The sequence below is a fragment of the Microcaecilia unicolor genome, chromosome 11 (assembly GCF_901765095.1).
Source record: "Microcaecilia unicolor chromosome 11, aMicUni1.1, whole genome shotgun sequence".
NCBI classification, from domain to species: domain Eukaryota; kingdom Metazoa; phylum Chordata; class Amphibia; order Gymnophiona; family Siphonopidae; genus Microcaecilia; species Microcaecilia unicolor.
The window spans coordinates 175222827-175294915 of NC_044041.1; the positions used below are offsets into that span (position 1 = coordinate 175222827).

Sequence of the window (72089 nt, forward strand, 5' to 3'; positions counted from 1 at the left end):
TCCCACACCACGCCCCTTTCACATCCTCGCCCCGCCCTTTCTCACTCTCACCCTCACCCCGCCCCCTGTCACATATTCCCCTCCCTTCCCCTTACTTACTATCTCTACTGCCCTGGTGGTCTAGTGACCTCTTCGGGGCAGGAAAGAGCCCCCTCTTTCCTGCCCGGAGTGCTGCCCTTGCCCTGTATCCTGTTGCTGTGACGGTCTCAGGATTCAAAATGGCTGCCGAGAGTTAAAGTCTCGCGAGGCCGCTTCAACTCTCGGTGGCCATTTTGAATCCCGAGACCGTCACACAGCAACAGGAGGATGCAGGGCAAGGGCAGCGCTCCGGGCAGGAAAGAGGGGGCTCTTTCCTGCCCCAAAGAGGTCACTAGACCACCAGGGCAGTAGATAGTAAGTAAGGGAAGGTGAGGGGAGGCTAGGATAGGTCCGCCGCCCGCCCACCCATTTGTCCAGAAATCCGGACAAACGGGTGAACTGGCAAAACCCGCCCGGACGCCCAGACATATCCTCAAACAGAGGACATGTCCGGGTAAATCCGGACGTATGGTAACCCTAACAATGCCTATGTGTGTTGCACTTCCGGTCTTGCCTGGGCATGCATACAAGAGCTACACATATTGTGAAACTCTTGTGTGCATGCGCCAGGCACGTTCCTCCCCCTTGCTTTCGGTTTCATAGCACGCATATAATTTGAATACCATTTCCTTTGAACATTGAAGGGCTAGGTTTCTGTGCTGTTTTGACTGTATGGGCTGGGCGCTGTTGGCTTTAGCACTGGAGTTTTCAGAATCGGCTCCCTGGAGTGGAAGAATAGCCTAATGGTTACGGCAGTAGGGTGAGACACAGGGGTGTCTGGTTCAAAATCTCACTAATACTCCTCATGATTTTGGGCGAGTCAATTAACCTTCCAGTGTCTCAGGTACAAACGTATAAGTCCTCTAGGGACAGGGAAGTACTTAGTATACCTGAATGTAACTGAGCGACAACTAAAAAGAACAACTGTGAGCTAAAAACAAAATTCCTTCCCCTTTCCTGTGTCTATAACTGGGGCTCTTCTGAACTCAGATTTGCTGTTCCTGATCTCAGATTGAGGAATAGCTGTCTGTTGCTTCAAGAGAGGCGCAGTGCCCCCTTGGGTGCACGGAGCCGGAGATAACATGGCGCCGTGCACCGAGGGGGCATGCGCGTTCGTGCCAGCAGGGTGCCCAGGACAGGAGCAAGGTGGGCGCGTTCCCGACGCGAAAGGGGCACCCTGCTGGGAGAGGGAGGAGAGGAAACGGGGTTTAAAAGCCCTGGGGAGGAGCCCGGACAACCTCTTTCGCATCCGGGCTCCAGGTGCACCCAGCCCTCCCTCCCCAATTTATGCTATGTTTACTGTACATGTTCTATACTGTCGCAGCTTTGGCGGGGTACCCAAGCCTGATGGTGTAAGCTAGGAAGCTGGGGTAGCTGCGAGTACGGTGGAGCTCCCTTGCTAGACGGCGGGGAGCTCAGGTTACGATTGGACAGTCCTGCTAGGACGGCGGACTGAGGATGGACATTGAGCCAGAGGCTGTGGGAGGCTTGGGTATACCCATATGTAAGACGTTTGTATTTAAATAAAGCTGCGGCCGAGTTATACCATATTAAATACATTGTGTCTTGTGATGATTAATGCGGTTACTGCTATAAAATTGTAAACCGAGGTCTCTCGGCTGCCTATGTTATCCTTTTCCTTGGTTTCTTCATAGGCCTCTTTTCATGTTGACCAAATCTGCATTCCAATGGCACCCCCTTCTTCCACAAGGAAACCCACTGTTCCAGGAATCTAGCCCCTCTCAGCAAACCCCCTAGCCTCCCTCAGGCTAATGAGAAGGGTGGGTAGTTTAATTGTGAAGCAGATTGGGCAGAGTGTCCTCAATAGACCCCATTCTGTTACTCCTGAAGCCAAGCCCCATTCAGATGGGCAAAACCCTTGTTTGGTCTGAAGAATTAATTCTGGCTATGGTCTGCCTCTGAGGGCAGAAGGCATGAAAGACTTTCTGAAGTATGTCACCATGCTTCTGTTGCTAACTTGCACATAGTTCTGTGTATTCTTTTAATCTTTTCAGTATGTGCAGTAATAAATTCTTCCAAAATGTAATACCCCCCTCCTTTTTGTGCTGCAGTCCAAGGAAACATTTCTCTCTCAAAAGAAGGGAGAAGTGCTGTTAGGTCCAAGAGCATCACCTGCTCACAGGGAAATGTTTACTGTGCCTAAAGGTAACTCACCTTGAGTTACCAATGAAAACGTATGAACAGAACTGCCAAGGAGGCCCGATTTTTGAGAGAGAGAGATTTCTAGGACATGTTCCCCAGCCCTGCCCTGCCCCACCCTGCCCCCTCCACCTAGCCTTACCTCCAGCCCCACCCAGTCTGCCTTCCTGGCTTTAACCCCTTGGCACACCTCTACTCCACAGCCACAGCATCAAGCCACAGCCCCCTCCAGCAGCAGGAGATGCATTAATAAAAAGCTATATCTGGCACCCACAGGATCAGTCTCGTGATTCACAGATGCAAAATTTCACATTGCGAGAATCGAGACTGGTCCTGTGGCAGCAGGAGATGGCATCTCATTAATGCATCTCCTACTACCAAGGAAGGGGGAGGCTGCTCAGTGGGGAGTGAGGAAGAATGATATGGAAGACTTGGCAGGTCTGCATAAGCTAAATCTAAAGAAATATGCCCACTAGGGACAGAAAAAGTACCTGCATGTAATACGTACAGCGCTGTGTATGTCTAGTGACGTTATAGAAATGATTAGTAGTAGTAGTAATGTTCATTTAGTATTAATAAATATATTCTAAGTCACTCCAATAAAAATTTTCAGGCAGGTGCTTCCAAAACAAAATCAAGTTTGCTGGCACGAAACTATAAAAAATAATCGATAGACAGGTACAGAAAAAACTCCAAAAGCTACTTGAACAACTGAGCTGGGATTTGGCCTCTTGCTGGTTCCCACAGGTCTGCTTCTTCCTTAGAATGCATTAAAGAACACAAAGGATCCTGTTTTCTCCTCTTTAGTGACATCGCATAATGGTGCATTCACTCCTGGACAGATCTCCTAATCCCATAGATTTAGGAAAGTCACTCTCCTGGACCACTGTTTTGGGATCTTTCCATGAAAGCCCCACCAATACTTGAACATACAAACAGGAGAATCATCCCTCATTTTCCTAAGGAAAATAACCCTTTCAGGTCTTTCAGAGAGTATGTGCCGCCTCTCGCTGTCTTCACTCCATCAGCAACCCTTTCAGCACTTACAGCTTTAGGGGGAAAAGGGAGTAGGATCATATACATACATACATACACTCCTTTTGTTACACCCACTACCAGAACGTCCCACATTAGTAAAGGTCTAGTGGCATTTACATTACCATATCCAAGAAGCACGCCAGTGGCTTCATGCTCTGTCCAAAATGCAAACACAAGATATCAATCATTGACCATGGCAAGGTTTACTAAAAGTAAATGGGACAAGGCCATGATGACTCAGGCCACAACATTTGCACAAGGATGTTATGAAGAGTTCTTTAGGGATGGAAGGTCAAGGCTTCTTGCCTTCCTTGTTGGTGAACAAAAGTCTACCTCATTTGAGCTGGAGTCGACACTTTGACGTGAAAATCACCATCATCTCAGTCAGAGTTCAGGCTCAGAAGGCAAAAGGCATATATGTTCTCACAAAGTCGTCTTAACTACAAATTCTTTCACTCTCCTGGGTTCAAGAGCTCACCTGTAAGAGCTTTGCATCCAAGGCCTCTGTTCTCTCCAGAAGAGATGGCACATCTACCTCCTGGAGAAATGGAAGGTTTGTAGCATCCTAAAAACTTTCAGAGATCAAGAAGCCACCAAAACTATCCTTGTTCAAATAGACAACCAGGTACTAGTGTGACCCATGGGTCACTAAGCCTAGTTTCAGTCCCTATTCTGGACATGCTGAGTGTGGCAGGAAAGTCTGTGCCCCGGTAATTTTCATAGAGCCACTTTCAAGCCCAGCCCAGTAGATTCATGAGTTTGGAGTGAAATGGGTCGTTTTCCAGAACCCTAAAGACCAAAGGGAAAGCAGTTTGCTCTGGAAACTCAAGCTAACTGCCTTGTCTACTTTACTTAGGTAACACGGGCCTAACTGGAAGAGAAAGGCATCAGACTCATATCATTACATGCATTAACATTACCCTATCTATCCACATAATACTGGAACGATCTACAGATTCAGATAAGAACCATAACTCATTATGGAACATTCTGCAAACTGCTGAAGGCCTATCTATTTGAAAGACATGTTTTACAAAATGTACAATAATCAATTATTGCCAGTATGTAATTCTAAAGAATGTACTGCTTTTCTTGATGTAAGTCACATTGAACTCTTTGATGGATTATTGTCAACTAATCCTACATAATAATTCTCACCTCCAACATTCTGAGGCTGCTTGGAACCATTGTTTCCGCTGGAGGTGGTGTCCCTCATGTAGTAGATAATAGTGATGTCACACAACCCACACCAGATTGGCCAGTAGAAGGGAGAGGGGCAGAGCCACGATACAGGGAGCAGCGAATCAGCACAACACTGGGAATGTACAGCAGCAGGAACAGAAGCCTCTCTCACACAGTTACTCTCACATACACTGAAACATACACACTCAGAGGAAAACCTTGCTAGCGCCCGTTTCCTTTCAAACAGAAACGGGCCTTTTTTACTAGTAAGAAATAAAGTAAAGGAAAAAAGTAGGCGGCTGCTTGCTTGTGGAAGCTGTGACTCAGCTCTCACATCTGGCTCAGCACTATACCAGGTACAGGTTGAAAGTAGCCAGGGAGCAAGGTTCTTTTTTCAACCAAGCTGGCGTGAACACTGGACTAACCCAAGCCAATGGGGTCTCTAAGTTCGCTCAGAGTTAGAGACAAAAGAAAAAGATAGAAGGGGATGCCCAGGGATCCTCTATTTATTTATTTAAAATATTTCTAGTCTTTATATCAAAACATCTATGCAGATACTAGTAAAAACATACACAATTCAATACATAAAAATCTTAAAATCATTATAAATAGACAAAGAAATTCCCTTAATAACAAACTGCAGGCTACAGCCATTGCTTCATAGCATGCATCATAGGTATACTCTATCTTCAATTATCAATTCTCAACGTATTTATACAGCATAACATAATAATATAAGAACATAATCATTCCCATACGGGGACAAACCGAAGGTGCATCAAGCCCAGCATCTTGTTTCCAACAGTTGCCAATCCAGGTCACAAGTATCTGACAAGATCCCAAAAGACTAAAACAGATTTTATGCTGCTTATCCTAGAAATAAGCAGTGGATTTTCTCAAACTTTTACCACAGTCTCTGGTAATGAATTCCAGAGTTTAATTATATGTTGAGTGAAGAAATATTTTCTCCAGTTTGTTTTAAATTTGCTATAGTAGCTTCATTATGTGCCCCCTAGTCCTAGTATTTTTGGAAAGAGTAGACATGCAATTCACGTCTAGCCAAGGACGTGGTACAGATCTGCTTTCTTTGTAGTCCCAAGGCAAGACTGGTGGATTCTGACATCTTTGGGGCTATTTCTCCAGGGATTGTGTCTGAAGGACCAATCAGGACACAAAATATTAGCTTTCTGACCAATGACATTGTAGAATGTTACAACCTTACATCTGCCAGACAATAGTGGGAAGCTTGCTGCCCAAGCTTCACTCTGGAGGCCTGATGCAGTAAAGTGTGTTAGGCTTTGGGTGTCCTATGTAGAAAGGAGTTTTGTGCAGGAACTAACTGTACGCAAAGCCTGTGGCAGTCATTAGCTCATAGCACATTTAAATCCACACTCATGAAACTATTAGCTATTCTGCACAGATGAAGAGAGGTATGCAAAAGACTAGAAAGCTGAGTACAACTCTAGGGCTTTAATGCAAGGTCTGAGGAGGTTACTTCGCTCATTCTGTAGTGGTATTAGTGAGGATTTCACTCCTGTTTCTTTCCTTTAGTGCTGTGAGCACAAGGACCTGCAACTTTTTTCTGCCTTCCATGAAGGGTATGGATTAAAAAAAAAGACAGCACTGAGGAAAAGTGTGCAGAAGAGTACAATACGATACAAAGTACTTATTTTCCACATATTACCAAAGGTCTAGAGCGGATTACAAAAGATATAAAGGAGCTAAAGAGTAATGAAAAAGTAAAGTGCTGGGTATCAGCCCTCGGTTGCATTTGCATACATCAGTGCATATGCTGGAATTCTTAACTATAAGGAACAGCGTTGGATCTTTCAGTTGGATACTTTGGAACCCAAGGGATTGAACTCTGAATTAGATTTGATGTCATTAGTTTGAACTGTCCAATCAGAATCTCCGACAGTAATGAATGCAGTGGATGTTTGTATAAAAGGCACAGTGGCCATCTTGGATTCTATAGAAGATGATATGCTTGAACTTGAAAGAACTTTATTCATGTGAGTTATTAGTGGATATATTCAATAGATTTTACTTACTTACTTACAGATTTTGTTGTTTATTTACAGAAGAACAGCCCTGATGCTTATTGCGGCAAAACATGCATGTCGGCTTTGATCTGTTCCTCTTTCAAAGATAACTGCTTGGTTTGCACATAGGAAATGTTATATATTGTGATACAACAATTGCTATTGTTAATATAAAATATGATTTGAAAATGAGACATGAGAGATTTGAAGATCTGAAGAATATTATTTTAAAAATAAGTAAATAAGAAATGACCAATGAAGAACATAGAAGTCTAGAGCACAGGTTGATGCAATGGTCTATTAGTATCTTTATGTACCACTTCTGATGTTCATTCCAAACAATTACTCTATTTTTAAGTGAAGATGATTTAGGCTATGTTCACAATGAGTCTTTGAAAAAAAATAATTTTGTGGTTTGCAATGTGGCTTTGCAGTTTACTTATTCCAAACCGTGAAAATTTAATGCCCTCAAGTGATTTATCGGAATGCCGTTTTGTGCATAAATATTGGTATTGCATGCACCGATAAATGCACATACAATCTGAGAAATGCCAATGCAGTTTTACATTGTTTTTGCACAAGACGTAGATGCTACTAACCCAGACCCATGTGTGTATGTGTCCTGTGTGCTCTCCCATCTTCAGTGCAAAATTTGCTTGCAGTATTAACGAACAAAATGTTTGTGTTGTGCTTGCATTAGGAAACCATGCGCTGGGGCCATGCATGGCTGTAATGCAAGATAACTGCATCTGTTCATGAGTTAGTGCTGGGAGGTTCAGAATACCTCTTACCCCCTCATTCTGTAAAGGGTCACCTAAAGGTAGGCGCAATTGCATGCATAAGTTATAGAATCCTAGCAATTACATGCATGACTGTTACAGCAGTATTCCATGCACATAGCTTGCCTTAGCAGGACATAGGTGAGTTCCACATTTACATTGCTTAATTTACAGAATACTGTACGTTATGTGTGTAACTCTGTGGTTCCCAAACCTGGGCCTGGAGGCACCCCAGACTGTCAGGTTTTCGGGATATCCACAATGAATATTCATGAGAGGTATTTGCATTCCACTGCATGCTTATCTCTCTCATGAATATTTATTGTAGATATCCCAAAAACCTGACTGCTGGGGTGCCTCCAGGATCAGGTTTGGGAACCCCTGGTGTAACTGTTGCATTTAGGTGTATGACTATACGCCTGCTATTGACATTTCGGCACACTGATGCTAGTATTCTAGAAGAGTACATGTGCATAGAAAAGGCTTACAGCCCGCATAATTTGGGCACCTAAGTTGTAATGGCCAGTTATAGAATTGCGCTGTTACAGACTAGCTTAAGAGAAAGAAGTTAGGCTGCCACCTCTCTGTCAGTTGTGGACTTGCAAAAGACAGGAAATCTTGTTGGGTAACAAAAGGTCTCATTGCATACAAACACCCTTTTTGCCCACCCTTAGTTAACAGGCCTACTGTACCCGTCGCCCCTGTGTAGAAAAACCTACAAAATAGAAAAGGGATTTCCAACAGAACAATTTCCAACTTGACAATTGTATATTTTGTTGCTTCCTCCTCTTCTAAGACAACCATGAGCTAGGAAGTTGGGTTGGCCTAATGGCATAGTAAGGACGTGGGTTTGACTCCCAACTTGGATTTTCTGCTAGACTCATTCCCACCCCCACTACTACCTCCAGTTAGAGCTGTTACATGGGAACTATTGCATATGAGTGAGAAAAGAACTCTACATTGTTTTTACAAATACTCTTGAACAATCTGTCTGTCTATCACCAAGTGCGGTTGCAAGACTCTTTTGTCTGGCTGGTGAGCTGCTGTCTTCAGAGACTGTTACAGATAAGGGATGTAAGAAAGCAAAGTCACTTAAGAAGATTCCAGGGGAAGGGATATACTTGGAGATGTAGCTTGATATTTTGGGAGGGGGTTGCATTTCCAAAGCAAATTGGACATGTTGGGTCATACATACAACAGGGTTTTCCCAGCTTATTGAGAGAATGTCAGCATTTTCAGGGCATGCATTTTGGGATATATTAAAGAAATGAAGTTGTAGATTATGTACTCTGGAGGTTTTGGAGATAGATTGGGTTCATTGTGCATGATATTTGAATGGTTTGTTTCCAATTCTGGAGCTGACATGGTCAAAACTGGCTTCTAAGAAGCTATAAATAGGCCACAGAAAATTTTGAGACATGCACGGAGGCTGTGAGTAACAGTCTACCTCATTAGCAAAGCACAACCTGTGCAGAGCCAAGATTAGGACAGAGATTAGCGTGCAATTAATTGGGAGCACCGTCATGTGACAGACCTTAGGCTTTCTATAAGACCCTGAGAACCATATGCTTCCCTCTTTATGTAACACATGTTGCTTTGGAACATTTTTCCCCCTTTTCTGTCTTTTGTTCTTTGTTTTTATCAGCCAGCTACCCTTGGCATTAGGAGCCAGAGCCTCGGTCTACGGCGCATGATGGCTATCACATGGCCCTGGAATGGTGCTGCAGCTTTAGCGAGATTAATACACCCAGAGGTCCTACCAGTTGGTTAAATTGTTTCCTCTTGGGAGAAGTGAAGAACTAATGACAAATAGGGATCTCACACAGGCCACGAAGGTCATTTACAAAAGCAGCTAGTTTTATTTATTGTTTTATACAATTTCTATACTGTTTCTATTGGTCAACCGAAGCACTGTACAATACACTACGTTACAATAAAGAGGACATCAACCCTTGAGGGCATGAGAGCTAGTCCCACAATGAAGGAATAGATAGCTACTCCCTCTACATGTGAGATAATTGATGGAGAGGCCTCCCCCATTAACTTTGATCCCAAGAGTGCATGGCAGTAGGGTAGCCACAGATGGGCCCATCCACTTTGGGTTCAGGCCCACCCAAAATTGTGGCACCCTTGCTATGCTTAGCAGGGACCCCCAAGCCCCGTTGGAAGAGGTCTTTCTCTGTTGGCCAGAACACTCCCTTATGCTTGGCAGTTGGTGGCACCGCTGCTGCACCGCCCTTCCCTCCTCCCCTGGCACATTTTTTGAGCATGTGCAAAAGCCGAGCATACGTGGGGGGCTGGCATAATGGTGGCCTATGGACAGTGCTGCCAATTGCTGAGTTCAGAGGAGTATTCTGACAACCAGAGGAGGAGTTCTTCAGCTGACGGGGCTTGGAGATCCACACCAGCCATAGCAAGGGTTCCACAATTTTAGATGAGCTTGAGCCCAAAATGGATGGGCCCAAGCCCACCAGGAGTTGCACCACAGATGTACATGCCCACCTGTAAAATAAGTGCTACTACTACTACTAATACTATTTAGCATTTCTATAGCGCTACAAGGCATACGCAGCGCTGCACAAACATAGAAGAAAGACAGTCCCTGCTCAAAGAGCTTACAATCTAATAGACAAAAAATAAATAAAGTAAGCAAATCTAATCAATTAATGTGTACAGGAAGGAGGAGAGGAGGGTAGGTGGAGGCGAGTGGTTACAAGTGGTTACGAGTCAAAAGCAATGTTAAAGAGGTGGGCTTTCAGTCTAGATTTAAAGGTGGCCAAGGATGGGGCAAGACGTAGGGGCTCAGGAAGTTTATTCCAGGCGTAGGGTGCAGCGAGACAGAAGGCGCGAAGTCTGGAGTTGGCAGTAGTGGAGAAGGGAACAGATAAGAAGGATTTATCCATGGAGCGGAGTGCACGGGAAGGGGTGTAGGGAAGGACGAGTGTGGAGAGATACTGGGGAGCAGCAGAGTGAATACATTATAGGTTAGTAGAAGAAGTTTGAACAGGATGCGAAAACTGATAGGGAGCCAGTGAAGGGTCTTGAGGAGAGGGGTAGTATGAGTAAAGTGACCCTGGCGGAAGATAAGACGGGCAGCAGAGTTTTGAACCGACTGGAGAGGGGAGAGGTGACTAAGTGGGAGGCCAGCAAGAAGCAGATTGCAGTAGTCTAAACGAGAGGTGACAAGGGTGTGGATGAGGGTTTTGGTAGAGTGCTCGGAAAGAAAGGGGCGGATTTTACGGATGTTGTAAAGAAAGAAACGACAGGTCTTGGCGGTCTGCTGGATATGAGTAGAGAAGGAGAGTGCTAAGATATGCACATATTAAATAATAGGGCTTAGGGGGAATTTTGGCTTTTACACACGTATGTGCATTCACATGCGCACAACAGGGGTGTAGCCAGTAATTCATTTGGGGAAGAGCCCAGGTGTTGACTGGGGGCACATATTTCCTCTCAGCTGTAATATACAGCTGCTCTGTGACTCCCAGTTCCCACCTGTCATGGGGGCACTTATTACTTCCCCCCTACCCAACCACACAGTTACTGCAGAAAAGAGCTATACTACAAGGGTCAGGATGTGTTCCCTGTGGCTGACATCACACAGCAGGATAGTCCCTCTTTAAAAAAAGTTAGTCAATGGCTTCCATTCTGAAAGAACACATTCTATACTTTGCCCGCCTTTTTCCCTACCCAAGGCCTAAACGCATGAACACAAAAATAAAATAAAATAGAAAGACATTTAACAAACAGTTTTAGCAGCCATACACAAGCAAATTCATAGGTTTAATATTTACAACGATGAGCAGCTGTTGTTGAATGTATACAATATAATCTCTTGTGCTTGTTTAGTTGTGCGGGCTGGTCCTGCTTGACCCAATTCATTTATCTCTGCTGCTGATGCTTTCCTGAGCAATATAGCACTTAATCCTGCTATTCCAAGATGGGGGATTTGATTCCTCCCCCCCCCCTATTCGGAATACTTACACAGGTCCTCTCCCCATTTCTAATGAGCAGATGCCTGCCACAATTGAATTATCTGGACAGAATGCCCCTAATTCCACCCCCCCCCCCCCAACAACCCACATTATAATTAATTTGAGGAAAGGGGCTTGTTTTGATCACATCCACCACAGTGTAATTAACCAGCATGTGGCAATGTTAGGATAAAGACCACTTGATTCATTTCTGTCCCTTCTGATTAATTACAAAGTGCTCTCTATTTGAGTGTCTTTATAAAGTACCTCTCTCTCAAATTGATGCACAAATCCTTACGAAATTTTCTGATTACAGGTCTTCAGCAATATATGCAAAGAAACGAGAGTACAGAGCCGCAGAGCAACCCCAGCTTAAGGAAAGTGTTGTTACTGAGCATGGGCAGACTGGATGGGCCATTTGGCATTTATCTGCCATCATGTTTCTATGTTTCATGTTTCAAGTGCAATACACTCTACAACGGTTTGACTTTAGAGGGCTTGCACCAGCTCCAATTGATTCGGAATGCTGCAGCAAGATTCATAGAAGGTTGCAAGCGATGTGACCACATCACACCATTTTTACAAAACCTTCATTGGCTACCAGTACAATACAGGGCTAAATATAAAACTCTATGACTGATCTTCAAGGACCTCAAAGGAAATGGCCCTCAGTACCTGAAGAATCGGATGATCTACATACCGCCAAGGACACAAAGGTCCTCTCAAGGACTATCACTAACCACACCCTCTCCAAAAGACATTACATGTTGTGATACCCACAAGCGAGGCTTCTCCGGAGTAGACCCCACACTCTGGAATGCATTGCCTGAAAGGCTCCGCTTAAGACTATCTCTATTTCAGGAAGCAGGTGAAAGCTTGACTCTTCAACCTGGAAGAAGTAACTAATTAGTTAGTCTCACTCACACATACAAGGAGTGACTCGGGCTGTGCATACTGCAGTAGGACATGTTTATCCACTCCTACCCTAGCTGAGATAATATTTAACCATCTGGCCTCATGTGCAACTTTCTTTAAATTAGTCACCTTATTTTCTAACTCTTCTTACTTTCTTACCTATCTATATGTTTCATCTTTGCTTACACCCTTCACTGTCAATTAAAATGTTCTATTACGTATTGTGTTGACATTGTAAGTCGTAGACTATGCCTTACTTGGTATTGCTATTTGAATATTGTCACTACTGTAATTGTCTATTGCTCATGTTTGATCTATTCGTACTGTATACCACCTTGAGTGAATTCCCTCAAAAAGGCAGTAAATAAACCCTAATAAATAAATAAAGTTATGGGGCAGTATGGAGGGCATCCTATAAATGGCGCCAAGATTTCAGCACTGGAGTGCAACGCAACAAATGCACGTAGAACCAATTTCCATGCCAAAAGTTGGTTGCCTGAATTTATGCCAGCTGAAACCTGGTGTAAATGCCGGCACAGAAATGGGGCTATCCCACTGGTTTCCACTACCATAACCCTTACGGGTGAAGGGGGGCACCTAGATGTGGGTACAGTGGGTTTGTGGTGGGTTTTGGAGGGCTTGCTGTTTCCTCCACAAATGTAACAGGTAGGGGGGGGGGGGTAAGGGCCTGGGTCCGCCTGTCTGAAGTGCACTGCAGTACCCACTAAAACTGCTCCTGGGACCTGTATGCGCTGTCATGGACCTGAGTTTGACATCTGAGGCTGGCATAGAGGCTGGCACGAAATGTTTTTAAAGATGCTTTTTGAGGGTGGGAGGGGGTTAGTGACCACTGGGGGAGTAATGAGAGGTCATTTCCAATTCCCTCCAGTGGTCATCTGGTCTTTTCGGGCACCTTTTTGTGCCTTATTTGTAATAAAAACATGTCCGGGTGAAAATGTCCAAGTGTTCGTCAGGGACGCCTTGTTTTTTTCAATTATGGGTCAAAGACATCCAAGTGCTAGGCATGCCCAAGTCCCGCCTTTGCTATGCCTCCAACACGCCTCCTTGAAATTTGGACATCCTTGCGACGGACTGCAGTTGGAGACGTCCAAAATCAGGTTTTGATTATACCGATTTGGACGTCTCTGGTAGAAGAACGTCCATCTTCCAATTTATGTCAAAAGATGGACGTCCTTCTCTTTCGAAAATGAGCACAATAGTAACATAGTAAATGACGGCAGATAAAGATCTGAATGGTCCATCCAGTCTGCCCAATAAGATAAACTCATTTTACATGGTATGCGATACTTTATATGTATACCCGAGTTTGATTTGTCCTTGCCATTCTCAGGGCACAGATCGTAGAAGTCTGCCCAGCACTGAAGCTAACATCAAAGCCCCTTAAATTTACACTACAGCCCATCCATATCTATTCAGTTACGATCAGAGCGTAGACTATAGAAGTTTGTCCAGCACTGGTTTTGCTTCCTAGTTACCTGTGTTGTCACGCAATGTCCACTAAGATTCCGTAGTTCCATTCCTTCTAAACAGGATTCCTTTGTGTTTATCCCAAGCACATTTGAATTCCATTACCGTTTTCATCTCCATCACCTCCCGTGGGAGGGCATTCCACGTATTCACCACCCTTTCTGTGGAAAAAATACTCCCTGACATTACTCCTGAGTCTGTCCCCCTTCAATCTCAATTCATGTCCTCTAGTTCTACCACCTTCCCATCTCCGGAAAAAGGTTTATTTGCAGATTAATACCTTTCAAATATTTTGAATGTCTGTAGCATGTCACCCCTGTTTCTCCATTCCTCCAAGGTATTCATGCTCAGGTTGGCAAGTCTCTCCTCGTACAGTTTGCAACGCAAATCCCATACCACTTTTGTAGCTTTTCTTTGCACCGCTTCCAGTCTTTTTACATCTTTAGCAAGATACGGCCTCCAAAACTGAACACAATAATCCAAGTGGGGCCTCACTTACAACTTGAACAGGGGCATCAACACCTCCTTTCTTCTGCTGGTTATACCCCTCTCTATGCAGCCTAGCATCCTTCTGACCACAGCCGTCGCCTTGTCACATTGTTTCGTCACCTTCATATCCTCAGACACCAACACACCAAGGTCTCTTTCCTGATTCAAGCTTACTAATCTCACCCCTCCTATCCGGTATCTCTCTTTTGATTTTCTGCACCCCAAGTGCATCACTCTGCACTTCTTGCCATTAAATTTTGACTAATATTAAACCTACTGGGGTATAAAGTAACCAATTTCTCTCCAGATAAATCTTCAAAATACCAGAAATCCAATAATAAAAAAATGTTTTGAGTATTTTTTAATATGCTAATAGTGCTCAGAAACTAGGCTGCCACTCGAACTGACTGGCAGTTTTATAGTGTCAAGCCCATCCAGCCATCATAGCACCAACCACCTCCTATCTTATGTGTTGCATATAGTGGAGGCTGCTAAACAACCATAGTCCCCACAATGTTGACAACTTCTGAGTATAGTAGCTTAGAGTTACTTATCTTTTTGAAGTGATGGCTGTAGGCGTCACAGCGTTCGGTGGTAGCCAACCCCAACCGTGGATGAAAACATGAAGTGAAAAAAGTGATAAAACCAAGGTTTCCCCTTGTTAAAGCTTCAGTCCCGTGTCGATGCTGCCGTTCTTCCTTGCTCCCGACATGCTGGCACGTTTCGCTATTGTTGCGCCATCAGGGGAACCAGTGTTAATGAGATCTGTAGCAGAGACCGCTATCTCATACTCCCAACCGACAGAGAAACGCCGGCACATGCGTTGCCAGTCAGTTCGAGTGACAGCCTAGTTTCTGAGCACTATTAGCATATTAAAAAATACTCAAAATTTTTTTTTATTATTGGATTTTTCATTATTGGATTCCTGGTATTTTGAAGATTAAATTTTAACTGCCAGACCCTCGACCATTCTTCTAACTTTTGGAGATCCCTTCTCATTGTTTCTACTCCCTCCAGGGTATCCACTCTATTGGCTATCTTTGTGTCATCCGCAAAAAGGCAAACCTTTCCTTCCAACCCTTCAGCAATATCTCTCACAAAGATATTAAACAGAATCGACCCCAGCACCGACCCCTGAGGAACTCCACTGCTCACCTTCCTTTTCTCTGAGCAGATTCTGTTTACCACCGTCCTCTGCCACCTGTCGGTCAACCAGTTTCCTATCCAGTTCACCACTTTCGATCCTAAGTTCAGCCCTTTCAGCTTATTCACGAGTCTTCTGTGGGGGACCGTATCAAAGACTTTGCTGAAATCCAAGTAGATTACATCTAGTGCACGTCCTTCATCCAGTTCTTTGGTCACTCGGTCAAAGAAGTCAATCAGATTCATTTGGCAGGATTTTCCTTTGATAAAGCCATGTTGCCTCGGTTCCTGTAATCCATTGGCTTCTAGAACGTTAACTATCCTTTCTTTCAGCAGTGACTCCATTATTTTTCCTACCACTGACGTGAGACTTACCATCTGTAGTTTCCCACTTCTTCCCTGTCTCCACTTTTGTGAAGAGGGACCACTCCAGTCTCGTGGAACTTCTCCCATCTCTAAAGATCTAATAAATAAATCTTTAAGAGGTCCCTGTCATCTAAGCAAAACTAAGCTTGATATAAAGTTCATTTTACAAGCCATGTGCTCAGCCATTGGTTTACAGCTCTAATACATGGCTTTCTGCATTGCGTTTGAGTTAGGTAGTTCAGGCAGGGGCATAACCAGACACCCAAGTTTGTCTGGCCTGAGCCCAAAGTGGACGGGAATGAGAACCCTACCCCCTACCCGGCATCTCTCTCTCCCCCTTACCCCAAAGCAATTGGTAGTTTCATAATTGCACTCCTCCACCCCAGTCCCTTTTAAATCCTTTAGTTCTTCGCTGGCATCCCCAGGGTGATGGATAACTGGAGGAGCAGAGCTGCAAAATTATACAGTTCAAGGAGGGAGAATTTAGGCCATTCCTAGGGTTCTGACAACCTCATCCGTATGAAGAGAGACTTGCTGACCTGAACATGTATACCCTGGAGGAAAGGAGGAACAGGGGTGATATGATACAGACGTTCAAATATTTGAAAGGTATTAATCCGCAAACGAATCTTTTCCGGAGATGGGAAGGTGGTAGAACGAGAGGACATGAAATGAGATTGAAGGGGGGCAGACTCAGGAAAGATGTCAGGAAGTATTTTTTCACGGAGAGGGTGGTGGACGCTTGGAATGCCCTCCCGCGGGAGGTGGTGGAGATGAAAACGGTAACGGAGTTCAAACATGCGTGGGATATGCATAAAGGAATCCTGTGCAGAAGGAATGGATCCTCAGAAGCTTAGCTGAAATTGGGTGGCGGAGCAGGTAGGGGGAAGAGGGGTTGGTGGTTGGGAGGCTAGAATAGGGGAGGGCAGACTTATACGGTCTGTACCAGAGCTGGTGATGGGAGGCGGGACTGGTGGTTGGGAGGCGGGAAATACTGCTGGGCAGACTTATACGGTCTGTGCCCTGAAAAGGACAGGTACAAATTCAAGGTAAGGTATACACATATGAGTTTGTCTTGGGCAGACTGGATGGACCATGCAGGTCTTTTTCTGCCGTCATTTACTATGTTACCTGCTAAACCGATTTCCCAACAGGTAGATTTGGGGACTATAAATATCACACTGCTCTGGAACGGGAGATAAACCTGATGGCCAGAGCAGTGGGCTGAGAACTAGAGGAATCACTGTGGCTCCTCCTTGTCATTCTGGATCTTGCTTCACCTCCGTTGTCTTAGGTACATTATAATGATAGCCCTCCATGGACAGGAAAATATCTACAGTACCTGAATATAACTTGACTTTTTTCAATTGTAGCTCAAAGAAAGCAAAATCCCTTCCCGCTTCCCTTCCTTCTAAGACTGGTGAAAAATTCTCCTTCCTGGAACTTGGGAAATTGGCAGATCTGGAACAGATATACCCCCTTCCCTCCCTCAGTAAGAAATGGGATAAATGCAGAATGCCCCCCCCCTCCCCGCCCAGCTGTGATTGAGTGAAAGGAAAGCCAGAGGTACGTTTACTATGTGTGTTTGCATGAAGCAGCAAAAGTGGCTTTGTGCATATGGAAATGGGCACATGAGAGGCAGAACCATTTGAAGAATCAGTGGCCTAGTGTTGGATGGAGCGGTGGGAGGCCAGGTCCTAACACCCAAAAAAGTGGCAGCCCAGTGAAGAGTACAAGACCAACTGCCAGCACCCAAAGAGGGATGGGGAGGGGAGTTTGGGGGGGATGGAAGTTTGGGTGAATAGGTGGGGAGTGTGAATGGTGCGGGTGGGGAGATCTAGGCATCAGTCTTTCCTAATTCTCATCTCCTTTCTCTTTCCTTCTTCCACCTCCATGTTCTCTCCTCTGTCCCATTTATTTCCCTTTCCCTCTTCCTTTCTAAATGTCCCAATCACCTATTTCCTGGCCTCCCACCAGGTCAGTACTGCTAAGAGGGATCTTGGGACTGCTCTTGGTAGCAGCTGCTTATCCTGGAGGACAGAGAAGAGAACATGGGTAGAGGAAGGAGATAGACTGATATTAAGACCCCCTCCCCTGCCATACACACTCACAGCCCCCACCCACTCCACAAACATATTCCCCCGCACACCATATACATAGGCTGCTCCAAAAGGTGCAAGAACCTTCTTCCTGCTGGGTCTGCCATTGCTGCCTCTCCTTCCCCACCTCCTCCTGCACCAGCAAACTTCCTCTGGGGGGGGGGGGGGGCAGCGCTTCAGCCGTAGGAAGTGCAAGAGGAGTTATAGGGGAATTGGCAGTGGCACAGGAGAGGGAATAGGGAGGGAGATGCTGGATATTGAATCAGAGGTGGTGGCAACCTGGGTGGCATATGGAGGAGAATGAGAGATGCTGGCCAACTGAAAAGGGGAGGAAAGAGAGGGGAATGGGAGATGCTGAACTACGGAGGGGGATGCTAGAGCCTTGAGCCACCCATGGGAGAGGTGCACAGCTGAAGGTTCACCTAGGGCAGTGTTCTTCAGTGCAAAGTCCGGGGGCCAATGGCAGCCCCCGGAGACCTCTGGAGTGGCCCCTCATCATCATTCTGCTTTTCATTCACTACTCTCTGCTTCTCTATCCAAGCTTGTGACAGGAGACAAGAAGCAGATGGTGGGGAAGAGCTGCATGCTTGAAAGACAAGGTATTTCTATAATAACAGAATGCATTTGGAAACACCCACTTCCTAGAGGATGCCCCCAAAGAAAAGTCTGAAGGTCGACTAGAAGGGATAATCAGCAGTGTCACAGCCCCACATGGGAAAATATTTGGTGGCTCTTCTTCGACCCAGGGATAAGCATAAAATTAGGTGCTCCTGCGCTGTACTGAAGGGAAGCTGTGTTCTGTCATAGCACACACAAGTGACAGCCTTTCCAATGGGAGGCCCCCTCTCAGAACAATCCGGAGCACACTCTGCCTCCTACCTGTAGGCCTGAGGCCTGGAGTCCCAAGAGGTCTAGGAGATTGTACCCCCCTCCCCACCCCGATTGGCACTGTCTCATGGGTTAGAACCCACCTAGAGTGACAGTGACTTGGGGCTGGAAGGAGACAGATAATATTTGGTGGCCTAGTGGTTAGGGTGGTGGACTTTGGTCCTGAGGAACTGAGTTTGATTCCCACTTCAGGCACAGGCAGCTCCTTATGACTCTGGGCAAGTCACTTAACCCTCCATTGCCGCATTGAGCCTGCCATGAGTGGGAAAGCGCGGGGTACAAATGTAACTAAATAAAACCAGAAAGAACCATATACTTTTTTCAAGAGACTGCAATGAGCCCTAACAGTTGCCCGAACCTCACACTTATCTCATCCATTTTCACATTGCTAAGCCTTTATCCAACAGACACAATGGGTGAGAGGAGGGGAGGGGGAGAGCATTAGTACCTTTTGTCCTGTGCAGCCAGGTGCTTGTTTGAATTTAGAAAATGTGCACCTGATAAAAATAAAGAAGTGTAACTGACAAGGTTTTAGAGATATGCCAGCGGAGCGACGGAGGACCACTATCACTGTCCTATTTTGTTTTCTTGGAGTCGGCTTCCCTACCCTCTCTCTTCAGAGCCAGTGTCAGGGTAGTGGGCACCCCCTCAATTGACTTTCACTCCCATCCCCCACAAGACGTTGACAATTGAACTAAACAATTATGATCATCACACCAGTGTCCTATGAAATAGCAGGTTAAACTATGTGCCGATGCTTCTTTGTGTGGCTATCTGGAACTATTCTTTTGCTTTGACTGCAGCTGTCTTTTTGCTGTCCCCCCCCCCCCCCCCCCCAGAAGCTGCTGCCCTAAGCAACTACTTAGTCTTATATATTGGTTTGGCCAGCCCTGCCTTGCCTCTCTCTATAATGAGCAAGTCTGCTTCCTCATGTCAAGGGACAGAGACCAAGAGGGTGCAGGCAGAGGACTGGCTTCAGCCTGCTGCTGTCCTGAGGTGTCACAGCTTACACTGGGGGGGGGGGGGGAGTGCAATTAATTATAGCTGACATTTCAGGGCCGGATTAGTGACACACAGCCAGCAAGGTGGACGTAATGGTCAAAGTCCCTTGCCCGCCTCCATCAGCGGCCACACTTCCCAGATTAACCAGTGAAATATACACAATGGGAGGTGCCATCACTGGGTACCCCTCTTAAATCTTGTACATTTAAGGTTCGGTCTTCCTTTTCTTTGCTTTTGCCTCCTTCTCTCTCTCTCTCTATTCCCTTCTGGTTCTGTGCTGCCTCTAAACATCAACAGGCCCTTCAGCAGCAAGGTAAGATGTTTTAGGGTAAACCATTCTTACTGGGAGATATGATTATTTGCAAACTGATCCAGACTGAGAAAGGTTTAGCCCTTCTGATAAAATGGCATTGAATGATTTAAAGTTCTTACATTTGTAATGCTCTTCTGGCAGGCTGATCTAGCTTAATTAAAGTGGCATGAGATCTAGGGATGCCCTTTCATGCAAATGTTTGATCCGGGGCAAATACTTCTAGAGGGAAAGCATGCTAAAGAGTGAATCAGTTTGTACCCTAATGGAAATCTGAAAAGAACAATGTGTAGACTCACAGTGCCTGGATCAACAGGAGAGTAGCAACTGGATAGATTAATGCGCAGAATTAAAAGTGGCACGAATGATCAAATGGATAGGTGACAGGTAACTCAGTAAGAGGATGTCTGGACAGATGGGCAGTTATGAAATCATAATAAATATCTTCCAATCTTTCTACATAATGTATCAAGAATGATAAACAAAACCTGACAGAACTTTGATTCTCTTAAGAATCTTTATATTTTAAGATGTCGTATCGATGGACATTCACTGCCTGCCACTATTTAGCAAATTGAAATTTCTCCATCTATGTAATCCATTATAATAAATTCATCCGCTTTTTTTTCTCCCAGTAAATAGAAGGAAGCACCCCTCTTTTGGATCCACTAACCCTGGGAAGGGAAACGATTGTAAAAATAAATTTTAAAAAAGAATGAGGAGGAGACCCAATGGATATAAAGAAAAGTGTTGGATTTTAACACTTTCAAAATCCATAGGGAAGGGATCTTCAGAACATCCAGCGCAGTCACACTGGGGATATTAACTGATCAAGTTATACAGATATATAGAATCTGGGTGGAACGGTGCATCCTTACAATATATAAGGTCTTCTCTGGTCAGTACTCTCTGTCGGGCTTTGATAAAGATCAGAGCAGAAGTTTGCAGTACACCAGATATTAAGAAGAAAGGCAGGATTGGCACTGCCTCTTAAAGCTGCTATTTTAAATAGCCATGTTAGGTAGAAATAAATCATTAGATGAATTGTAGGTGGTATGTTTTCTTTGCTTAAATATATTTGTGAAAAACAAGCAAGAACCATGCTTTTTTTTTTCATGTGGTCAGTGCAAAGTGAAGGTAAGTGTTGCTCTCCAGGATGAATCATAATTGTATTAGTCAAATAAAAATGTCATTGTTAATTTTATGTTTATTGTCAGTATATTAATATATAGTAAAGAGTCAAACAGACTGTTTATACTACCCAATTTCCTCTTCTAAAATCGTCAACACTTTTCACAATCTACTTTTGCTAACAAAATGACTACCTGAGAGTATGAAACTGGGTGGGGGGCGGGGGGGGGGGGGGGGAAGAAGCCTCAGTACCCCACCTTTACCTATTGGTTTTTAGGTGATAGGATTTCACTGGCAAATTACATCACTGGCAAAAAAAAAAAACCCTCCCCACTTCAATCATTAAAATTCCGTGTGGTTAATAAACCCTCCATTGCCTCGGGTACAAACTTAGATTGTGAGCCCTCCTGGGACAGAGAAATATCCAGTGTACCTGAATGTAACTCACTTTGAGCTACTACTGAAAAGGTGTGAGCAAACTCCAAATAAGTAAATAAATAAATCAATAAAAATCAAACGTAGGGCTCTGTTTACTATGAAGCGCTAGAGTTTTTAGCGTATTCCTTAAATTAGCACGGGCTAAACGCTAGAGACACCCATATATTCCTATGGGTGTCCTATGGGTGTCTTTAACATTTAGCATGTGCTGATCTTTAGTGCGTGCTAAAAAATACTAGTGCATCTTAGTAAACAGGACCCTAAGCTTGCACGCCAGTGTGCTGTGAATGCTCATCGACCCCACCAACTGCGGCTAAAGTTTTGCCGTAGCTGTGTCAAGTTGTCTTGGATCTCATCCGCACTGCTTGCGCTATCCTTCTTAGCATCACCAGGTTCCCTCAACACTTCAATTCGCTTCTTTAAATAACTAATATTTTATTTATTTAGATTTGACATATCCCTTTCCTAGTCACACCCAAGGCTACAGAATGCTGGGGGTAGGGGGGGGGGGGGGAGAAAGAGTCCACAGGCACAGATTATATGATCTACAACCTCTTGCTGAAATGTTCATAGGCTTAGCTGGAAAACAGTCTAGAAGGGAAAGAGATGGGACTTGATATAATCAAAGCAGTTTACATGTAATAAACACATACTTATGTCGTACCTGGGGCAATGGAGGGTTAGGTGACTTGGCCAAATTCACAAGTTGCTGTAGTGGGAATCAAGCCCAGTTCCCCAGGTCCTCAGGCCTCCGCACTAACCATTAGGCTACTCCTCTGGTTCCTTTGTGTGTAAAGATATTGATACAAAAAATATTTTACATCTTTAGTTTATAAACATCCATACTGCATTCTGGGGTTGGAGGCTCCTGCTTCAATATTTCCAGCAAATTAAAAAAAAAATTGCCTTTCCAAAAGTGGGGAAACCTCTCAGCAGCCATATATGCAAGTGACTTTTTAAAGGAAAAAAGAAGGAAAGGTTTATGACAAATATATTTTATTGTCAATGCAAATCACAATAAGATCAAAAGTAGATACATTCAAAAGACTTACTTGCAGTTTCTTTACTCTGGTGGTTTTGTATATTCAGGTTTGGCTTGTATCCCCCCCCCCCCCCCCCCACCCCTCCCCAGCAAAATGCAATTTCAATGTATAATTTTTTTTCATCTCTCTGCCATGCTAGAAAACTCTCTTTGGTCTTTCTGCCTTCTTTCTTTCTTTCTCTGTACATCTTCCCTGCCTTCTCCCTGGTCAGTTTCCTCTGGTGTCACTTTTTTCTCAGAGGGATCAAAAATGAAACCAGAAGAAAGTGACCAGGGAGAAGACAGAGAAACTTAAAAAGAGAATAGACAGAGAAGCAAGGAGAAAGGCGGACAAGAGAGTTCTCTAGCCTGGCAGAGAATTGAAAAGTTGCAGATTAAAATAGCATTTTAAGCTTCTTAAAGGTGTAATTTTACCCAATCATAACGTTTTCAAGGAATGTCAGGCACTTCCCTAAGGTCTTCTTCAAAAGCCCCTTCAGTAATCTGCTTTTGTCCCTACTAAATGAGCCTTAGCCTCACTTGGTTAATAAACTGAAGTTTGTTTTACTTTTCAACGTTTGTGTTAGGTGTTAACTGAGCAGAAAGATGATTAATCCGGAGAGCCCGAAGCTATAGGCTGAGGATGTGTCCTCTTAAAAGAAAAAAATACAAATAAGTGGGGGGGGGGGGGGGGGGGGGGGTTCTCAGAAACTTCTCTGTGGAATTTATTATAATACTTATTATTTGAAACCTGATAAAGCAAGAAATTTGCCTTCTTTCTCAAAGGTAACATGTAGCAGAGAGAGAGAGAGAGAGAGAGAGAGAGAGAGAGAGAGATCTCAGTAAAACTGGTCATTACTATCTGCAGTATGACCATATGGGAAATATAACATTATGCTATATGTGGTCATTTTACTAAATTATAGTAAACTTTGCAGTTAGGACAGTTTAACACAATACTTTACCCTGTGGTAGCTGCAAATTTAAGGTGGCAACCACTGAGCATGTTTCCAGCAGTTACAGGTGCCATATTAAAAGGCCCTTTTGCAAATGCATGTTTAACGGGGGGGGGGGGGGGGGGGCAGAGAGAAGGCTTACTGCAAAACATGCTAAAGCATTTTGTGGTAATTTGCCTGTCAGTGCACTGTAATTTTTGTGGGAGGAGGCGTGTCATGGGCAGAGTATGGGCATGGAAGCATTATCCAGCTATCACTTTCACGTGAGTATGAGCCAACTCCCAGATTCTATAAACGGCGACTAAAGTTGCGTGCGCAAATCTGTACGTGTAGACAATTTGCACATGCAGCTTAATTGTAATGCTGTTATGCTTGCAGAAAAATAAATAAACAAAATGCAACTGGCATTTAATCCTCACAGACCCTAATGCAGAAGAATGAACTACCCCTCCTCAGATTTGGCATTCAAGCTCTTGCCTTCTGCATACTTCTCTGCATTGGAGAGGAATAGCTTAATAGCCTTATTACCATTCATTTTAATACGCTGTGAGCTAACGTGAGGTTCTGTGCAGGGTGAGCTTCTGCACTAAACCCTTTTCTGCATCGTGCGTCCAGAAACTTGTACACAGATGTGCTAACTACAACCTACCTACTTTGTGCTAGCTTTCTGAATGGCCTGGTCTGTGGCTCTTGCTGTTTCTGGGGCCCACACCCAAAGCCGGGCACTAAAGCCCACAATGCAAAGCCCCAAATTGCAGAAAAGTAGCTAAATGATGTTCAAAGGAAATGATCTGCAAATAATATGCACAGTTAATTTACAATAACAAACAGAAAGCAAGGGGAGGAACATGCCTGGCACGTGCACACATGGGTTTTGCAGCAAGAGCACCTCTTGTGCACATGTGCAGCCAAAACCAGAAGTGCAAGCAAGCACACGTCGGCACTCTTCTTTTGCACTTTTAAATATGAGCCTTCCAAAATTGTTTCTACTTAAAATTTTTGAAAGGCTCCTATTTAAGCCCAGAACAGCAGGCACCATTTTTGGTTTTGCTTGGACTTGCACGTTTGTTTCTCACCATCAGCGTTTGCAGGCTTCCTTCTGCTTGCAAAAGAAGACAAAACCAGCAGTTTAAACTTGACAAGTAATCTTCTCCTGAAAACCTTCTACACTACTCCTGACCTGGCATTTAAGTTTTGGCATTAGAGCCATCATTTCCTTCTGTGCATTGCAGTGCTTTCGTTTGTGCATTGGAAAAGACTACTTATTATTATTATTAGCATTTGTATAGTGCTACCAGAAGCACGCAGCGCTGAACACCTGATACAAAGAGACAGTCCCTGCTCAAAAGAGCTTACAATCTAAGTAATACAGACAAACAAGACAGTTAGGGGTGAGGGAAGTAATGGGTGAGAAGGGAGGAAGGTACAAGGGGAGGGCAATTGTGGCTAGGAGCTAAAAGCAGCAGTGAAAATGTGGGTTTTCAGCATAGATTTGAAAACAGGTAAAGATGGAGCTAGACGTATAGGTCCAGGAAGTCTATTCCAGGCATAAGGTGCTGCGAGAGAAAAGGAGCGAAGCCTGGAGTTAGCAGTGGAGGAGAAGGAGGAGAGATTTGTCAAGTGAGCGGAGTTCACGGGGAGGAATGTAGGGAGAGATGAGAGTGGAGAGGTAATGGGGGGGCTGCAGAATGGATGCATTTAAAGGTCAGTACGAGAAGTTTAAACTGAAAGTGGACAGGGAGCCAGTGAAGTGACTTGAGGAGCGGGCTAGTATGGGTATAACGATTCTGGCGGAAAACAAGTCGTGCTGCAGAATTTTGGACAGATTGGAGAGGAGAGAGATGGCTGAGCGGAAGACCAGTGAGAAGTAAATTGCAATAGTCCAAGCGAGAGGTGACAAGGGTGTGGATAAGGGCTCTGGCAGCGTATTCAGAAAGGAAGGGGCGAATTTTGCTTACTGACTTCATTAGCATCCATTTAAATACAATCTGCAGCCATGTTATCACCTATGCTGCTGCTCAAGCCCTCCGAGCATTCCGCACCTTATAACATGCAGGCAAACCTGGAGTTAACTGTATGTTCTCATGGCAGTAGTCCTGAGCATCTGCCCCTCAGTTTCTCTCTCCCTGCCCATGCTTTACCTTATTCCTTCCTAAAAGGTGTGAAGATGCCTGGAGCACTTACAACTGTTCCCTACCTGGTTTATTGCTTCTTATCTTTTGAGACTGAAGGCTTTGTCCCAACTCCTCCATCAGTCTGGGCTCCTCAACCAAAAGATAAAGATGGAAAGCAGAGGTTGAACTGCTCCCCAAGATGTCAGATCACCTGAGACAAACCGACCTTTCCAAACCTCAGACAGGAAGAGACAAATAGCTCTGCTACCTAACCTGAGCAGAAAGTGACTAGGGATTAGCAAAAATGGAACAGCACAAACCTTCTGCTCAGTGTGCTGCTGCGGCTAGGAAAGCGAATAGAATGTTGGGTATTAGGAAGGGTATGGAGTCCAGGTGTGCGGATGTTATAATGCCGTTGTATCGCTCCATGGTGCGACCGCACCTGGAGTATTGTGTTCAGTACTGGTCTCCGTATCTCAAAAAAGATATAGTAGAATTGGAAAAGGTACAGCGAAGGGCGACGAAAATGATAGTGGGGATGGGACGACTTTCCTATGAAGAGAGGCTGAGAAGGCTAGGGCTTTTCAGCTTGGAGAAGAGACGGCTGAGGGGAGATATGATAGAAGTGTATAAAATAATGAGTGGAATGGATCGGGTGGATGTGAAGCGACTGTTCACGCTATCCAAAAATACTAGGACTAGAGGGCATGAGTTGAAGCTACAGTGTGGTAAATTTAAAACGAATCGGAGAAACTTTTTCTTCACCCAACGTGTAATTAGACTCTGGAATTCGTTGCCGGAGAACGTGGTACGGGCGGTTAGCTTGACGGAGTTTAAAAAGGGGTTAGATAGATTCCTAAAGGACAAGTCCATAGACCGCTATTAAATGGACTTGGAAAAATTCCGCATTTTTAGGTATAACTTGTCTGGAATGTTTTTACGTTTGGGGAGCGTGCCAGGTGCCCTTGACCTGGATTGGCCACTGTCGGTGACAGGATGCTGGGCTAGATGGACCTTTGGTCTTTCCCAGTATGGCACTACTTATGTACTTATGTACATATGGGGGAAGGAGCAGCTCTTATGAAGAAAAACTGAAGGCTGGAGGAGAAAGGGAATGGATATGACAGAGGTTTATAGAATCAGGAGTGGGATGGGACAGGTTTATTTACTTCAAATCCTTTCATGGAGAATCTGCGGTACTAACCGAGAGCATATTGAAATCAAACTGGAGAAAGTATTTTTGCACAATTGACTATATCCTCCAGCAACAAATTCCACAGCTTAAGGTTAATAATACAGCTAGGGGGTAGGAAAAGGTTTGGACAAGTTTCTGGGGTTAGGCCCATTAGCACTTATTAACAAGGAAGGCAGACACAGGGAAGGTCAGCTCCTAACTTCCTGTAGCTGGGAACCAGCAGGAAGGGGGGGGGGGGGGGGGATCTTCTCCTAGAGCCAACCACTCTCAGGGGCCGATGCTCAAAACGTAATACCGACCTTAGAGGCATTTAGTGCCAGACTAGTGTGCACAATAATGGATGCAGGTTATTCAGAGGTATTTATTTATTTGTTACATTTGTACCCCACATTTTCCTACCTATTTGTAGGCTCAATGTGGCTTACATAGTACCGGAGAGGCCTTTGTAGGCTCCGGTGTGAACAAATACAGGGTGATGTGGTAAGATCAAGTTCATGTGGCACACCTTAAGTAGAGAGGTGTGGTAGCCGTGTTAGTCCACTCTTAAAGGTTATCAATAGAAATTTTGTTTGATTTCTATTGATAACCAAAACTGGCTGCAAATCATATTTAAGTGTATTCAAATAGATATTAATGAGGTTATTCGGTATTCCCTCCCAATGCTCAGACAACAGCACAGAAAAAAAAGCGGGCCTTAACACTAAAAACTTACCGCCAGCTCGGGGGTGGTGTTGAAGGTTTTGAGGAGAGGATTTCTTCTGAATTTCTGACATTAAACTGCCGGTATTGTGTTGCTTTGGAAGTGGAAGCAAACCCGTGCAGTCTGTAAACGCTGATAGAAACAAATACGTGTGCATCCGAGCAACAGCAAAAGTGAAAGTACACATTGGCGCCCATTTTTCTGCGCGTAAATATGAGCCTTTCAAAAATGTAAGTGCAAACAATTTTTGAAAAGTTTATATTTAAAGGCACGGAACAGTGCCGATGTGTGCTTGCACTTCCGGTTTTTGCCTTACTGCAAAACTTTTGTGTACATGCACCAGGTATGTTCCTTCCCCTTGCTTTCAGTTTAATAGCACGCATAAAATTCGAACATAATTTGCTTTGAGCATTGGTTAGCTAGCTTTCTGTGTTGTTGTGTGCTATGGGGTTTGCGCTGTTGGCTTTAGTGCCAGAGCTTTGATCATTGGCTCTTCAGAGATTGGATGCTAGGCTGGATGGACCATTGTTTATATTTATTACAAATTTTGATACACTGCTCCTCCATCAAATCAGTTTACAATAATATTAAATAAAATAGTAATTAATTTAAAACAAATCTGAGAAAAGTTTTCTTCACTCAACATGTAATTAAACTCTGGAATTTGTTGCTAGAGAATGTAGTAAAAGCAGTTAGCTTAGTGGGGTTTAAAAAAGGTTTGGATGGCTTCCTAAAGGAAAAGTCCGTAGACCATTATTAAAATGGACTTGGGGAAAATCCACTGCTTATTTCAAGCAGCATAAAATGTATTGTACTTTTTGGGGGATCTTGCCAGGTACATGTGACCTGGATTGGCCAGTGCTAGAAACAGAATACTGGGCTTGATGGACCTTCGGACAATGCTTATGTACTATATGTACTAAACAGACTGTGGGGTGGGGGGAGGGGAAATGAAGACCCTGAGAACATCAGCAAACAAAAACAGAGAATAACATAAAACAAAAGTAAAATTTAACAAGGGTAAAATGAAAGAAAGAAAGAAAGAAAATTAGCTCTTTGCTTCTCTAATCTACTTTCTGCCTCCTTAAAGGAGAAGAAAGATTTGACATTTCCATCAAAATGTATGATTACATATCAGGAAAACGTTTTGTGTTTTGGGACTCTACTCAATTAAAAATTGTATATTTTATTTATGTGTACTTATTTATGACATTTGTATCCCACAATTATCCCAAACAAGTTTGGATTCAATGTGGCTCACATTAAAAGTAGAACATTTGATAATAAATCCAAGTTGCATTAGTTATAAAGACAGAAATCTAAGTGAATACAATGTAATAACAATAATATTATGTAAAAATCAACAGAAATAGTACATCTTAAAGATTGAACAGTTGCTTTTGTCCATTACAGATGATCTTAATAAGTAAGTTTTTAACAATTTATGAAATACGAAATAGTTGTATGACACAATTGCTTAGGAAGGAAGTTCCACCTCTTAGTACATTGATAGGAGAATCCAGCATCATGAATTGTTTTGTATTGAATTTTATTGCAATTTAGGAAGTGGAGAACAAGGAAGTCTCTGGAAGATTTCAGTGTGTTGCACATTGGTAACTCAATAAGGTTCTGCATATAAGATCCCTATCAAATAATATATGGCATATATGCCATATATTATTTGATAGGCGAATACACATAATTTGAATTTGCATTTATTATTGTAATTTATGTTGTAAATTGTTGTCCTGATTTTCTTTATTATATATGAATGTTCAATTCTAAAATGCTTAATAATAATAATAATAATAATAATAATAAAGGGGGCAGAAAGGACTAATATCTCTAAAGGAAATATTTTATGGGGGGGGGGGGGGGCGTTAGGTTAGGGTAAAAGACGGCAGGAACAAACAGCTCCCTTTAATTGATTGGAAGAACTCTATCTTGGGCTCCATAGGGTACGGTGAAAAACATGATCTAATCCAGTCAGTTTGATTAGATAGAAACCAACGGCAATGACAAAATTTACCAAGTTTTTTTGTTGTTGTTGTTTTTTTGGGGGGGAGGGAGGAGTGACTAGAACATCTCACCTGGCCAAATTTATGGCGGCTGCAATAGGGAACCTGCTAGTTTTCAGGTTAAAGTAGTCATCGACCAGTCTCGTTTTACACAACAGTTACTTGAGATAATGTTTTATGAAGCTAATTGCGCGATATTACGGGAATAATGTAAACCCCAAGAAAGACAAATTATGTATTTATTTATTTATTTTTATGTATTTATTTATTGCATTTGTAGCCCACATTTTCCCACCTATTTGACAGCCTAACTCGTTTTTTATTCCATTCGCTGAGCCCCGTGCTTTGTTAAAAACGAAATTAAAGCATAATCTCCAAATAGTATTTTTGAGGGAAAATAAAAGGGTTCTTAGGATTTGGTAGATTAGCAATGCAGTTCTGAAAGACTTTGGAAAATAATCCGCTGGAGAAATTCCACTTGTCCTGTCAAGTTTGAAAATATTTTCAATAAAAAAAAATAAAAAAAAAAAAAAAAAAAAAGAAACATTACTCTTTAGTAAGAATGTTTGAAAAAATACAAATGATTTTCTTTCTTTCAGTAACCCAGTGGTTGAATTCTTTCACGGGCATTCGTGAATCCAGGTCGGAAGTCCTAGAACAACGAAAAGGTTGGTCTTAAACCCATTTCCCTGTCAGGGATTTAGGATTTATAGTTACTTGCAGGTACAGGCCGGTTTCTTTGCTGGTAGTATCTGTGTGAAGTATTTAGCATCTGTGCTGAGGGCAGACGGATCCCTCCTCGTGGGAAAATGGGGAAGAAGGGATGTCCTGGTCCTTGAAAGATGCCGGGCGAATTGTTTATTGGAGTGAGGGGAGTTAACAAACTGTGAATACCTTGGCAAGGAGCGGTCTTGCACCTTTTCTTTTCCGTCACTGAGATCCAGGGGGTGTCGCCTCTTCCTAACTTCAAGTTGTTGCGCTTTTTTTGTTCGCAGGTTACTTGGGACAATTGAGTTAAAATGAAGAGAGACACGCAATATATAAATGTTAACATTTAAGTTTTCGCCTGGTAAAATAGATATTGGGTACTACTGAGTCATTTAAAAAGGAAATTGAACGAGAGCTCCTGCGTTTCTGATTCACTCCTGCCTGAGAAGGAACCGAGCACTGAAGCAAATACTCCGGGGATTATGTGTATTTAGGGCCGACGGTGCTGTACAAGTACTGGAAACAATGAAAAAGATTAACACAAGCCAAACGGTTTTCAATAGGGAGGGAGATTTCTACTCTATAGAGTTACAAAACCCGAACCTCCTTTCCACTGATGCAATATAAAAACTAAAACGCGCGTTTGTAAAATATATAAAATGCATTGACAAAAATTTTTATCATATAATAAATAGAAATAAAACAAACAAAAAAAAAAAATAAAAGCTGATATGCAACATTGTTACTCTTTTTATTGGACTAGCACCCCTTCCTCCACACATCTATCCTTCAGTACCCATGATGTATTGTAAGCCACATTGAGCCTGCAAAAAGGTGGGATAATGTGGGATACAAATGCAATAAATGCAATAAATAAAAATAAATCCTTTAATGAGGAAATCGCAGAAATGGCAATTTTGGGTCACTGCTATCACCTTTTCTCAGCCCGATAAAGACGTTTATTTCTTCGGGGAAAAAAAATCCAGTCTGTGTTCAGAAATATTCTTTTGCTTTAGAATCTTGGAGAAACCCGAGGAAAAAGTTCTGGGGATATTTCAGAAAACAATTACGTCCTCCCCGATTTCGTATTAAATTTAAGGCACAGTAGTTCGACATGAGCGGAAAGAGAACGTGTCCTATAAATCAGATTGGCAAATACATTTTAAAAATTCTCACAGTGAATGACAGCTGAATAAAGACCTGAACGGTCCATCCAGTCCGCCCAACAATCACACTCATTATCAACCAACAAGGAATGTGATACAAAATACTTGATCGTGATCGGTGGAGACATTTAAATCTTGCCGGGAGCTCTGCTTTTGAACTTGGTTTTGTTTGACTGCAAACCGCTGAGAAGGCCTATCGATAAATAAATATTACCTGAAACTTGAAGAGGGGTGAAAAGCGACAAATATTTCGGATTTTGTTTATTTTCCTCCTTTCTGTAATTAAAATAACCTTGAAACTGTGATATAGTTCAAGGAAACGTAAACGAAAACAGTCAGAATCTCATAACAACTTTTACATTTCCTGTTCAATCCATTTCACAAAAGCAGAAACCGTAGGAGAAAAATGCACATAATTATGTATGTATTAACCAACAACATCTATTGCCTTCTGGTCTGGGGGAATAAACTTTTAATACAAGTTAATAAAGATTGGAAAGTTGTTGTTTTTTTAAACTCTGTAGAGTCAAAGTAATCTTTATTTTCAGTTGTTCCATTGCCTTTTTCGTCTGTGTGGTCCATTTTCCTGACTCGTATTTCCCTAATTAATGCAGTATTGATTAACGTGAGCTTAATTTTTAAGGGCAGAAATAGCCAACCAAATAACAAACTTTAAAAAAAAAAAAAAACGTGCCCAGGGTTATTAGCGAGGGCCGGGCATGTTATTTCTGCTGAGTTAATTAATTTTTGTATGTCCAATGTTCATGGCTCTTCCAGGCCCTGCCCCATTTTAAGGTGGGGGGTTCCTCTGAAGCCTTCTTGATTTCATTAGTGGTCAGAGGGAAGCTGTGTCTCTCACCTTTTTTCCTGCTGTCTTCAGGGGGTCTGGAGACTCTGTCTGGTGGGGAGGTCACACTTTTTCCTCTGCCAGACAAGCGCAGTAGCCTTGAGCCTGGGGACGGAAGATCACCTCCTCCTCCTCCTCTTCCTCTTTCCCTCTTTCCTTTTTTCCTCTTTTTTTTCTCGCTGATGGAGCTAACCCCTTTTTGCTGTTGTGTGTTCCTTTGCACCCGCTGCAGCTCACCCTCAAGAAACTTTTGGATCTTAGGCCTTTCTGGAGGAACTCAGAGGTTAAAGAGCTGGAGACCCTAAGCATGACGTCTTTCATTAAACAACCACACTACGCTATGAACGGATTAACCTTAGGTGCGCCTGGGATGGATTTGCTTCACTCGGCTGTTGGGTATCCAAGTAAGTTGATATTTTATTTATTAAACTGTTTAGAACCGAAGAGGCAGCCTTGTCTCTCCACTATACCCCCCCCCCCCCCCCCCCCGAACCTTCTGTGCTAAAGACACAATCAGCATTGATCTAGTAACAATATTTCTGGATGTACTTATTTTAGGCTAGGTTGTTAAAAAGTATTGTAACCTGCATGTTACTTTCCAGTTTTCACAAGAGAGATGTAGTTTATTTATTGAGATTTATGAAGTAATAAAATGACCAAATATAAGCTTAACAGGTAAACTGCACTGGCTTCCCATTAAAGAACGAGTTGCCTTTAAGGTCTGCACCTTAATTCACAGAATATATGCTTGAATTGGTTGACTTACCACCTAGAAATAGATCCAGTCTCTCAGGATCCTACTTGAATCTACTCTACCCAGACTGTAATGGCCTTAAGTACAAATCTATTTATGCCTCCAACTTCACATTTATAGGCACACAATTGTGGGATGCTCTACCCAAATTAGTCAAATGTACCCAGATCTACTTAAAATTCAGAAAATGATTGAAGACTGTAATGTTCAAAAAGGCTTATTCTCCAGGCTCAACTTAATTCAAATTAACTTCTAGTAGAACAAAGATTCAAAAACACCATATATATTTTTATCTTTACATATTGTTGTTTCAAATGTTGTTTACTATCATACTTTTAAACTGTATAATTGTACTTCATACACTGTAGCCTTTTCTACAGTGTGTAAGCCACATTGAGCCTGCAATTGGTGGGAAAATGTGGGATATAAATGTATTAAATAAATAAATAAATAACTTGGAAATTGTAAATTGAAACCTATAACATGATACTGTAATGTAAATATGGGAGGGGCATAATCGAACAGAAACGCCTATCTCCATGGGCGTTTATCTCCGAGAACGGGTCCGTGAAGGGGCGGGGCGGATCGTATTTTTTAAAAGAAAAAGACGCCCATGTTTTATTCGTCAAGGTGTGAGCTGGGCGTTTTTGCTTTTCAGCGATAATGGAAAATGAAATCGCCCAGCTCAAAAACGAATAAATCCAAGACATTTATTCGTGGGAGGGGCCAGGATTCATAGTGCACTGGTCCCCCTCACATGCCAGGACACCAACCGGGCACCCTAGGGGGCACTTTTACAAAACCAAAAAAACAGGTAAAGAGCTCCCAGGTGCATAGCACCCTTCCCTTGGGTGTTGAGCCCCCCAAATCCCCCTCAAAACCCACTGCCCACAAGTCTACACCATTACTATAGCCCTAAGAGGTGAAGGGGGGCACCTACATGTGGGTACAGTGGGTTTTGAGGGGGTTGGACGACTAGTAGCATTAAGCAGCACAATTGTAACAGGTAGGGGGGGATGGGCCTGGGTCCACCTGCCTGACGTCCACTGCACCCCCTAACAACTGCTCCAGGGACCTGCATACTGCTGCTTGGGAGGAGGGTATGACATTTGAGGGTGAAAGTAAAAAGTTGTGAAACATCATTTGTTGTGGTGGGAGGGGGTTAGTGACCACTGGGGGAGTCAGGGGAGGTCATCCCCGACTCCCTCTGGGGGTCATCTGGTCATTTAGGGCACTTTTGGGGGCCTTATTCGTGAAAAAACAGGGTCCAGGAAAAGTGTCCTAAATTCTAGCTCAAAACTGTTCCATTATCGGCGAAGGGCGCCCATCTCTGTTCGCCCGATAACCACGCCCCAGTTCCGCCTTCACCACGCCTCCGACACGCCCCCGTCAACTTTGTCCGCACCCGCGACGGAGTGCAGTTGAAAGCGTCCAAAGTTCGGCTTTCGATTATACCGCTTTATTTGTTTTTGTGAGAAGAACGCCCATCTCCCGATTTAGGTCGGAACTTGGGCGTTATTCTCGTTCGATTATAAGCTGGATGGTGTCCTACAGTGCTGTTAAAATGTTTATAAGGTATAATAAGGGTCATATAATACAAATGGAATGACATTGAAATAAGACATATGATGCTGGCATAAAACAAATGGAACAAGCCCACATTAAACATTGGACGTGTACTTCAAATAGTGCAACAGATACCTGATGTGGGGTACGAACATTTTGATCTGTCGTCACTCAAATTACAATAGAAATGCTTTCTAGGGATTTAGTTGTCTGCAGGAAGGAAATAACATAACCTCCCTCACTGGAATATTTTGACTTTCATTGCTGCAAATTTGCCAAAAAAAAATGTAATAGCTTTTCCCAATTTGTTTCCATTAAGGATCTCTCTCCCCCAGAAATAGTTCATAATGGAGGCATGAAGTAAACTTCTTAATTGTGCATAAACTGGAGTGGAGGTTTGCTCTCGTTTCTTTGAAACGAAAATGTTTTCAGCAGTGTGACGTGGAGCCTATTTAGGCTGTGACAGACACCTACACTTATTTATTTCTCCAAGAAACATCACTGAGGGTTAGTTTCTAGAAGCTAAATACAGAAATTGAACTGAAGGTTTTCCAAACATGAGAACCTGTTTTATGAGGACTGATAACGAAACTGGAGTCCAACTCTGGCTATTTATCAACACTGATGGAAAGAAATGGTTAATTCTTCCCTTATGGAAAGGTATTAATATTAAATTTAATATGGCGCTGGTAAATAGTTAAGCTACAAAAGCATCTTAAAGCTGAGAACTAGAGAAAATATACAATAATGAACAGAAAAGAAAAAGCTTCCTGTGGACAGAAGAAATAGGAACTTTATTAAGGAGGTATATTATTATATCGTACACAAAATGGTAATTAAAACACTAAGGGCCCCTCTCCCCAAGCTGCAGTAAAAGGGGGTCTGAGGTAGCGTCAGTGCGTGCTTTTGATGCACGCTGAAGCCCCCTTTTGCTGGAAATGGCCCTGCACTAATCACAGGGATTGATGTGTGGCCATATCCAGGGGGAACTCTTAACCGCCACCTGTTTAGGTGAAGGGCTCCTTCAGCAGCAACCGGGCAGCGCCGATTACCACTGGGGTAAGTCCCAGATGAAATATTTTTGTAGCCCTGGAAATGGCGCATGCTGGGGGTAGTTCCAAAATGGCGTGCAGCAAGCCCTTTTGTCTAAGGGCCCCTAAGTGAAGGAAAGCACTTCCTTTAGCCTGAAAATATGGCACTCTTGGGATGCTATGGAGCTCATTTTCAAAGCACGCAGACTTACAAAGTTACACAGAGTCGTATTTTCAAAGCGCTTACATTTATGAAGTTGCGTAGTAACTTATGGAACTTTGAGTCTACGATGCTGACGCACAGAAGCAAATGCAGGTACTAGAGTTGGTGCCCTCATTTACCAGCACACAACGCTGAAAGGCCCTGCCATGCGAAACAAGCTTGCTGGACAAGGATGCAAATAGTAAGCAAATGAGCCCATTTCCTATTTCCCTCCCCTCCCCCATAATGCTCAGACAACAGCGCAGTCAACCAGCATACCCTTACCACTGAAAATCTAACGCCAGTTCAGTGCAGGCATTAAGGTGGCTGAACTGTGATTTCTCACGGGGACTTAGGATCACGAGTGTCAGCGCTCACATCTGGAAGGGGAGAGATCGGCCTGCATTCCCCTTTCCAGTTCCATCTCTATCCCAAATCAAACCTCCGCCATGAGGCTTCCCCCACGGATCTGACCAACAGACAGAGCCCCGCTTTTCTATTTTATCACCAGAAGCGTTTTCTCTCTTCCTTCCCCAAACTTGGTTTTGTTTTTGTGTTTTTCCCCTCCGTTCACTGCTTGCGTTGGATGATTTCACTTCAGAGTTTGCACCCTTCACTAACAAGAATTTGTCTCCACTCTCTAGCGGTTAGTGCAGCAGACTTTGATCCTGGGGAACTGGGTTCAATTCCCACTGCAGCTCCTTGTGACTCTGGGCAAATAAGTACTGTATTATATTATGTAAAATGCTTTGAGAACGTAGTTGCAAAAACCACAGAAAGAGGGTATATCAAGTCCCATTCCCTTTCCCACTCTTCTACGCAGGTGCATGTGCACAAGAGTTGTGCTTGACGCAGAACTTTTGAGCACAGGCGTAAATGACAATCCTCCCCCTGAATTCCCTAAAGCTCAACACTTAACAGCACGCCTATATTTACATACCCATTGCCGTTAAGCATTGAGGGCCCAGTGCTCAAAACTCCAGCGCTGTTAGCACCAGGACAGCGTGGCAATACCACACCCTCATGCTCAAAGAAATGTGTATGAGCGATAGGTGCTAAAGGCCCACTTGTTGACTGTACTGTTGGCTGAGCATGGGGGGAGGGGAGAGGAAATGGACTCATTTGCTTACATTTGCATGCTATTTGCATTGTTGTCTGGCGAGCTCGTTGGTTCCCGTGATAGGGCACCAGTCTGGCGCTAATGGCCTCTAGCGCCTGCATTTAATTCTGAGCATCAGCATCTAAGGAGTTACATTGCCTCGCTGTCCTGGTGCTGTTCTGTACAGCACTGGAGTTTTGAGCATTGGGTCTTAAGTGCTTTGAAAATGAGCCTCCGTACCTATGACTTTTTAAGTCTATCTGCTTCCAAATTATCTACTGTTCCAGGAACCTAAACTTGCAGATTATAAACTTAGGCAACAGTGCCTTAGCTAACTGATGCTACTTTTACCAGAGGAAGAGGAAACCCTGCCTCACTTCACTTTCAGGTCCTAAAACTTATGCCTTTCACTGTCACTGTTACTGACCCCTCCCCTTCCATAAGCACATAAGAGTAGCCATACTGGTCCATCTAGCCCAGTATCCTGTTTTCCAAACAGTGGCCAAGCCAGGTCACAAGTACCTGGCAGAAACCCAAATCGTGGCAACATTCCATGTAGAACCCCAAAGAACAGCAAGATTCTGGAATCCTAAAGAGTGACAAGATTCCATGCAGAATCGCAGAGTAGCAACATTCCATACTACTAATCCCAGGGCAAGCAGTTGCTTCCCCTCTCTGTCTCAATAGCAGACTATGGACTTTTCCTCCAGGAATTTGTCTAAACCTTTTTTAAACAAGTGAGATTGCTCTTATTTCCATTTGTACTAGGGTGGGAGGATTAAGCATTTTGTATGACATTCCTAGTTCCCCACAGCCGAATATTTAGACACATATGTGCTATTTTTAAAAGTAAGCAATATCACTCCCTAGTAAATCAGTGTTTTACATAGCTACAGATTCTATCTTTCAGTAAAGTTGCAGGTTTGGCAGAAGAAACAAAAGGACCCCTATGCAAATAGCTGAAGAGAAGCTACAACTGACATTGGACCTGGGCTCCAATCCTTATTTTGCTCCTCTTTCACATACCACTTTTTTTTTGAAAAAGGGGAGGTGGGGTGTTCCATTAAACAACAAACTATAGGATGGGATTGGATGCTTAATCTCACCTAAGGCTAGATTAGGTAAATCAAATTTGGCTGGTTGGGTGGGTATAAATATAGCCTCTGAGCAGACTCCTCACGGGCAGAGAGAAGCAGAAAATATACCACTTACATACACAGGTATTTTGCATAGGGCTGAAAAACCATATCTTGCACCTTGATGCCTTTAAAATATTTCAAAAGAAAAATACTATAATGTTGCACCTAGATTTATTCCAGTTGCTGGCTTCCCCCTCCCCAGTTTTCTCTGATAATATAATTTGACACCTGCATTTTTATTTATTTATTTGGATTTTGCTCGCACCTTTTCAGTAGTAGCTCAAGGTGAATTATATTCAGGTACACTGAGTATTTCCCTGGCCCTGGAGGGCTCAGAATCTGAGGCAATGGAGGGTTAAGGGGCCCTTTCACAAAGGCATGTACGGCCCTCTGCTCGTCTAGCATGTGCCAAAACAGCATTACCACCCAGCTACTGCATGCCTTGGGCGGTAATTCTGAATTTGGCGTGCGTCAAAAACATGCAGTAGAAAATATTTTCTACTGTGTGCGCTTACCCAGTGGTAACAGCAGTGGGCACGCACTGCATGCCTACCACCCAGGTAGCACTTGAGAACTTACTGCTAAGCCAGTGGGTGGCAGTACGGTCTCAGGCCGAAAATAGATGCACACTGGTTTTTATTTTGCCATATGTCCATTTTCTGGCCCCTTAGAAAAAGGCCCTTTTTCTAGGACTTGGCAAAAACTGGCCTGGCAACCAAAAGACACGCTCGCACAGGCCACTTTTTGTTGCAGCTTAGTAAAAGGTATGAAATGAGGTTGAGGGGGGGGGGGGGGGGGGGGCAGACTCAAGAAAAATGTCAGGAAGTATTTTTTCATGGATAGAGTGGTGGATACTTGGAATGCCCTCCCACAGGAGGTGGTGGAGATGAAAACGATAACGGAATTCAAAAATGCGTGGGATAAACATAAAGGAATCCTGTTCAGAAGGAATGGATCCTCAGAGGCTTAGCGGAGATTGGGTGGCAGCACCGGTGGTTGGGAGGCGGGGGTAGTACTGGGCAGACTTCTTTGGTCTGTGCCCTGAAAATGGTAGATACAAATCAAGGTCAAGTATATGTGTTTATCTTGTTGGGCAGACTGGATGGACCATACAGGTCTTTTTCTGCCGTCACCTACTATGTTACTATGTTTGCCCAAGGTCACAAGGAACAGCAGTGGGACTTGAACCAGCCACCTCTGGATGTCAAGACTGGTGCTTTTACCACTAGGCCACTCCTCCACTCAGCTATGCAGTATTACTCTACTTTCATATTGGCTTCCCCTCCAGCCATTTGCGCTCTCTTAATTACATTGACGGGCTCAGTCTCTTAGCAGGGCAGACTGCTCTTCCCAGTCCAGAGGCTCTAACATTTCAGAATGATTGGGAATGTCAAATACAATACAAATTACCCTTCCCTGGACATAGTGAAGGAGCCCGCTCAGTATTGCAATGCTGAACACCCAAAACTGGTTCCTATGCCCTGGTCACGCCCCTCGCCCATGAAGACATTATACCATGAAAACAACTGCTAATTCAGTTCCAGGAGCCTCCAAGAAGATTTTAAGCCAGTCCTGGATTTCTGCCTACACTGAGACCTCTAGGACCCATTTCAATGGGCAGAACCGCAGTCTGCAGATCCCGTACTGCAATGGTTTTAAGGTCAAAACTAGGCTTGGCCAAAAATGTTTCCTTCCTGGAACTGGGTAACTTTCCAGCTCTGAATATGCCCACTACCTCCACTGTATGCAAATATCCCCAATGAATATGCACGTGAGAGATCTGAAAACCTGACCTATTGATGGCCTTCAGACTGGGAATGGATACCAGTAGACCACGTGACCCCCATACTCAAAGTTGAAAGCCTAAGGGCTGAAAACTTGCATCCCACTGCTCTGACATTACTAGTATGCCGCTGGCCAGAGGCACCCCAAGAGGTCTTGAGGCTACACAGTCGAGAACCGTTCAGGATGGATTTATTTATTTTAACATTTATACCCCCCCCCCCCCCCCCCCGACATTAATCCAAACATGCTCAAGTTCAGTGTGGCCTTACAATACCATAAACAAAGTATCAAGTAAGAGCAGAGTAGCACAAATAAGATACAGTAGATGACGGCAGAAAAAGACCTGCACGGTCCATCCAGTCTGCCCAACAAGATAAACTCATATGTGCTACTTTTTGTGTATACCCTACTTTGATTTGTACCTGTCCTCTTCAGGGCACAGACCGTATAAGTCTGCCCAGCACTATCTCCGCCTCCCAACCACCAGTCCCGCCTCCCACCACCGGCTCTGGCACAGACCGTATAAGTCTGCCCAGCACTATCTCCGCCTCCCAACCACCAGTCCCGCCTCCCACCACCGGCTCTGGCACAGACCGTATAAGTCTGCCCAGCACTATCCCCACCCCCCAACCACCAGCCCCGCCTCCCACCACCGGCTCTGGCACAGACCGTATAAGTCTACCTAGCACTATCCCCACCTCCCACTACCGGCTCTGCCACCCAATCTCGGCTAATAAACCATTGATGGCCAGTTACGATCTAACAAACTCCATCAATGGGTAGAAACCTCTCAAAGAGGAAAGTTGTTTTCAGTCTTTTGCGAAATACCAAGTGATCAGGCTGTCCCTTGATTGCCATTGGTAGCGAGTTCCATCACTTAGCACCTTGGTATCTAAAGTCTGCAGAGTGAACCGACCTTATAGCGCACTTTTGCAATCTGGAAAATGAAAGTCCCTAGAACCAGAGGTTCTATTGTGTAGGGGAATACTTAAGGGATGTGTGTAATCTGGTGTCATGTCATATAATATTTGAAAGACAAAAACACATAATTTAAAAATAATCCTGGCTGTAATGGGCAGCCAGTGCAGATTGCATAATAAGGGGGTGGCTCTATCAAAACACAATACCTTGAGGACAAGCCTAGCTGCTGGGTTTTGGGCCATTTACAGATGTTTTGGGACACCCTCATAGATCGAAGTTCAGTAATCAAATTGAGTTAAACCCAAGGATTGAACTAGCAGTCTAAAGACGTTGGGCGAGAAATATGATCTGATTCTCCTCAGCTTTCAAAGAGACCTGAAGGATTTTTTTTAGCCATTTCCCAGTCCTCCAGGTCAGGTTTTCAGGATACCCCTAATGAATACACAAGAGAAAGACTTGCATACAGTGGAGGTAATAGCAGGGGCGTAGCTACGTGGGGGCATGGGCCCCCACAGATTACGCCCTGGCCCCCTCTACATTTGACCCACCGCCACCCGCCCTCCCCCTGCCCCGCCACCGCATCGGGTACCTTGTTTGCTGGCGGGGGTCCCCAATCCCCGCCAGCCGAAGAGGCTTCTTCAGCACCGGTCGACTCCGGCGCCTTCGTTGTGTGATCATCTGTTTCTGACGCCTTACATCCTGCACCATGAATGTAGCCCTGTGCAGGACGTAAGGTGTCAGAAACAGATGATCATACAACGAAGGCGCCGGAGTCAACCGGTGCTGAAGAAGCCTCTTCGGCTGGCGGGGATTGGGGACTCCCGCCAGCAAACAAGGTATCTGATGTGGTGGCGGGGCAGGGGGAGGGAGGGCAGCGGTGGGGGTTCCAAAGAGGTGGGGGGGGGAGTCAACAGCTAAATAGTGTCCCCCCATCTCAGGATCTGGCTCTCCTTCCCGCCAAGGTCTGGCTACGCCCCTGGGTAATAGGCATCTCTGCTTATTAAGGATATCCTAGAAACTTGACCTGCTGATGGCTCTTGAGGACTGGGAGTGACTGGCAGAACTGCCAGGTTACCCAGCTCCAGGAAAGACTTTTTGGCCAGTGCTGGTATTATTGCAAGGTATTTGTAGTCTTGAGTCTACAGCAATATGCAAGCGAATCTAATTGTTTACAGTGTGCAGAGAAAATTTTTTTTTTACAAAAGAGGGGAAAGACCTCAGAAAGGTGACAAACAGCAAGACTGCTGAATTTTTTGAAAGAGTCACCATGCTTTCTTCAATCATTGGTCTTAACACCCACCTCCTTCATTTGTGTGGAAATCTATTTTTTTAAACAAAAAGATTTTTTGTAAGAGATATGCTCAATCCACTGTGCATGCCAAAATTGTAGAAGCTCAAAATACAAAACACTTAGCTGATAGCAGCATCTTGAATGTGCATCCCCACCCCGAACCCTCCCTTCCCCTCCATACACAGCACCTTTCCCAGCCCAGCTGTTATGTACAGCCGCGCGGGTGGGATGCCTGCGGAGCTCCGGCTATCAGCTAAGTGTTCTGTATTTTGAGTTTCTACAATTTTGGCATGCACAGTGGATTAAGCATATCTCTTACAAAAAATCTTTTTGTCTAAAAAAAAATAGATTTCCACACAAATGGAGGAGGTGGGTGTTAAGACCAATGATAGAAGAAAGCACGGTGACTCTTTCAAAAAATTCAGCAGTCTTGCTGTTTGTCACTTTTCTGAGGTCTTTCCCCTCTTCTGTAAAAAAATTTTTTTCTCTGCACACTGTAAACAATTAGATTCGCTTGCATATTGCTGTTGTATTCTACAAGTTAAAGCGAATCTCCCCCCTTTGTGTTGTTACCTAGTCTTGATTCTACCCATAGAGATCAGGGTTACAGATTCCATAAAGCAGTGATTTCCAAACATGGTCCTGGCAGGCACCCCAGCCAGTCAGGATAGCTACAATGAATATTCATGAGTGAGATTTGCATGCACTGCCTTCACTGCTTGCAAATCTCTCTCTTATGAATATTCACTGTGGATATCCTGAGAACCTGACTTGCTGGGGTGCCGACCGGGACCAGGTTTGGATAACTTGGCAGCTCTGGAATACCAAGGACTATACATTTGTATATAATCTAAAGCAGTCATTCCCAAACTTGTCCTGGGGGGGGGGGGGGGGGAATCTCTAGCCAACCTGAGTTTTCAGGATATCCATAACAAATATGCATGACAGAAATTTGCATACAGTGGAGGCAGTGCATGGACCTTGCTCATGAATACTCACTGTGGATATCCTGAAAACCTGAGCAGATGGGGGCCTTCCTGGACAGGTTTGGCAGCTACTGATCTAACTTAACAAACAGGTGGGCTGACTGAGGTCTATGTATTAACACCATTTGCAATGCGAGATGAATACATTCTTACAGTCTTACCAGACTTAATATAGTACAGGATCTAATATCCCTCCCTAACGTGCGACAATTGGTTGATCAATTAACAGCAGAGAATGATCTGGACAGCATCACAACCAGAAAGTAACAATCATTACCTAAGGTCATAGGGAGCTAACGAGAAAGTTACTCTCGTTACCTAAGGTCATCATAGGGAGCTTCTACTGAATCTTGGTTTGGGGCCTGAAGGCTTAAAACTGATGTCTCACATTACTGTGAGTGCAAAACCCTCATACAGTAATACAAAAATACTACAGATTAGCCAGCAAAATAGCATTGAAAGGGCTGCTGCCATGTTGTAGATTACAGCAGGAAATTTATGTACCAGGTAATGCTTGGAACCATTTCTAACTGAAATTTGGCTTCTACACCTCTTCTTTAATCCACTGGTTTCTTTCTTAGTGACTCCGCGGAAGCAGCGGCGTGAGCGGACCACTTTCACCCGGGCTCAGCTGGACATCCTGGAAGCTCTCTTCTCCAAGACCCGCTACCCAGACATCTTCATGCGGGAGGAGGTGGCATTGAAGATCAACCTGCCTGAGTCCAGGGTGCAGGTGAGTGATACTGACTCTCTTAAGCCTTTAACCCTACCATCCCTTTGAAATGGCTGGACTCATGGAGGTTAGGTACATTAATGCTGTCAACTGGGCAATAATACCAATACTTTATTTATAGCCTGCTATATCTCAACAATCTAAGCAGGGAACATAGAACACACATATAATAATAAAATCCAAATTAACAAAAATAATTAATTACAAAAACCGACATAGTAATAACTAATACAAACTTACAGGGCTGTGAAAATAAAAACATACCATAAATCCCTATCTAGATCTAAATTCATAGGACAGGGTTGATCCAGTCTTGGGTTTACCCCATTGTATGCAGGGATTTATAGTCTTGCTTTTCTTAGGGAATATTAGAACTACAAGTCCAGCATGCAAGGGGGTAAACCCAGGACTGGATCAACCCTGTTCTGCCAATCTAGATCCAGTTGGCAGCCTTAAGGTAGACCAGGGCCGCCAAGAGGGGGAGGGAGGGGGGGACAAAATTCCCCGGCCTCCAAGGGGGGGCCCGGCGCCACAGTCCCCGGTCTCACCCGCCCGCCCTCGGCTCCGTCGACAGCCACTCTCCATCTGCCACCGGGCCCTCTGCATTCAAATCGGCAGCGCCTCACCTCCGTGTGAAAGCGCAGCGACAGATCGCCTTCCTTCAGGCCTTCCCTCCCTGTGTCCCACCCTCATCTGATGTAATTTCCTGTTTACACGAGGGCGGGACACAGGGAGGGAAGGTCTGAAGGGAGGCGATCTGCCACTGCGCTTTCACACGGAGGTGAGTGCTGCCGATTTGAATGCAGGGGGCCCGGTGGGGGATGGAGGGGAGCTGTCGATGGGGCTGGTGGGCGGGTGGAGACCGGGGACTACGGCGGTGGTGGTAGCCTGAGTAACGATTGGGGGAGCGGCGGGGCCCAGGCCTGGCTCAGTCTCTCGGCGGCCCTGAGGTAGACGGCTTTTTCATACACCTTTTCCCCTCTTCTCTGAAGACAATCATAATGGGCAAATAGTTTCCATCCCCATCTGGAAGCTCTGCAAGGCTAACTGCCAAGTTATTGGGTTCCAGAAGAAACATTATATATTTTTTTACTTACATCCCAGTTCAGTGGGATATTTCTAGTCTGTGATTCTGTGTAATGAAATGGGTGCTGCAAGTCCCACAATGCATTAGGATGAGGTTGGCAGAAATCTAGGCCTGGTCTAAAATCTTCTTTCTAGACCTGGGTAACTTGGCAGCTCTGGAGGTCACTCCCTTTCTTGCTGGGTGTTACCAGGGCTGAAGCCTTCATGGCTTCAGTGCCAGCACTGTAGAGTTAACCCATTGCTTTCACACCACTTCTGACTGCACAAAGAATATCGCAGTGTGTCTATTATCACTCAATAGTGTGAGCACACCTGGAATTTATGTGCAATTCTGGTGACTGACTGTACCTGAAAAAAAAACTATGGCAGAACTGGAAAAGGCACAGAGAATATATGGGTCCCAAGTGTGATGATAAGCTATTATATTTTATTTATTTTTATTACATTTGTACCCCGTGCTTTCCCACTCATGGCAGGCTCAATGCAGCTTACATATTGTATACAGGTACTTATTTGTACCTGGGGCAATGGAGGGTTAAGTGACTTGCCCAGAGTCACAAGGAGCTGCCTGTGCCTGAAGTGGGAATTGAACTCAGTTCCCCAGGACCAAAGTCCACCACCCTAACCACTAGGCCACTCCTCCACTGTTGCTACTATTTGAGATTCTACATGGAATGTTGCTATTCCACTAGCACAAATCACACAAATCACAATACCAAAGATTAGAACTAAGTGAGTACAAACAGTTCACCAGCCCAATGTTTGGTTAGAATTATTATAGGGAGCCCTCGGAAGGTACTACTTTTCGGCAATTTCACATTATTTGCCTAGTAGCATAGTCTCTCTTCATCGGGTCATCCCTTGATAAACTATTGGTGGATGCTGTAATTGTAGCACACACACTGCCGAAAGTGCTCAAAAAATATATATATCAAATGTGCTCTAAACGTAATAAATGAAAAAACTTAAACTTAACTTGCATGCCGTTGCATGTCTCCCATTGTTGGTGTCCACTTAGGCTTCCCCTAAATTGCGCTAAGTTTGTACTCACTTAGTTCTAATCTTTGGTATTGTGATTTGTGTGTTTTGATTTTTCCAAGGATTTTGTGTTTTTGGAGATTTCTAGTGGTTTCAGCTATTCCACTAGCAACATTCCATGTAGAAGTCGGCCCTTGCAGATCACCAATGTGGCCGCGCAGGCTTCTGCTTCTGTGAGTCTGACGTCCTGCACGTACGTGCAGGACGTCAGACTCACAGAAACAGAAGCCTGCGCAGCCTTCTACTTGGAATGTTGCTAGTGGAATAGCAACATTCCATGTAGAATCTCCAATAGTATCTATTTTATACATTTGTACCCTGCGCTTTCCCACTCATGGCAGGCTCAATGCGGCTTACATGGGGCAATGGAGGGTTAAGTGATTTGCCCAGAGTCACAAGGAGCTGCCTGTGCCTGAAGTGGGAATCGAACTCAGTTCCTCAGTTCCCCAGGACCAAAGTCCACCACCCTAACCACTAGGCCACTCCTCCTGCCTGTACGCAGCACTGTGAGCTTAGCAGGGGCGTAGCCAGACACCCAATTTTGGGTGGGCCTGGGCCTGGGCCCAAGATGGGTGGGCAGAAGAAATCTGCCCTATCCCACAAGTGCTTTGGTCTCTCCCTCTCTCGCTTTTATACCATATGGTCTCTCAGACATCCCCCCACAACCTTCCCTCTGATACAACTTCCTGTTTCCGCATACGTGGAAATACATCAGAAGGAAGGCTGTGGGGCCGGTGTGAGCAGTATGTATCAGTTGCTGCTCGCTGCAGGCGAAGATCTGCTATTTACAAGGTATGCAGGAGGGATAGTTGGGAGTTTTCGGCTGGTGGGGCTTAGGGATCCCTGCCAGCCACATCATAGGTGTGCTGCTACTGGGTGGGCCTAAGCCCAAAGTGGGTGGGCCTGGGCCCATCCGGGCCCACCCTTGGCTACGCCACTGGAGCTTAGACATCAATTGGATATAATCCAGTTTGCGTATTATCACCGATAGATTGGGCAGGGATTGTTGTTTCCATGCCGCCACCAGTACTAACTTACTAGCCACAAACACTTGAGTAACTAACCGATGAGTATTCAGATTCACCCCCTTTGGCTTAACATGTAAGGAGACAGTGTTCCATATGTTCAATGGTCATCTCACCCTGAAGCTGCTCAGCTAGAACCTCAGAAGGGGGGAGGGGGGATAGATATGTTAAGGAAAAAAAAAAAAAAAGAAATGTCAGTCACGTTTTGAGATCTTATGTATTTATTACTTGAATTAAGCTGATGGCTGGTTCACATGTTGTATTAGCCAAATGCAGATATTCAATAAAATTACAAATAAACAATGAAAAATAAATAAACACTGTAAAACATCTGAAAAAAAAAAAAAGGAAAAGGCACAGAGAATGGTGACAAAATGCTATAGGAGATGGAATGACTCCCCTGTGAGGAAAGGGTAAAGAGATTATAGATCTTCAATTGAAGAAGAGACAGCCAAAGACAGAGAAGACCTTACCTAGTTTCAAGAGACTTTTTGGCCAGTCCCGGTCGTGAATCTAACACCCCAAAGCAGCGTGGGATTTATAGTCCTCGATTTCTACCTATTGGAATCTATGCTGTAGGTCCCACAGTGCACCATGCTAGGCTTTTCAGAAAGCCAGGACTGGATTAAAATATCCCTCTTGGATAACTTGTCAGCTTTGCTATAAAATTCTGAGAGGAGTGTAACAGGTAAACATAAATTGATTTTGCTTACTCTTCAAATAAAATTTTTTTTTAACAAAGACCAGGAAGTAAATCATGAAATTACTAGGTAGTGTATTTTAAATAAATAAATATTAAAATTTTCAGACAAAGCATAAGTACATAAGTACATAAGCATCGCCAGCGAGCCCAGCACCCTGTCACCGATAGCGGCCAAAAGAACAAGCAATTTGTCCCGCCCATCCTAGAAATATTGTATTCCCTCGTCCATTCAATAAAATTCTATGGCTTTTTCCTCCAGGAAGCCGTCCAACCCTTTTTTGAAGTCCGCTAAGTTAACCGCCTTACCAGCATAATTAAACTCTGGAATTCATTGCTGGTAAAAGTTGTCTGGGTTGTGCTTAAAACAAGGTTTGGACAAGTTCCTGGAGGAAAAAGCCATATACTGTTAAGGGGGAAGGGATTTGGGGTTGTATAGCTCGTGCTTTTCAGCAGTACCTCATGGTGGGTTACAAGCAGTGCGTTTTCTCTAGCGAAAAAGGTGCCGGTACTCAAATGCCAGGCCACCCTTCAGGGACGGGGTGATCACTGAGAGATCCACCCCACAATAGCCAGGCCCTCTGCAACCTGTCACAGAATCTATGACAAGGCAGAATTGGTGTGCAGAGCCTGAGCTCTTTCATTAAAACTTGGGGTCCTCGGGTCAATTTTAGCAGACAGTAGAAAAGGTGCCGGTACTCAGTACCCCCCAAGTACCCCCTCAAAAAAAGCCCCTGGTTACAAGTAAGGTTTTTCCCTCCCCCACCCCGTTCAAACTTTATTAACTTTTAGAAAATATATATAACGTTTATATTTTGAAAATTTAATAACTGTTTGAACATTGAAAATAAAATAATTATAACAATACATCAAGGACAGAAGTCACAGGATAAAAGCATGCATTTTTCCCTGTCCAGGGATGGCTTACAATCTATAAGCTTATTGCCACTAAAAATACATGCAACATAGCATGTTAGTAGTATATTATGCCATACTTTTTTTTTTTTTGTTACATTTGCACCCCGCGCTTTCCCACTCATGGCAGGCTCAATGCGGCTTACATGGGGCAATGGAGGGTTAAGTGACTTGCCCAGAGTCCCACTAGAAACATTCCATGTAGAAGTCGGCCCTTGCAGATCACCAATGTGGCCGCGCAGGCTTCTGCTTCTGTGAGTCTGACGTCCTGCACATCAGACTCACAGAAACAGAAGCCTGCGCAGCCTTCTACATGGAATGTTGCTAGTGGAATAGCAACATTCCATGTAGAATCTCCAATAGCATCTATTTTATTTTTGTTACATTTGTACCCTGCGCTTTCCCACTCATGGCAGGCTCAATGCGGCTTACATGGGGCAATGGAGGGTTAAGTGACTTGCCCAGAGTCCCACTAGAAACATTCCATGTAGAAGTCGGCCCTTGCAGATCACCAATGTGGCCGCACAGGCTTCTGCTTCTGTGAGTCTGACGTCCTGCACGTACGTGCAGGACGTCAGACTCACAGAAACAGAAGCCTGCGCAGCCTTCTACATGGAATGTTGCTAGTGGAATAGCAACATTCCATGTAGAATCTCCAATAGCATCTATTTTATTTTTGTTACATTTGTACCCTGCGCTTTCCCACTCATGGCAGGATCAATGCGGCTTACATGGGGCAATGGAGGGTTAAGTGACTTGCCCAGAGTCACAAGGAGCTGCCTGTGCCTGAAGTGGGAATCAAACTCAGTTCCTGAGTTCCACAGGACCAAAGTCCACCACCCTAACCACTAGGCCACTCCTCCAACTTTGTATTGTTACTTGAATATTTTTACTGCTGTAATTGCCTATTGCTCGTGTTTGATTTATTCTTACTGTACACCGCCTAGAATGAATTCCTTCAAAAAGGCGATAAGTAAATCCTAATAAATAAATAATAATAAATTAGTTATATGCTGATAACCTACATTTTTGTTTGGCTGTCTGATGTCAGTTCTGGACTATTTTAACTACACAGGAGTGATTATTGATTCTCAGCTGTCTTTTACATCACAGATTTGCCAGTGTAGTGAGTTCCATTTCAGACTATTTGAGGCAGTGTTCATTCGCTACTGATGTCTTGTTTGGATTACGATAGTGCAGTGGCGTAGCAGGGGGGGGGGGGCTGCCACCTGGGGCGGGGCAGTTTGCCATTGCACCTCCCCCCCGGGTGCAGCATGATGACACCCCCCGCCGACGACCAGCTCCCGCACCCTACCTTTAAAAAGAATATCGGGAGGCGAGGCGCAGCGCCTCGCGCCTGCCCTGCACGTAAAAGAAATGTGGACCATCGGGCCTTCTCTCGCTCTGTCTGTCCCGCCCTTGCGGAAATAGGAAGTTGCGTCAGCGGAGGGCGGGATAGATAGAGCGAGGGAAGACCCGACGGTCCACATTTCTTTTACGTGCAGGGCAGGCGCGAGGCACTGCGCCTCGCCTCCCGATATTCTTTTTAAAGGTAGGGTGCGGGAGCTGGTCGGGGGGTGTCGATTCACATAGGGGGGGAGCTGGCAGGGAGCACCCCCCCCTGAGCTGACACCCAGGGCGGACCGCCCCTCCCGCCCCCCCCCTCGCTACGCCACTGCGATAGTGTGTTCAGTGCTGTAATGCAGTGTGAGAGATACTATGAGAGCAGTTTGATACTGCTGTTTTGTTCTGTTACAAAACCTCATGTTTGACTCTGGGATTTGCATTATCTTTGTACCCCTGACGCAACCTGAAGGCGAAACATGACCACGTTGGGCTTTTAATAAAGAATTACATCTTTGAAGGACCCTGTTCTTCATCTTTTGGAATCATATTACTAGGCCTTTGTGGTTTTTCTCTATGCCGGGATTTGTTACTCCATGCAGCGTCTACAGACGCTTCGAAATGCAGCAATACAGCTGTTAGGAGGCGAGAGTAGGTACGATCATGTGACACCTTTTATTTGTTCATTACCATTGGCTTCCGGTCTGTTATAGGATAATGCTCATGATCTTGACGTTTGGCACACAGAGCTGCGTATGAACAAAGTTCACCTTATTTGACGTCTCTAATTCATTTTTATATTCCTGGAAAATCTTTGGTCCACCACCACTTACGCATTGGGCAAGCTGCAGCAGGAACAGGGACAGGGACAGCCAGTCTCCAGGAGAGAACATGCCTTGCTTTTGTCTTGCACCTGCTTTTTGAAATTAACTTCCACTTTCCCTTAGGGCTGAGGTCTCTTATAAGAAATTTAAAATTTGAAAACTTTCGGGGTAGCAGTGTTGAGCTCCAGGTTGACCTAAGGGTACCTGTCAGTGGTTGTCCTACCTGGAGTGTCCTGTTTTTATTTCTTTTCTGCCTAGTTGTTTTATGATATACACTGTTTGACCTTTTGTAGATTTGGCTATACATCGAGACTTAATAAAATCACAAAGCACATAAATTCAGAGCAAATTTGAAAGAAATCATTTCTGTTTATGCAAGTAAATGCCTTTTTAAAATGACCCCTCATTGTGTGTCAAATCCAGAGATTATTCACACTCAGACCCACTCTTGTTTATTTAGATTTTGCTCACACCTTTTTCAGTACACTGGATATTTCCCTGTCCCAGGAGGGCTCACAATCTAAATTTGTACCTGAGGCAATGGGGGGTTAAGTGACTTGCCCAAGATCACAAGGAGCAGTAGGGGGATTTGAACTGGCCACCTCTGGATTGCAAGACCAGTGCTCTAACCACTAGGCCACTCCTGCACCCCAAAGAATTTTGTTACTCTTGGGGTTCTACATGGAATGTTGATATACTTTGAAATTCTGCATGGAATCTTGTTATTCTTTAGAATTCTAGAATCTTTATTTATTTAGATTTTGCTCACACCTTTTTCAGTAGTAGCTCAAGGTGAGTTACTCTGGATATTTCTCTATCCAAGGAGGGCTCACAATCTAAGTTTGTACCTGAGGCAATGGAGTGACTTGCCCAAGATCACAAGGAGCAGCAGTGAGATTTGAACCAGCCACCTTTGAATAGCAAGACAGGTGCTCTAACCACTAGGCCACTCCTCCACTCCACTCTTAGCCTTGCAAGAATAGTGTAGATCTTTATCAGAGACCTTTAAAATATATTAGGCTATTTATTTGCAGTAATGGTGATATACAAATCCAAATATCAAGAAAGAAACTACAATGTTTGATAGTAAAGAACTCATGAATACCCAGAAGGGTCGGGAAGAAAGTTACTTCTAGCAACATCTCTGCTCCTAATTCAAATGGGCCAATTGGAAAAAGTTGAGGTTTTTAACAGATTTGAAATTGATAAAGGATCCCTTTTTTCTTAAAAGGCTTCGGGAGATTATTTATAAATAAAAAATAAAAAGCACTTTTACGTGTTTGCTAAAGCTATACCAAGCATCAGACAGGGAGAATCAAACAATGATCATTAAGAGAATGTGTAGTGCATGAGATAAATACTAATAAATTTAATTCATTGTCTCTATTTAGTGCCTTTTTGAAGGAATTCACTCAAGGCGTGTACTGTGTGCAGTTCTGGAGACCACGCCTACGAAAAGATATAAACAGGATGGAAGTCAGTTCAGAGGGTGGCTACAAAATTAGTAAGCGGTCTTGAACGCAAAACATATAGGGACAGGCTTATGAACCTCGATATGTAGACGCTGGGAGAGAGGAGACATGATAGAGACGTTTAAATATCTCAAGGACATTTACATACAGGAAGAGAGCCTTTTTCAACTGAAGGAAAACTCTGGAACGAGGGGGCATACGACGAAGTTAAGAGGGAACAGGCTTAGGAGTAATCTAAGGAAGTACTATTTCACAGAAAGGGTGGTGGAGGCATGGAATGGCCTCCCGGTGGAGGTTGTGGAGTCGAGGACTGTGTCAGAATTTTAAAAGGCATGGGATAAGCATGTGGGATCACTTAGGAAAAGGAAGGGGTTAAAGAGGATGGGCAGACTGGAAACTTTCTCCTCACTGTGCTGCTGTGGCTAAGAAAGCAAATAGATTTTTTTTTAAATTACATTTGTACCCTGCACTTTCCCACTCATGGCAGGCTCAATGTGGCTTACATGGGGCAATGGAGGGTTAAGTGATTTGCCCAGAGTCACAAGGAGCTGCCTGTGCCTGGAGTGGGAATCAAACTCAGTTCTTCAGTTCAGTTCCCCAGGACCAAAGTCCACCACCCTAACCACTAGGCCACTCCTCCACTGAGTACAATGACCTTTATGCAATAATGTGATAGTACAACAAGAGTTTAAACGGCTTGTTAGAATGTTAGGTATTATTAGGAAAGGAATGGAAAACAAAAATGAGGATGTTATAATGCCTTTGTATTGCTCCTTGGTGCGACTGCACATTGAATATTGTATTCAATTCTGGTCACCGCATCTCAAAAAAGATATAGTGGAATTAGAAAAGGTACAGAGAAGGGCAACGAAAATGATAAAGGGGATGGGACGACTTCCCTATGAGGAAAGGCTACAGCGGCTAGGGCTCTTCAGCTTGGAGAAAAGGCGGCTGAGGGGAGATATGATAGAGGTCTATAAAATAATGAGTGGAGTTGAACAAGTAGATGTGAAGCATCTGTTTACGCTTTCCAAAAATATTAGAGTGGGAAAGCGTGGGGTACAAATGTAACAAAAATAAATAAATTAGTGGAGGAGTGACCTAGTGGTTAGCGTGGTGGACTTTGGTCCTGGGGAACTGGGTTCAATTTCCACTGCAGGCACAGGCAGCTCCTTGTGACTCTGGGCAAAGTCACTTAACCCTCCATTGCCCCATGTACAAATAAGTACCTGTATATAATACGTAAGCCGCATTGAGCCTGCCATGAGTGGGAAAGCGCGGGGTACAAATGTAAGAAAAATAAAAAATTAGGACTAGGGGGCATGCAATGAAGCTTCAATGTAGTAAATTTAAAACAAATCGGAGAAAATGTTTCTTCACTCAACGTGTAATTAAACTCTGGAATTCGTTGCCAGAGAATGTGGTAAAGGCAGTTAGCTTAGCAGAGATTTAAAAAGGTTTGGTCAGCTTCCTAAAGGAAAAGTCCATAGACCATTATTAAATGGACTTGGGGAAAATCCACTATTTCTGGGATAAGCAGTATAAAATGTTTTGTACTTTTGGGGATCTTGCCAGGTATTTGTGACCTGGATTGGCCACTGTTGGAAACAGGATGCTGGGCATTTGGTCTTTCCCTTTATGGCAATACTTATGTGGAGGAGTAGCCTAGTGGTTAGTGCAGTGGACTTTGATCCTGGCGAACTGAGTTCAATTCCCACTGTAGCTCCTTGTGACCCTGGGCAAATCACTTAACCCTCCATTGCCCCTGATATAAAATAAGTACCTGAATATATAAGAACTGCTTTGAATGTAGTTGCAAAAACCTCAGAAAGGCAGTATATTAAGTCCCATTTCCCTTATGTACTTATGATGGGCCATATGGCCTTTATCTGTAGCCATGTTTCTATGAGCTATTACAGCAGTAAAAATATTCAAATAACAATACAAAGTATGGCCTAGTATACTACTTGCAATGTCAACACAATACATAATAGAACATTTAATTGATGGTGAAGGGTAAAGCAAAGATGGAACATATAGACAGGTAAGAAAGTAGGAAGAGTTAGAAAGTAAGGTGACTGATTTAAAGAAAGTTGCACATGAGGTCAGAGAGATGGTTAAATATTATCTCAGCTAGGGTAGTATTAATGCCTTGATGAAATTTCAGGTATTGATGTTATGGTGATAGTGTGGTAAGGACCTTACAGGCCGATTCTCAAAACCTACTGTCGGTGGTTAGGCCAGTTAGTGTGGGAATAGCACGCATTTTAATCTGTGCAGAATGCTCGGAGGCTTTACCATAGGAAACAATATACATGCCACAGATAATCACAAACTGTATTTAAGTGTAGTCAAATGTATGTTAAAGATAGCATTTACTAAGCCTTCCCAACGCTCAGAACGATGCACAAACAAACCATGCTTGTACCACTGGAAAAATGCCAGCTTGAAGCTGGCGTGGAGAGGGGGGAGGGTTGAAGAGAGGATTTCTTATGATTTCCAGTTTAAAATCTGCTGGTTTTAGAAACGGAAGAAAGCCTGTGCTGGTGCTGAAGAAATGTGCGTTGAGTCCAGGCAAATCTGAAAGTGAAAACACACATTGTGCTTAAATATAAGCTTTCCAAGAACAAAAGAAATTGAAAAGCTTATATTTAAAGCCCAGAAGAGCAACACCAATACCTGGCACATTTGTACAAGAGCTACAGTTCTGCACATGTGCCAAGCACGTTCCTCCCCCTTGTTTTCACTTTTACAGCCCACATATAATTTGAATATCCTTTCCTTTGAGCATTGGAAAGCTTGATTTCTGCTCTGTGTTGGTGGTATGCAGTGTGTGCTGCAGGGGCGTAGCTAGGTGGGGCCACGGGGGCATGGGCCCCTGCAGATTTAGAGCTGGCCCCCCTGCTTTCACCCCCCCCCTGCCGCTGACCCTCCCCTGCCACATTCGACTCCCCCTCCCGCTGCCGCCAACCCTCCCCTGCCGCCGCTGTCAGGTACCTTTGCTGGTGGGGGTCCCCAACCCCCGCCAGCCGAAGTCCTCTTCAGTGCGTTGCTGATCTGGATTCTGTACGTGCAGGGCATCAGGACTCACAGAAACAGAATCCAGATCTGCGAACGCGCTGGACTCGAAGACCAGCGCTGAAGGGAACTTTGTCTGGTGGGGGTTGGGGACCCCTGACAGCAAAGGTACCTGGCGGTGGCGGGGTTGGGTTGGCAGCGGCGGGGGGAGGGGGGTCAAAAAGGATGGGGAGGGGTGGCAGCGCCGGGGGGGGGGGTCTAAAATATGCCCCCTCACCTCGGGCTCTGGATCTGCCGAAGTCTGGCTACGCCCCTGGTGCGCTGTTGGCTTTACTGTGGGAGTACTGAGAATCGGCCTGTTAATTTCCTACTATGTGGTATTTGGAAAAATTCACAGCAATTCTGCCATGGATAGACCCAATCAACTTTTAACCTTTTATGTTTTTCTTCTGCTTTCCCTTTAAGGTTTGGTTCAAGAATCGCCGGGCAAAGTGCCGTCAACAGCTGCAGCAAAGCAGTGGGCAGGCCAAGCCCCGGCCTCCCAAAAAGAAGCCTTCACCAGCACAGGAGACCATTTCTGAAACCAGCACTAATGGGCAGTACAGCCCCTCAGTTGCTGGTACCTCAGCGATCCCTAGTTCCACAGCCAGTGCCACAGTGTCCCTCTGGAGTCCGGCCTCACTCTCCCCAATCATTGATCCGCTGTCAGCCTGTAATACACCCTGCTTGCAGAGGTCAACAGCCTACCCCATGACCTACGCCCAAGCACCGGCTTATACACAAAGCTATGGTGGGCCCGCTTCCTACTTTAGTGGTCTCGATTGCAGCTCCTACCTGTCCCCTATGCATGCTCAGCTCTCTGCCTCAGGATCCACCCTCAGCCCCATCTCCTCATCTACTATGGGCAATCATCTCAGCCAGTCTCCAGTCTCTCTGTCCAGCCAGGGCTACAGCACAGCTGGCCTTGGCTTTGGTGCAGTAGATTGCCTTGACTACAAGGACCAAGCAGGATCCTGGAAACTTAACTTTAGTGCCACCGACTACCTGGATTACAAAGATCAGAGCTCCTGGAAATTCCAGGTCTTATAAGGCAAGAAGAAATTGGAAGTCCTTTTCTGTCCCCCCTAGAAGTTTTTGCTTTTAAAGGTCTTTACCTTTTATTTTTATTAGATATGTTTTTCAGGAGATACATTTTTGGTTGGCTTGGACACTCCTGCAAGAGAAGGCCCATTTGCTGGTCGTGTTGGATCATCTACCTCCAAAATACAGTGAAGAGAGGCATGTTTTGTTTCTTGCATGGTGGCGGGGGGGGGGGGGGGGGGGCAAGAGGTCAAAGGTCAACTGGAGCAGAATGCAAGGATGTCTTGAGGAGCAGAAGAGAGTCCAGCAACCGTACAATACATCAGGCTACCTGCTGACCACTGAGGCAAGCACAGTACATGACCAGACCACATGAACCAGTGCCTGCTTGATTACTGCAGCTCTTCTCCATGACGCATGTATCTTGCCCTTCTCGTGTTCACAGCCTAACTCAGTCCTGGAAGCAGGGGCGTAGCCAGACACCCAATTTTGGGTGGGCCTGGGCCCAAGATGGGTGGGCAGAAGAACTCCGCCTTGTCCCACAAGTAATTTGGTCTCTCAAACATCCCCCTCCCCCGCATACCTTTTAAATAGCAGATTTTCACTGGCAACGAGCAGCAACTAATACACAGTGCTCATGTTGTCCCCACAGCCTTCCCTCTGATGCAGTTTCCTGTTTCTGCATAAGCAGGAATACATCAGAGGGAAGGCTGCAGGGCCGGTGCGAACAGTATGGATCAGTCGCTGCTTGTAGCAGGCAAAGATCTGCTATTTAAAAGGTATGCAGGAGGGACAGTTTGGAGTTTTTGGCTGGTGGGGCTTGGGAATCCCTGCCAGCCACATTAGAGATGTGCTGCTATTGGGTGGGCCTGAACCCAAAGTGGATGGGCATGGGCCCACCCGGGCCCACCCTTGGCTACGCCACTGCCTGGAAGATTTTGCTCACTCATGTGAGGCTGGAGGTCTTGGACTGGTGAGAAAGCACCAGTGGCCTAAGTGCGATCAAGATGCCCACTTACAGCCAATCAGAAGAGAGGCAGCACCTCGCGCTAGATTCCTTGAGCTCCAGTTTATTTTTATTACCAACGCAGGCACCAGGCTGCTGGACCACTGCCTCCCTGCCCTCCAGTGCTGACAAGATGTCTGGTAAAACATTTACTCAGTATTATGACGGGACTCTACATCCCCCTATACATCTATGGATTTACAACTGTAGTTTCTAGAAGGAAGGAGAGGTGATTATGAATCTTGAGTATGCTTTTTTCTGTTGTTGTTAATTCCATGAGCCCACTGTTGCGGATGACGCCAATTTGCTCCAATGAGCTGCAGTTGGCTGACATCAACAAACATGATACGCTGTTCAGCTCTATTTTATGCTCATACTAACTGTAGTATTTTAGCAATTTTATTGGTAAAAACAATTTTATTTCTATGAAAATCTGTGTAGAATAAAGGAGTGTAGTGCACTCTTGAAATCAGCAGGGTCCTAATAAAATATTGCACATCAAAGTCACTTCTCTCCCCCAGGGTCCAAGTTGCTCCTAATATTTCAGGGCAGGGAAAAAGTAAAAAATGCATTTGAACTGGCAACCGGACTGCTAATGCATGTCTGTGGTGGGTACTTGCCTGACTCGTGCAGGCATACAGTCCACAGCATGTAACATGTACACATCTGCACGCATGCTTAAACCATGTTCCCCACTCCCAGGAACCCATTTGTTTGGTTTTTGTTTGTTTGTTTGTTTTATTTTTATTCTTCCCTGTGGCGGTGAATATGCCCTTTTGTCTTATATGTGGCTTGTTCCTGATAGATGATTCCTTGGTGCACTGAATATTAACAGGGCTGCATTTAAAGATAGGGTGTTCATAGGAACTTGGGGGAAGGGGAAAGGGGGCCAAGAGGAGAAGCCCCTACCCTACCCAATATCCATTAGAAATGAATGGTGGTGGGTGAGGGCAGGAGGAAACTCCTGCATGCGTTAAAAATCATTGGTGCAGAAGTGGGGTCCCGACCCTTCTTCCCGCATCCCTTCACTTCTGCTTGCCACTGCTGTGCATTTAACAAGCTTCAGGAAGCTCAGAACTGGTATGCAGTCGGGGACCCTGTGAAGTCCCATCCCTTGCATGGGTTTCCCTGGTAAAAGGAAAGAGGAGGAATGGGGTGATGCAGAGCTGCTGACTGCATGCCAGCGCTGAGCACTATCCCCGCCTTCCAACCACCTGCCCCTCCTCCCAACCACCGGCTCTGGCACAGACCGTATAAGTCTGCCCAGCACTATCCTCACCTCCCAACCATCAGCCCTGCCTCCCAACCACCGGCTCTGGCACAGACCGTATAAGTCTGCCCAGCACTATCCCCGCCTCCCAACCACCAGCCCCTCCTCCCAACCACCGGCTCTGGCACAGACCGTATAAGTCTGCCCAGCACTATCCTCACCTCCCAACCATCAGCCCTGCCTCCCAACCACCGGCTCTGGCACAGACCGTACAAGTCTGTCCAGCACTATCCCCGCCTCCCAACCACCAGTCCCGCTGCCCACCACCAGCTCTGGCACAGACCGTACAAGTCTGCCCAGCACTATCCCCGCCTCCCAACCACCAGCCCCGCCTCCCGATCTTGACTAAGCTCCTGAGGATCCATTCCTTCGGCACAGGATTCTTTTATGCTTATCCCACGCATGTTTGAATTCCGTTACCGTTTTCATTTCCACCACCTCCCGCGGGAGGGCATTCCAAGCATCCACTACTCTCTCCGTGAACAGATGTTCATCTTCAAACTGAACCCCGCTCAGCTCCTTATCGATTTGAAAGCATGTTGCAGTAAAGAGTATGTCTGTCTGGCCCCTGAGGCAGATTGCTTGAAACGAAGTGTTGAGGTAGAATGGAGAAGCATTGCTGAATCCTGATAAGTACCAGGGCGGGGGTTTTTTTTTTGGGGGGGGGGGGATTAGAAATTTTGAAAACGTGTGTATTCAGCACTACTTCTGGTGATTAATGAATGAAGGAAGGAAGGAAGGAAGGAAGGAAGGATAAAGGGTACTTATTTGCCTAGTTTCTATTTAAATTGCATTTGGGAAAAGAATTGAAGAAAGCACTAAATCAATGGGCCTGAAAACTGATTGTTATGAAGTCTGATTAGCCATTTTTATCAACTACCTTGAGCTCTGGTTCTGATGGGCAAGGGTTGGACAACATCATTCCTTGAGGGCTACAGCCCAGTTGGGTTTTCAGGATTTCCCCCAATGACTACGCATGAGACCTATTTGTCTACAATGGAGGCAGTGTTTGCAAACAGATATTATGCATATTCATTGGGAAAATCCTGAAAGCCTGACTGGATTGAGGACTAAGGTTGCCTACCCCTGGCCAGTTGGCTTTGTTGGCTTTCCACAATGAATATGCACGTCAATTGTACACAGATTTATGTCACAAATATTCCCTGAGGATATTCTGAAAACTGATTGGCTGTGAGGTCCACGGGACAGGTTTGGGAAGCTCTGAAGCAGCCATTCCCAAACCCAGTCCTCGGGGCATACCTAGTCCCATTGGGTGGGGTTTTCAGGATTGGTACAACAAATATTCTTGAGTTAGATTTGCATGCGATGGAGGTAGTGTATGCAAATCTTTCTCTTGCATATTAATTGTGGCTATCCTGAAAAGCCAATAGGACTAGGTGTGCCACAAGCACTGGGTTGGGAATGGCTGCTCTGAAGTAAAGTGGCCGGCGTGACCAATTAAACCGGTACTGCTTTCACTCCTTTGCAGTCTGGGAGCCAGTTTTCCTAATAGTTATCTAAAGCTTATTAAAAAATTAGGGCCCCTTTTACTAAGCTGTGGCAAAAGGGAGCCTGCGCTGGCATCGTTGCGCGTTTTTCATGCACGCCGAGGCCTCCTTTTACCGCAGCGGGTAAAAAGAAAGTCTCTCTTTCCTGTAGGAAATGGCCATGCAACAAGTAAAGCATGTGGCGCTCGGCCATTTTGGGGGGGGCCCTTACCACCACACATTGAAGTGGCGGTCGGGGCTCCCGTACTAACTCAGCGGCAACTGGGCAGCGTGTGGCACTGCCCGATTACTGCCAGGGCAGTGCAGCGGCAAATATCACCACAGGAAAACTTCTGATGACAGGGCTTGGGGACCCCTGCCAGCCAAACCAGCAGACCTTGGGGGGCCCAGAACCCAAATTGGGGGGGGGGGTCCCAGACCCCCAAGGCCCCTTGTGGCTACGCCACTGACTGGTGGTCTACTGCTGCAAGCTTCCCCCCCCCCCCCACCCCCCTTTTTTTTCCTTTGAAACTGTATTATGTTTTTCTTATATCTGTCCTCTGGTCTGATTGATTATTCTTTCCTATCAAACATAGTGTGGTTCTTCCTTTTCCGTATGAAACAAGGTAAACCGCTTAAACCTGCTAGTTAGGCAGGGCCGTAGAGCAAAGCTAAACTCCCCCAAACCTCTGTGTAGGTATGAGTGTCCTGCCCACACCAGACCATGTCAGTGGGAAAATACACCCTTTCCTGTCAGGGACAAAGCCGTGCAAGCAGGCGGATAGGAACACGTGCAAAGAAACAGGGCCTGGGTGATCCTGCTCTCACCTCTCACCTGTGTAACAAATGACTTAGGAGCTGAGTATTCAAACTACTTTACAGACCAAACCCTGATATCAGCAGCCCATGCCCAGGTTGTGCTGCTGAATGTTTGAGTAGGCTGCTGTGGTACTTTCCAGTTTGTGCCAGGGTGGAGGCAGGAGTGACCCTTGATAGTCAGGGCTGCTACAGGATCAGGGCAGACATAGGAGCCAGCCCCATGAGTGCAATGGGGGCCGTACACCACAAGAATGAGCAAGCTACTTCATTTGGGTCTAGGGACGGGTCATTTGCATTATTTTTATTTTTGTTACATTTGTACCCCACGCTCTCCCACTCATGAGCAGGCTCAGTGCGGCTTACGTGGGGCAATGGAGGGTTAAGTGACTTGCCCAGAGTCACAAGGAGCTGCCTGTGCCTGAAGTGGGAATTGAACTCAGTTCCTCAATTCCCCAGGACCAAAGTCCACCACCCTAACCACCTCTAGGCCACTCCTCCACTGTTGGTGCTATTTGAGATTCTACATGGAATGTTGCTATTCCACTAGCAACATTCCATGTAGAAGTCGGCCCCTTGCAGATCACCAGTGTGGCCGCGCAGGCTTCTACATGGAATGTTGCTACTATTGGAGATTCTACATGGAATGTTGCTAGTGGAATAAGCAACATTCCATGTAGAATCTCCAATAGTAGCAACATTCCATGTAGAATCTCCAATAGTATCTATTTTATTTTTGTTACATTTGTACCCTGCACTTTCCCACTCATGGCAGGCTCAATGCAGCTTACATGGGGCAATGGAGGGTTAAGTGACTTGCCCAGAGTCACAAGGAGCTGCCGGTGCCTGAAGTGGGAATTGAACTCAGTTCCTCAGGACCAAGTCCACCACCCTAACCACTAGGCCACTCCTCAGTCATTTTGAAATGCTGGTGCCCACGGGGCTGGCACTATGTCAAATTCAGCTGGTGGTTAAAGAAATGCTGGATTTTTACTCCCCCCCCCCCCTTACTTTTTAATTATTATTATTTGCCTTCTGCTAAATGTTTTAATCAAACTGATGTTCATCCTATAATTCCTTTTTAATGCCCAAATGAGAGTTGTTCTGTTGTATAATAGAACTGGAAGTTAACAAACTGGTTTTTCCTGTTATGTGTGTATTTATTAATTTTAGGGAGTGTTGTACAGCATCTGGTCTTTATAGGAAACAGAAATAAAAGTGAAAACAAAAATAAAAAGAAAGATCCGCCTAAGATGATAATGTCTGGCTGTTTGTTTGAATTGTATCCCGAGGTGCTGTGGGAAAATCTCGTAGTGGTTGCTACGTGTAAAAAGTCATCTGAGGTTTCAGCAGTTGAAGCAGAAACATTCAGCCTCTTTCCCTGGAGGCTGTGCTTCAGCTATCAGTGCTGTATTCATGCTTTTAGCTTTAACAGTGTGACCCCTGCATGTGATTCTGGTGATCTACTTTTCAGCTGTTCATGCTGTATTCGTGCTTTATGCTTTCGTGCGGTGGGGGCAGGGGGGAGAAAATTCCCCGGGCCCAGGCCTCCAAGGGGGGCCTGGTGCCGCAGTCCCACTTGCCCTCCGTCGTCGAACGTCTGCCACCGGGCCGGGCCCCCTGCATTGAAATCACAGCGCCTCTCACCTCCGCGTGAAAGCGGGCCTCCTTCCCTCCCTGTGTCCCGCCCTCGTCTGACATAACTTCCGCAAGAGCGGGACACAGGGAGGGAAGGAATCCCGAAGGGAAGCGATCTGCTGCCTGCAGCACTTTCACACGGAGGTGAGAGGCGCTGCGATTTCAATGCAGGGGGCCCGGCCCAGTGGCAGACGGAGGGGGGGCGGGTGGAGGGAGGAGCGGCGGCGACCTCGGGGGACGGCCTTGCCCCGGGCCCAGCCCAGTCTCTCGGTGGCCCTGTGAGAAGAGCATGAAGATCCATATTACTTAATCACAGAAGAGAAACATGATGGCAGATAGGGGCCAAATGACCCGTCCAGTCTGCCCATCTTCAGTAACCATCAACTCCTTCTTTCTCTGGGAGATCCCACGTGCCTGTCCCCCACCCCCACCCCCAAAAAAATCAGTCCTGGTGACTCCACTGCTCAGCTGCAAAGAAATAAATTACAAGGAAAAAGGGATGTGGAGACCTTGGTTAGAAGCTTATCTGCAACCATTTAGTACCAAAGATAGGCTGATGCTCTGGGTAAGTGAGGCCAGCTGTAGCCTCGATTTCAGGGGCCGGATCCCATCACCTATCTACTCTCGCTCTTTTCAAGGATCTCCTTCTCCCCAACTCCACCACCAGCTATTGGATATGAACAAGGAATTGTCCCTCTACCCCCCCCCCCCCCCCTTCCTTTCAATGCTTCCATGACCAGCACTTGGATTGTATTATCTTATTGGGCAAATGTCTCAATCCTCTTAGCTACTGTGCCACACAGCAGATTTGTACCTGAATTAGAAGGGATTACAGCTTCTCTGCAGATGACAAATCGGTTGCAAGACGCCGGATGACAGCTGTGTTTAACATGGGGAGCAGGGCGAGCACAGAGATTCAGAGGTGACCCCGTTTGAATAAAATAGACTCTGGGGCTCTCGGTTCTGCCGGATGATTGTTGAGACAAATAATACCACAGGGCCGTATTCATGTGACAGAGCTGGTATCCTGTAGCACAGTATCCCTTGAGGGCACTCTGGATTTGAGACTGGCAGGAGCTATTGTTTGCATTGACTGCTATTGACACCCCCCTCCGAAGCTGCCACCGTACACAACCACCTAGTTTGTCTATTGATTAAACCAGTCCTGTCCTCCTTTCACATGCCACACCCCTACCCCCTTCAATTCCCTCTCTCACTTTCTTCCAACACCCTCTCTTATTTACACTCCACAGCCCCATCCAATCTCTATTATCTTATATCTCTCTTGAGCACCCCCAAACCCAACCCAGCCCTTTCCCAGAACCCAATCTAAATCTGGCCACTAGATGTCGCCATTGTACGATGACTGAGACTCCCTTACCAGAGGGGAAATAGTGTGATTTGTGTGGGGATATTCTGGGTTTGACCCTCTGTGGCATTCTGCTAGGAATATGCTGAATTAGGTGCACTAGCCAGGATCCCCCCCCCCCCCCCCCCCCCGGTCTCCAATGATTCTGTGCCCAAGGGAAGGCCTGCAAAATCTAACCCTTTCTGTGGACGTCCCCAGTTCCTGCAGAATTGCAGCAAGCATCAGAGGGGATAGAGTTTTGGCTCTGCAGCTGCTTCCTGCCTGTGCTCCATACTTTGGGTTACCATATTTGCAGAGACAAAAAAGAGGACATCCCCATGCTGCACTGTCACCTTGCTCAGCGTTCCCCCCCCCCCCCCAATCCCAATGGTGCTCAGTCACCTTGCTTTGCCCCACCCCTCACTACCTACCACCACCACCACATGGTGTTCAATCATCTTGCTTTGCTTCCCCCCCCACCCCCAACCTCCCTAGCAACTTATCAGTGCCAGTCTGGGGTCAGCATGGCACCTGCAGTGGCGATACCAGGTTGCAAGCTCCAGGCAGCAAGCAAGCATGCACTGGGGGTCGTCATTGGAGGCACTTTGACTGGAGGGGGGGAGGGGTTGGCGGCACAGACAAAGCGACAGGGATTCATAAAGTTGCAAAGGCACAGCATTGGCTGGTGGCAAATGGCAGCTCTGGGAGTTGGTGGGGGGGGGGGGGGTCAGGGTCGGCATCAGACGTGTGTCTTAAACTGCTTTCACTTCTGGTGGAGCACACCGGAAGAAGCAGATAAAGCCAGCCAGCACCACTGCCAGTGCTGCATCTCAGTTGGGATTGTGAGTGGAGCTAAACTGTGGTACCTCTAGTACTGGCAACCCAGACAAATGGTCAGCCCTAACAAAACCGCCCGGACACCCGCCAGGCCCTTGAAAAAGGAAGACATGTCCGGGCAAACCCGGATGTATGGTAACCCTATCCATACCTGTTGTAGTAGCACAAGGTTTCAGGCTGCTTCCTCCTCCAGTCCTCCACAAATGCTTCTGGAACTCTTGGGCTTTGAGATGGAGCCCTAGAAGCGGAAGAAAAGGAAGTGGCTTGGACCCATTGTGCTATGCTATCAATAGCCTCCTGCTGCAGCAGGGCTGGGAAAGTCAGATGATAGCAGGCACGTAGCCAGACACACAATTTTGGGTGGGCCTGGGCCCAAGATGGATGGGCAGAAGAGGTCATTTGGTCTCTCCTTCTCTCACCTGCATGCCATATGGTCTCTCAAACATCCCCCCTCTCCCGCATACCTTTACAATTGCAGATTTCCACCAGTAGTGAGCAGAAACTTATACACACTGCTCATGTTGGCCACACAGCCTTCCCCTGATGCAACTTCCTGTTTTTGCATAGGCGAGAAGTATGTATCGGTCACTGCTTGCTGCAGGCAAAGATCTGCTATTTACAAGGTATGCAGGAGGGACAGTTGTTGGGAATTTTTGGCTGGTGGGGCTTGGGGATCCCTGCCAGCCACATCATAGGTGTGTTGCTACCAGGGGCGTAGCCACGGGTGGGCCTGGGTGGGCCCAGGCCCACCCACTTTCCCTCCAGGCCCGCCCATCCATGATCCGACATCTTCTCCACCTTCGTGCCAAGTCTCCCGCATCCCGCTTTGGCGGGTCATCTCCCGGTCTCCCGCTGAACTCCACTGCTGCAACTGCTGCCGCCGCTTCTCTCCTGAGCAGCAGCAGGAACAAAAACAGGCGCTTCGCTGAGCCACCACTTCAATTCAGCCAGCATAAGAAGAAAAACAAGCGCGGGGCCGCCCACAGCAGCCTTCAGTCATGCGCTGTCGGCTCTGCCTGTCCTCTGCTCCCTGAACGGGAAATTGACGTCAGCGGGGGCAGAGGATGGGAGAGCCGAAAGCACATGAGTGAAGGCTGCTGCGGGCGGCCCCGCGCTTGATTTTCTTCTTGTGTTGACGATGCTGCTCCTGCTTCAGAGGGCCAGAGTGAGAGAGGAAACATGGCTGGTAGGGGAAGGGTGTCTGAGAGAGCAGAGGGGAGAGAAAAAAAAGAAGAGGACGCTGGAGAGTACAGAGAGAGATAGTGAGAGATTGGGAGAGAGGGGACATGGAAAACAGCAGGGGAGAGCCAGAGAGAGAGAGAGAGAGAGAAATGGGGAGAGAACATGGAAAAGAGCAGGGGAGAGAAAGAGGGCAGAGCCATGTGGGAGATGGGGAGAGAAGGGACATGGAAAAGAGCAGGGGAGAGCCAGAGAAAAAGGGGACATAGAAAAGAGCAGGGGAGAGCCAGAGAGAGATGGGGAGAGAAAGAGGGGACATGGAAAAGAGCAGGGGAGAGACAGGCTGCTGGGGAGAAGGAAGGGGAACAAGGGGGATACACTGACTGGTCAGATGGAGAGACAAAGAGGAGAAATGCTTGATGAAAGGAGGGTGAAAGAGGAAAAATGCTAGAAGGAGGGGCAGAAAGAGGGAATATGCTAGATGGAAGAGGGGTACACAGAGAGAGATGAGTAGAAAGATGGGGAAGAGAAGGAGGGGACATGGAAAATGGCAGGAGAAAGAGAGAAGCTGCTGGAGAGAAACTGGGGGAGACCTTAGCTGGTCAAATGGAGAAATGCTGGATGAAAGGAGGGAGAAAGAGGGGGAAATGCTGGAAGAAGGGAGCAGAAAGAGGGAAGACGCTGGATGGAAGGGTAGGAAGAGAAAGAGGGAAGCCACTGGTAGGATGGGGGGGAGAGAGAGGACATGCTGAATGGAAAAGGGTAGAGAGATAACTGTCTAGAAGGAAGGGGAGATAGAGGGAGACGATGGATGGATGGATTGGTAATAGGTGGAAGGATGGAGAGAGAAAGAGGGATGACACTGGATGGAAGGGTAGGAGAGAAAGAGGGAAGGTGCTGGATGGAAGGTTAGGGAGAGAAAGAGGAGATGCTGGATTCAGAGAGAGGGAGAGACACTGAAAGGCTAGGGAGAGAAAGGGGGAGAGGATAGAGTTAATGAAAGACTGGAGAATAAGAGGAAGGGGCATGGGGAGAACAAAAGTGAGGAAAAGATGAAAAGGGATAGGTAGATGAAGTAAAAAGAGGGAAATTAAAGAATGGATAGTAAGAATTCATTAAATCTGGACAGAGAGTGAGACAGAAAAATAAATTGAAGAAAACAAAGAAAAAGGAGAGAAAAATTACAAATGAACAGGAAACCCTGGCAAGAGAGTTAAGAGAAGACAAAGGAATGCAGAATCTTGACTGGGACCAACACAATTAGAAAAAGTAAATGGCTAGACAACAAAGGTACAGAGAATAATTTTATTTTTAATTTAGGATAAAATAATATGGTGTTAATAAAGTTTCAGAGACCAATACTTCCTTCCTTAGGTCAGGAGAGGATACCGTAACAGCATTATACTGACCTGAGGCAGGAGGTTTTGGCCTCTGAAAGCTCACTGAAAAGGGTGTTAAGGCTATTAAATAAATTGTCTGAAATCTGATGCACTGAAAAGCAGCACTTTACCCTGTGTGACAAATGCATCTGAGTGTGACTACATTTTGCTGGGGGGGGGGGGGGGGGGGGTAGAGAGAAAATTTTGGGTTCAGGCCCACCCAAAATTGGCAGTCTGGCTACGCCACTGGTTGCTACTGGATGGGCCTGATCCCAAAGTGGGTGGGCCTGGGCCCACCCAGGCCCACCCTTGGCAACGCCACTGGATGATAGTGGAGAAGGGTACAAGGGAGAATGGGTTTGAGGGATGAGGAGTGCAAAGGAGAGTGAGGTAGGGGATAGGATGAGGCATGGGAGAGTGATCCAGGGAATGGGAGGATGCAAGGAAGAGCCAATCTGGGGATGGGACTGTAATTAAACCTCCTTGGGACTGGAAAGGAAAGTGAGCAAGTGGATGGGTGGCAAGAGTGAGTGCGTAGGGGGATGGAGGAGAGGTGAGGGAGCAGATGGAAGGGGAGAGCAAGCAAGGGAGTGGATGGAGAGCAAGCGCGATTGGGCAGGTGATTGAGTGCATGGGGGGGGGGGGAAGGGAGAGCAACAGCAAGCGAGTGAGGATGAGGGAAAGGGGAAAGAGATTGAGAGGATCGAAGGAGGTGTCAGAGCGCTGGAAGTAGTGTGAGTGTGAGAACGAAGCAGTGTCTGGAGTGGGGGTATAAGTAGATTGCCCTCCCTCTCCTGCTCCTGGATCCCCCTCCCCCTTTCCTTTTCCTTCTTCTGTTCTCTGATGCTCTCTGTACTCTCCCATTTACCTTATTCCTCTTGCCTGAAATCTCATCTTTATTCCCCTCGGTTGAGATTCACTCTCCTTCTGTTAAAATTACCCCCCCCCCCTCCCAGGTTCTCTAGCTCCTCCTCCTTTCCCACCACTGATCACTAAGATCCTTTTTTCTTAAGTTTTAAAAAGTAACAAATGTATTATACAAATATATGGAAAATTATGACAAAATGTGCTACTATTTGCTGTAGAATCTGTAAAGGAGTGTGGTAGCCGTGTTAGTCCACTCTTAAGGTTATCAATAGAAATCAAACAAAATAAAACATGGAAAAGAAAATAAGATGATACCTTTTTTATTGGACATAACTTAATACATTTCTTGATTAGCTTTCGAAGGTTGCCCTTCTTCCTCAGATCGGAAATAAGCAAATGTGCTAGCTGACAGTGTATATAAGTGAGTAAGTGAGTAATGCTTGAATGTTTTCACTTATATACACTGTCAGCTAGCACATTTGCTTATTTCCAATCTGAGGAAGAAGAGCAACCTTCGAAAGCTAATCAAGAAATGTATTAAGTTATGTCCAATAAAAAAGGTATCATCTTATTTTCTTTTCCATGTTTTATTTTGTTTGATTTCTATAGATTCTACATGGAATGTTGCTATTCCACTAGCAACATTCCATGTAGAAGTCAGCCCTTGTAGATCACCAATGTGGCCCGCGCAGGCTTCTGCTTCTGTGAGTCTGACGTCCTGCACGTACGTGCAGGACGTCAGACTCACAGAAACAGAAGCCTGCGCAGCCTTCTACATGGAATGTTGCTAGTGGAATAGCAACATTCCATGTAGAATCGCCAATAGTAGCAACATTCCATGTAGAATCTCCAATGGTATCTATTTACTGTCATAGTAATGCTTGAATGTTTTCACTTATATACACTGTCAGCTAGCACATTTGCTTATTTCCGATCTGAGGAAGAAGGGCAACCTTCGAAAGCTAATCAAGAAATGTATTAAGTTATGTCCAATAAAAAAAGGTATCATCTTATTTTCTTTTCCATGTTTTATTTTGTTTGATTTCTATAGATTCTACATGGAATGTTGCTATTCCACTAGCAACATTCCATGTAGAAGTCAGCCCTTGTAGATCACCAATGTGGCCGCGCAGGCTTCTGCTTCTGTGAGTCTGACGTCCTGTGCAGGACGTCAGACTCACAGAAACAGAAGCCTGCGCAGCCTTCTACATGGAATGTTGCTACTATTGGAGATTCTACATGGAATGTTGCTACTATTGGTGATTCTACATGGAATGTTGCTATTCCACTAGCAACATTCCATGTAGAATCTCCAATGGTATCTATTTTACTGTCATAGTAATGCTTGAATGTTTTCACTTATATACACTGTCAGCTAGCACATTTGCTTATTTCCGATCTGAGGAAGAAGGGCAACCTTCGAAAGCTAATCAAGAAATGTATTAAGTTATGTCCAATAAAAAAGGTATCATCTTATTTTCTTTTCCATGTTTTATTTTGTTGATTTCTATTGATAACTGTAGAATCTGCAAACTCTTGCTGCAGAATGTTGAAAATTCTACTGCCGGGGGGGGGGGGGGGGGGGGGCTGTGTCCAGAGCACAGTATACCTGTAGTAATGCTCAGGAATTTGGAAGAGATTAGCAGTGTAACATTTCTGTGCTAATACTTTGGATATGGTACAATCGCCATTCCCCCAGTGAATTCTGGAACTTGTAGTCTTGTTGTAAATTAGAACATTGATCCCATAGGCCCCAGGCTCCAATGGGAAACAAATATTAAGAAAAGGACGAGTCTGTTCTGCCTCGTCTGTATCTATTTGCTCCAGTCATTAAGTGAAAGCCAAGTATATTCTTGCCAGGAATGCGTTGCCGCCACCGTGTCTCCTCTACTACAACAGCTGTCTGCTTTCCGTGTCTGGACTCCTGAACACGGCTGCATTAAATACACCTCTGCCTCTCCTCTAAACAACATCCCCCCCTCTGGGCAATTATAATAAGCTGCAATCATTTTGTGAACAGAAACCTGCAGCATACTCCTTCCTTTGTCCTTCCTCATCCTGAAGGGGCAGATCCACCCGCTCCCACCATCACTACCTGAAGAAGTGCAAAGGGTTACCTCCCACATCCCCTGCACTGCACGGGGCCAATGTAGAAAGGCTTGCAGTAGGGCCACACGCGGATGTCTGAGCGAAATACTGTGCCGTGCAAAAAGTTGATGGAATACAACTTTTATGCACGGAAGTTGATGGAATACAATTTTTATGCACGGAAATTAATGGCATACAACTTTATGCACGGAAAACTTGCAGTGAATAGGAGTGAGTGCCCGACACATGCACGTAAACGTTTTGCAGTAAGCGGCTTCTTGTGCACACGTCCAAACAAAAATTGAAAAACTGTCCGCATATATTGGTGCCTGGTCTTCTGTGCCTAAATATCAGACTCTTTATGAATTTGATTAAAAACTCATTAAAAAACTGTTCACACAAAATTTTTTTGTGAGGCTCATATTTAGGTGCTGAAATCTTCTGCCCAGTGTGTGGCAGTGGCTAAAAAAAGGATACAAGATGCTAGGAATTATTAGGAAAGGGATGGTAAATAAGACCAAGATGTGTCTGCATCGCTCCATGGTGCGACCTCACCTTGAGTATTGCGTTCAGTTCTGGTCGCTGTATCTCAAAAAAGATATAGCGGAATTAGAAAAGGTTCAGAGAAGAGCAACCAAAATGGTAAAGGGGATGAAACTCCTCTCGTATAAGGAAAGGCTAAAGTGGTTAGGGCTCTTCAGCTTGGAAGCCAGACGGATGAGGGGAGATATGATGGAGGTCTACAAAATCCCGAGTGGTGTAGAATGAGTAGAAGTAAATCGGTTTTTTACTCTTTCATAAAGTACAATGATGGGGACACTCAATGAAGTTGGAAATACTTTTAAAACAAATAGGAGGAAATATTTTTTTCACTCTACAAAATAGTTAAGCTCTGGAACTCGTTGCCAGAGGATGTGGTAACAGTAGGTAATGTATCTGGGTTTAAAAGAGGTTTGGACAAGTTCCTGGAGGAAAAGTCCATAGTCTGCTACTAATAGACATAGGGAAGCCACTGCTTGCCCTGGGATTGGTAGCATGGAATGTTGCTACTCTTAGGGTTTCTGCCAGGCACTTGTGACCTGGATTGGCCACTGTTCGAAACAGAATACATGGCTATATGACCCATTGGTCTGACCCAGTATGGCTATTCTTATCCTATATAATAATTTGCACCTCTGTCTGGATGCCTGGGTTCATAACACACTTCCCATTGGTCTGCCCTGGTGATGACATCAGAGGGCAGATCAGTGAGAGGGAAGGAAAGCCAGCACCAGCCAGCCACAGAATGTTGGAGGTGAGTAGAGAATTGCCCCCCTCCTCCTCCCCTTCTCCTCTGAGTTCCAGCCCCCTCCCCTCCGAGTTCCATGCCCCCTACCTCCCTCTCCTCCCCTCCAAGGGAAGGGGAGGGGGTCCTGGAACTCGAAGGGGAGGGGGGTCCTGGAACTCGAAGGGGAGGGGGCAGGGGGTCCTGGAACTCAAAGGGGAGGGGTGCCTGGAACTCGGAGAAAGGAAAGTGCACATTTTGAAACATGACATTCTCACCGAGTAGTGTGAGGAGGGGACAGCGGGAGGGTTGGGAAGGAAGGGGGTGGGGTGGAAAGACATTTTTTGTTTTGTTCTTAGAGGTTGAAAACCTCTGAGATAGAGGGTGGAGGCTGGACACATAATTGCACCATTTGGAAGAGGTAAACTTTAGAGAAATGCTATTCTAAATCTGATAATACATAGATGCTGTGGCCGGGGAGTGGGGTGCGGAGACCTGTGAGGGAGGGGGGGGGGGGTGCTGCGAAAAATTGCTCAGACACTAAGGGTGCTCTGAACCGAAAAAGCTTGGGAACCACTGGCCTATGCAATTGTTCCTAGGAAGGGAGTCGATGACAGTGAGTTCGTAGATTGTTTTTTTCAGCAAGTAAAATGT

General features: G+C 45.2%; 2 protein-coding genes across 3 annotated transcripts in view; both read left to right on the forward strand.

The window, feature by feature from the left end:
- The first annotated feature begins 30112 nt into the window (after positions 1-30112).
- CRX (cone-rod homeobox) lies at positions 30113-56285 on the forward strand. Of its 2 annotated transcripts, XM_030219197.1 has the most exons (4): positions 30113-30194; positions 32480-32651; positions 43603-43754; positions 55642-56285. In XM_030219197.1, the coding sequence occupies exons 2-4, from the start codon at positions 32555-32557 to the stop codon at positions 56263-56265; spliced, it is 873 nt and encodes a 290-aa protein (XP_030075057.1). In that variant the 5' UTR covers positions 30113-30194; positions 32480-32554; the 3' UTR covers positions 56266-56285. The 2 variants fall into 2 exon arrangements, with proteins under 2 accessions (XP_030075057.1, XP_030075056.1); XM_030219196.1 differs by lacking the exon at positions 30113-30194 and having other exon boundaries at positions 32340-32651.
- A 13978-nt stretch (positions 56286-70263) lies between these two features.
- The window catches only part of LOC115481009 (thymus-specific serine protease-like), a 48003-nt gene continuing 46177 nt past the window's right edge, over positions 70264-72089 (forward strand). The window contains exon 1 of the mRNA XM_030219995.1: positions 70264-70402. Within this exon, the coding sequence (XP_030075855.1) occupies positions 70264-70402 (139 nt within the window). The remainder of the gene's footprint in view (positions 70403-72089) is intronic.

Coding starts and splice junctions, on each gene's coding strand:
- CRX (XM_030219197.1), top strand. CDS start 32,555: ATGACGTCTTTCATTAAACAACCACACTACGCTATGAACGGATTAACC. Junction 32,652..43,602: donor CTCGGCTGTTGGGTATCCAA/GTAAGTTGATAT, acceptor TTTCTTTCTTAG/TGACTCCGCGGAAGCAGCGG. Junction 43,755..55,641: donor TGCCTGAGTCCAGGGTGCAG/GTGAGTGATACT, acceptor TTTCCCTTTAAG/GTTTGGTTCAAGAATCGCCG.